The sequence below is a fragment of the Pangasianodon hypophthalmus genome, chromosome 4, assembly GCF_027358585.1.
Source record: "Pangasianodon hypophthalmus isolate fPanHyp1 chromosome 4, fPanHyp1.pri, whole genome shotgun sequence".
Lineage (NCBI taxonomy): Eukaryota > Metazoa > Chordata > Actinopteri > Siluriformes > Pangasiidae > Pangasianodon > Pangasianodon hypophthalmus.
Window position 1 is genome coordinate 2,928,609 of NC_069713.1, and position 72,089 is coordinate 3,000,697.

General features: G+C 40.1%; 3 protein-coding genes and 2 long non-coding RNA genes across 5 annotated transcripts in view; all 5 read left to right on the forward strand.

The window, feature by feature from the left end:
- Window positions 1-216: 216 nt before the first annotated feature.
- LOC117597052 (merozoite surface protein CMZ-8-like) lies at window positions 217-27,890 on the forward strand. Its single transcript, XM_053233734.1, has 11 exons — window positions 217-462; window positions 1,170-1,281; window positions 1,552-1,664; window positions 2,106-2,147; window positions 2,592-2,633; window positions 21,265-21,306; window positions 21,527-21,577; window positions 26,473-26,514; window positions 26,715-26,756; window positions 27,240-27,290; window positions 27,801-27,890. Exons 1-11 carry the CDS (start codon window positions 393-395, stop codon window positions 27,848-27,850), a joined length of 657 nt encoding a protein of 218 aa, XP_053089709.1. The 5' UTR covers window positions 217-392; the 3' UTR covers window positions 27,851-27,890.
- Window positions 3,007-4,658, forward strand: LOC128318218 (uncharacterized). The gene is made up of 4 exons (XR_008301697.1): window positions 3,007-3,048; window positions 3,249-3,290; window positions 3,772-3,822; window positions 4,336-4,658. It is a non-coding gene; the product is annotated as an uncharacterized LOC128318218 (long non-coding RNA).
- Window positions 27,891-53,586: 25,696 nt separating the features above from the next.
- Window positions 53,587-54,990, forward strand: LOC128318107 (C-C motif chemokine 3-like). The gene is made up of 3 exons (XM_053233235.1): window positions 53,587-53,744; window positions 54,497-54,608; window positions 54,870-54,990. The coding sequence occupies exons 1-3, from the start codon at window positions 53,675-53,677 to the stop codon at window positions 54,988-54,990; spliced, it is 303 nt and encodes a 100-aa protein (XP_053089210.1). The 5' UTR covers window positions 53,587-53,674.
- A 1,669-nt stretch (window positions 54,991-56,659) lies between these two features.
- On the forward strand, window positions 56,660-60,010 carry LOC128318071 (uncharacterized). Its single transcript, XR_008301548.1, has 5 exons — window positions 56,660-56,703; window positions 56,904-56,954; window positions 57,780-57,821; window positions 58,519-58,560; window positions 59,803-60,010. It is a non-coding gene; the product is annotated as an uncharacterized LOC128318071 (long non-coding RNA).
- Window positions 60,011-70,773: 10,763 nt separating this feature from the next.
- LOC113524000 (uncharacterized) overlaps window positions 70,774-72,089 on the forward strand; it is a 6,034-nt gene continuing 4,718 nt past the window's right edge. The window contains exons 1-2 of the mRNA XM_026910115.3: window positions 70,774-70,845; window positions 71,956-72,056. Coding sequence (XP_026765916.3) covers window positions 71,981-72,056 — 76 coding nt within the window. The 5' untranslated portion in view covers window positions 70,774-70,845; window positions 71,956-71,980. The remainder of the gene's footprint in view (window positions 70,846-71,955; window positions 72,057-72,089) is intronic.

A 72,089-nucleotide genomic window follows, 5' to 3' on the forward strand; every position in this document is an offset into this window, starting at 1 on the left:
GTTAGCAATATTTTTATTTAATTTTATTTTATTTGCATTGGACGCTCTGTTTCTCTATTGTGTGATGATTTACTGTTTTTACAGATTAACTGTTTTACTCCAATAAAACTGCACTTGTTTATATTTATTTTATTGTATGAAAAGTGAGTTGTAAGTTTGGCTGTGAAGTGTTAAACGCTGCTCGTGTCTGTCTCAGTTTAACTGAAAACCACAGCTGATTTCCTGTGGAAGAGGTGTGGTTTTTTTCTCTCTTAGTCAAAGTGGAACATCTTGTGGCCCCTTGACCCAAGCCACACTCTCCCATTCCTCTCATAAGTTGAGTGCTGAGGTGATACCTGCATTAATACGATTGTGTTCACATCACCATCATCACCATCATCACCATCAACACCATGTCCTCTCGTTTTCTCCTGCTGGTTCTGCTGGTTCTCTTCTACCTTCAGTTCTTCACAACTGCCCAGAGTAAGATAAAGTTCACTTTTTGACGTTTTTTACATAGTTTTCTGTACGTTGTTGAAAATAACCAATGTTAAGAAACCACAGTGTGTGTTACTGTTACAGTAAAACACTGAGTGATGGGGTGGTGTGATAAAGCAGAGTTACTGTTTACAACCCCAAAGTTGATTATTTTCCTAAGACAGTGCATCCCCAAGTGTTTCATTTCTCTTATACCACAACAATGTGCCAATGATTGCAATTTTTTGTTTATTAACGAACGACATGTCCCCCTTTTAAACCATGTTTATTGTTGTTGAACATCTGCTAAACAATGTTATAACAGTTAAACAGTTGTTCCCTCACCAACCTCTCTTTTTTTCTCTCTCGTGAAGTTCATAAGACAAAAAAGCTTGACATGTTACAGATTTACCTCTGACTTTTAGAAAGCACTGATGCTGTAACAGCTTGTTCACAGGGACATGTGTGGTGGACACTCCACATAATAATCATCCTGTAAACCGGTAATTTGCAGCTTCAATACTGTTAGAGGTGCTATTATAGAAAATTAATCAGCACCTTCTGACCAATCAGAATTCAGAATCTAGAACAACGCTTAGGTATTTAAAATATACCAGATAAAAAAGCATTTCATTTTTAAAATTACTTAGTGAACATTTGATCAGAGTGCTAAACCACGATTGATAAATAAATGCATAAATGTTTTCACGCAGAGTCAAAGGGACCAGATAAATGCTGTTACAAATACCAGCCACATCCAATCCCTGTAAGACTCATTACAGGGTATAAAGAAACAGACCAGCGTTGTACAAAATCTGGAGTCATGTACGTTTTCAAACCCTTATTTCATTTTAATAATTAATAATAAGCAAATTATAGTTTTTTCATATAAATAATTGCCTCATGGTTGTATAAAATATCATATAAATTTATTAGAATATAACATTAAATTACCATGAAGCATATTTGATAGTGTTTAAAATCTATTAGAATATAACTTAAAATAATTTCGGTGATTTGGGACACGTGAGAGTGTTTAATTTTCTGTTTTTATTGCAGTTTTAAACTGACCTAAATCTTCTCTCTCCTCTGTAGTTTCACGCTAAAGAGCGGTCGCCATATGTGTGCAGATCCCAGAGTTGAGTGGGTGCAGAACATCATGAAAACAATTGACAAGGGCTCGTTTAGAAGCCGGGTCCAACCTGAAGGTGGGTAATCCTCACTCCATAAATAACAAAATTAATATTCCTTTAAAAAATATCCTTTTATGTATCACTTTCTGTAACTGGTTTTGGTTAAATGTCTGTATAAGGGTTAAATTATCCATCAAGATTAAGATCATCTTTTAGTGTTTTAATCAGAGCCTGACAAACCAGTTCCTACTGCCTCAGCCATAAAAGAATTTAAGAAAACTGTTCAGATATATAGTATTTCTGTTTATATATTAGTATTTATGTTAGTATAATGGTGTCTATAGTGGTATAATATTAGTATTGTAGTATCTATAATGTTAAGGTGTTAGTATAGAAGTATTTATTGTCTTTAGGTGTTAGTGTAGGAGTATAGACAGTTGTATGGTTTTAGTATGTGTTTGTATAAGGGTTAACTTACCTGTTAAGTTTAATATGATCTTTTATTGTTTCAATCAGAGCCTGACAACCCAGTTCCTCCTCCCTCAACCAGGAGAAACAGTAAGTGAATTAACCATAAATACAGTATTTCTGTTTGAAGTGAAGTGTAGCCAAGTATGGTGACCCATATTCAGAATTTGTGCTCTGCATTTAACCCATCCAAGTGCACACACAGTAGAGAACACACAGCGTGAACACACACCCAGAGCAGTGGGCAGCCTTTTTTGCTGCGGCGCCTTGCTCAAGGGTCTCACCTCAGTCGTGGTATTGAGGGTGGAAGAGAGCGCTGGTCATTCACTCCCCCCACCTACAGTCCCTGCCAGACCTGAGACTCGAACCCACAACCTTCAGGTTCACCTTCGGGTTACAAGTCCAACTCCCTAACCATTAAGCATTATATAATTGTATAGGAATATCTATAGTAGTATTTATAGTGTTAGTATGTGTTGGTATAAGGGTAAATTACCTGTTAAGTTTAATATGATCTTTTATTGTTTCAATCAGAGCCTGACAACCCAGTTCCTCCTCCTTCAACCAGGAGAAACAGTAAGTGAATTATCCATAAATACAGTATTTCTGTTTGTATATTATTACTGTTATTAATATCTAAAGTTGTATAGTTTATAGTACTCTAATATATATAATTGTATAGGAATATCTATGGTAGTGTTTATAGTGTTACAATCTTAGTGTAGTGTTACTGTAGTAGCATTTATAGTGTTAGTGTTAGAATATGAGCATCTATAGTGGTATAATATTAGTATTGTAAAACCTAGAATGTTAAGGTGCTAGTATAGAAGTATTTATTGTCTTTAGGTGTTAGTATAGGAGTATAGACAGTTGCATGGTTTTAGTATGTGTTTGTATAAGGGTTAAATTACCTGTTAATTTTAATATGATCTTTTATTGTTTCAATCAGAGCCTGACAACCCAGTTCCTTCTCCCTCAACCAGTAGAAACAGTAAGTGAATTAATCATATATACAGAATTTCTGTTCGCATATTACTACTTATATTAGTATCTAAAGTTGTATAGTTTTTTGTACTCTAATATCTATAATTGTATAGGAATATCTATAGTAGTATTTATAGTGTTAGTATATGTTGGTATAAGGGTTAAATTACCTCTTAAATTTAATATGATCATCTTTGTTTCAACCAGAGCCTGACAATCCAGTTTCTACTGCCTCAACCAATACAGAACGTAAGTGAATTAATCAGATATAAAATATTTCTGTTTATATATTAGTATTTATATTAGTATAATATCTATAGTAGTATAGGAATGTCTAGAGTGTTAGGATGGTATAGTTTTATCTGCAGTGGCATAGTAGTATCTACAGTTGTATAGTGTTATTATGGTAGAACCTACATTAGTATACATGGTACAGTATTATCTTTAGTATTATAATAACATAAATAGTGGAATAGTGTTAGTATATCAGAGTAATACCTATTGTATAGTATTACTTTTATAGTATAATGTTAACATGATAGTACGTGGTATCTATAGTGGCATGGTGTTAGTATAGTAGTATTTACAGTGTTACTATGTTAGTATAGAAGTATCTATAGTAGTGTAGTGTTAGTATAGTAGTATACACAGTTGTATTGTTTTAGTATATGTTGCTATAAGGGTTAAATTACCTGTTAAGATTAATATGATCTTGTATTGTTTCAACTAGAGCCTGTTACTACTACCGAGCCAGTTTCTACTGCCTTATCCAATACAGAACGTAAGTTAATAAATCATATAAATACGGTATTTCTGTTTATATATTAGTATTTATATTAGTATCAATAGTAGTATACTTCATTGTACTCTATATAGTTGTATAGGAATGTCTAGAGTGTTAGGATAGTATAGTTTTACCTGCAGTGGCATAGTAGTATCTACAGTTGTATAGTGTTATTATGGTAGAACCTACATTAGTATACATGGTACAGTATTATCTTTAGTATTATAATAATATAAATAGTGGAATAGTGTTAGCATATCAGAGTAATATCTGTTGTATAGTATTACTTTTATAGTATAATATTAACATGTTAGTACGTGGTATCTATAGCGGCATGGTGTTAGTATAGTAGTATTTACAGTGTTACAGTGTTATTGTGGTACAGCAGTGTAGTATCTACAGTGGTATAGTGTTAGTATAGTAGTACAGACAGTTGTGTAGTTTTAATATATGTTGGCATAAGTGTTGTCACCTGTTAAAATTAATATTATATTTTATTGTTTTAACCAGAGTCTGACAAGACACATTCTCCTGCCTCATCAAATATTGTACGTAATTGAATTAATCATACAGTGCAGACAGTTTCTGTTTGCATTTTAGTATTTTTATTAGTGTCCCTTATAGTGTCATTTATTATATTCTATTATCTATAGCTGTAGGGGAATGTCTGTGGTTGTAAAGTTTTAGTATAATATGGTATTTTCTACAATGGTGGTATAGTGTTAGTATAGAAGTATCTGTAGTGGTATAGTGTTAGTATAGGAGTATGTATAGTGGTATATTGTTAGTATAGGAGTATCTACAGTGGCATAGTGTTAGTATAGGAGTATGTATAGTGGTATATTGTTAGTATAGGAGTATCTACAGTGGTATATTGTTAGTATAGGAGTATCTACAGTGGCATAGTGTTAGTATAGGAGTATGTATAGTGGTATAGTGTTAGTATACGAGTATGTACAGTGGTATAGTGTTAGTATAGGAGTATGTATAGTGGTATATTGTTAGTATAGGAGTATCTATAGTGGTATAGTATTAGTATAGGAGTATGTATAGTGGTATAGTGTTAGTATAAGAGTATGTACAGTGGTATAGTGTTAGTATAGGAGTATGTACAGTGGTATAGTGTTAGTATAGGAGTATGTATAGTGGTATCATGCTAGTATAGGAGTATGTATAGTGGTATAGTGTTAGTATGGGAGAATCTATAGTGGTACAGTGTTAGTATAGGAATATGTACAGTGGTATAGTGTTAGTATAGGAGTATGTATAGTGGTATAGTGTTAGTATAGGAGTATCTATAGTGGTATAGTGTTAGTATAGGAGTATCTATAGTGGTACAGTGTTAGTATAGGAGTATCTTTAGTGGTATAGTGTTAGTATAAGAGTATGTATAGTGGTATAGTGTTAGTATAGGAGTATCTATAGTGGTACAGTATCAGTATAGCAGTGTCTATAGTGGTATAGTGTTAGTATAGGAGTATCTATAGTGGTACAGTGTTAGTATAAGAATATGTATAGTGGTATAGTGTTAGTATAGGAGTATCTATAGTGGTACAGTATCAGTATAGCAGTGTCTATAGTGGTATAGTGTTAGTATAGGAGTATCTATAGTGGTACAGTGTTAGTATAAGAGTATATATAGTGGTATAGTGTTATATACTATAGTGTTATATAATACACGTTTCCCGCCGTTCCAACATGCAGATACTAGCAACCACTCTCTTGCCATTGCTTCTTTTTTCTTTTTAAAAAGCAGACTTAACATTTGCCTATTTCAGCTGCTAATTAGAAGACGACGAGCGCGTGATGTTTTGTGTGGTACTGCATGTATTTATCAAGCAATTAAAATGCCCCTTCCCGAGCCCAGAACAAGGCGTCTGTGGATGAGGGTCCTAAGCAAGGACTGGTGGGACAACGTCGTCTTGCACCACTTCACAGACGAGGAGTGGAAGGAGAATTTTAGGATGACAAGACAGTCATTTATGACACTATGCTCAGTGGTGGAGGGGAACATGGCACCTGGTGAGGCTACGGTCAGAGCCCCAATACTGCTGACAGCCGTGTGTCATATGTCATTACGTGATTTGTACGTCATTGCACATGCGCAGAACTATCTGGTTTCATTTTCAATCCGATGAAGTGTTTACATGTCCTCTCCATCGGATTAGAAAAGGTTTAAACCACCCCGTACGATCCGAATGAAATTTTAATCGTTTTTGGCCAATTCATTCCGATTGACGTGTTTACATGTGACTTTTTAAATCTGATTGTGCTTCTAGTCCAATTATGATCGGATTATTAGTGTCCATATAAACGTAGCTAGTGTTAGTATAGGTGTATCTATAGTGGTACAGTGTTAGTATAGGAGAATATAGCAGTATATTGTTAGTGTAGGAGTATGTATAGTGGTATAGTGTTAGTATAGGTGTATCTATAGTGGTACAGTGTTAGTATAGGAGAATATAGCAGTATATTGTTAGTGTAGGAGTATGTATAGTGATATAGTGTTAGTTTTTGTTAGTTAATATACTTCTACTGAATATATCCATATCAAATGTACTCACTTAAAGTCTTTTCACATTGTACTTATATAATGAGAAAAATTTAAAAAAGATTTTTCTAAGTTAATAAGAAAGGGCAGTGTGTCATGTTACCAAGAAACAGCAAAGCATAAACTTTTCATTTCTGAAGATGTCAGAAACCTTAAAGTTACAGCTTTACTTCTGACTGTTACAAAGTGTAGACACTCTAATGGCTCATTCACTTTTATGGCGGACGCTCCACCTCACTGGATTAAAAAACCTAAAAAAAATGTGATTTGCAGCTGCACTAAATTCTGAGCTGCTTTTATAGAAAATGAATCAACAGCTTATAACCACTCAGTAAGCAGAATGCAATACTGCCTTGTTATTTAACATGTACCTGCTATAAGAGCAGCTCATGTATTTAATCATTTAGTAAGCATTTAATCAGAGTGCTAAGGCATGATTGATAAATGAATGCATCAATGTTTTCACACAGGTACAACTGGAAAACATGTGTATTGCTTCACATACTAGAAGAATCCAATAACTGTAAAATTTATTAAAGTGTATGAACATCCAAAAGCTGGAGCCATGTAAGTTTTCTACCAGTTGTTACTCTTTCCTTGGAGAGTAATTGATATTATTTTAAATTTCTGTCATGATAATTTATGACAACTAATTGCTATGTGAGGTTACTTCATTTTTTTTTATTGCAGTTTCACCCTACATGAGGATATTGTTAATTTAAAAAAATATATATATATATATATTAAAGGATATTTTCAATTATGCCTTTGTTTCTGTTTTTTAAAGTCACATTTTCACATTTAAAAGAAAACAATGTTGGTTGCATTAAAAGAAATTAATTACAACACATAATAAAACTATTGCATAATAATGTTATCTTTGACAGCAATGCTTAATAAAAAGATAATAAAACATAAATAAACAAACAAAAAAAACTCACAAGCAAAAAAATACATATACATACCTAAAAAGACTATGGCTATTGCTTGTGAAAAACATTAGAAGAATTAAGGTCAATAAATAATCACTGTACTATGAGACAATGCAGAAGTTCACATCCTCAACATTTCTATGTACATAAACTGATGGATACAGAAATATACATATAGATAGAAAAAATGATTAAAAATAAAAGATTATGAGAATAAAAAGAAAATAAAATTATTTCCTAAAAAAAGAGAAGGAATGAATTTCCTGTGGTGCTTTTCTGTACAAAATGCTTCACTGTCACCATCTAGTGTGCAAATCTTAAAACAAAGCTCAGCATCTTTTGGAGGTGAAAATGCCCTGAACCACAAGCTGTAAAATGCCGCTGTTATTTTTGCGATAATAATCTCATTATTTTTACATATGGATCTATCCAAGTTTATTTCAATTTATACAACAGCAGCTCTGAGAGTAGCGCAGCTGCTGCACTTGTTCTAATGCATTATCATTTCTAATAGTAACAGTTTTTTTACAGGGACTTGTACGGTGGCCAATCCACACATAAAAAAATGTAATAGTTAATATGGTGAAGTTTTCCATAAGGAGATGTTTATTTATGGAAGGAGTCGCCAGTGTCAGTGCTTTGTAACAGTCAGAGGTAAAGTTGTAACATTAAGTTTTCTGACATCTTCAGGACAGAGGAGTTCACACCATGTGGTTTCTCGGTAACATGACAAGCTGCATTTTTTTTAACTTCATTAAAGAGGAAAAAGAGAGGCAGGTGAGGGAACGACTGTTTATAGCTGCTAACTAACTTTCCTGTTGTAACTATATACCAATAAAAAGTATGATGTATTGTTCTTTAATAAATAAAAAAAAATCATTGGCAAATTGCTATAGTGTATGAGGAGCAAAACACTTTGACATGTGCTTCAGAATGGTAACATTAACTACTCCATTACACACAGAGATTTATTCCTTACTTATTAATCAAAGAATCAGAGTCTGTGCTAGACTCATACACATTCAGATATTTATTTTAAATGTGTTTATCCTTAAAATAGACTATATCACATTAGCAGAAGTTGTACAAAAAACAAAACTAAACTAAAAACAATCTAGACTTTAAAATTCAATTACAGTAGTAAATATTCTTGTGTTAAACTGGCCCCACCTGCTGTCCATTGATATTAATGCAGCAGGCTGCATCAGGCAAACAGAAGAGAGTTTGGTGTTTGGAAAAAGTTGTCAATTTGCCTAGATCACTAAAAGATACAGGGGGGTCACAGTTAAAGGCAAAACAAAACAAAACAAAACAAAACAAAACAAATAAAATAAAATAAAATAAAATAAAATAAAATAAAATAAAATAAAATAAAACCAGTAAGTGTGTTACTATGGCTTTAAGCCACCAGAATAGCTTCAGCTTCAATACTTGATATGAGGAGTGGTAGTTCAGAAGGTTGTGAGTTCAGATCCCAGCATTGTCAAGCCCTTCACAGAATAAAGGTAAGGCCCTTAACCGTATCTGCTCCAGGGGTGCCGTATCATGGCTGTCCTTGTGCTCTGACCCCAGCTTCCTAACAAGCTTCCTAAGAAGCTGGGATACATGAAGGAAAGAATTTCACTGTGCTATAATGTGTAAGTGGCAAGTAAAGATGACAAAATAAAAAAAAAAAAGCCCTACACAGCATGTCAGAGCTACTGCGTTTCCTTTCATTTGCCACACATTTGTAGCTCACTGTGTGTTTTAGGTATGCTTACAGCTTGCTCTAGGCATGTCGACCTCATTTTAGCTAACAGGCCACATTTACTTAGGCCTTGTTATCAAACCTACAATGGGCATGTGAGCATTGCAGTGGCCTCATCTGATGAATCACGTTCTCTTTAATAAAAATATATACACACAGAGACACACAGACACACACACACACACACAGTATGGTCCACATACTTTTGATACTGACTCTTGACCATCACATGGATGGTCTCCACTGGGGAATGGGGCTCCAGTTTTTAGACTTACCTCCAGTCCCAGCTCCTCCCTCTCGGAAACCACCTTTGCCAGAGCCACAGGAACCGCTTCGCTCCATGGTTTAAGGAGACTGTGGTGGTATGCTTGAAGTGCATCACCTCTATCCTTTCACCTGACCACATAGTTGACTTCTCCGGAATAGCCGTGTGACCTCAAAGGGTCCTTGCCACTAAAACGAGCACTTTATGACCCGGTGCAAATTCCCATAGCCGAGTACCCCTGTTGTACAGCCGGGATTGACATTCCTATGCCTGTAACAAATTCTGTGTTAATTGCACAAGAGTGCGGAGTTTTGGTGTCAGGTCAAGAACGTATTGAATTTTGTTTTTGCTACTAGAAGGTCCCTCCTCCCAATTTCCACTACTGACAGTTAAGATGCCGCAAAGCTTGCGCCCTTGGATGAGGGTGCAACTCAGTTAAGATGCCGCAAGGCTTGTGGGACCTCTCATACTGCAAATAACAGGGGCTCAAGCCACATATCCCAATTCCATGCATCATTGTCAACAAACTTACGAATCATATTTTTAAGTATTTGAATAAGTGTTCGACCAGCCCACAATGGTGCAAATCAATTTAATTACATTAATTCCTACAGTTCACAAAGTGTCTGTGATTTGACCATAGTGCCCTGGTCAGTCAGGATCTCTTTCAGGATCACGCCACCTGCAAACATTGCCACGAATGCCCGGCAAATAAAAATAAGCCATTGGACGGTTGAGTTTTTTTTATCTTGGCCCAGTTGCCCAGCCATGGGATTATGATGAGCTGCATGGAACAGGAGCTCTCTGCGGCACATCGAAACTAACAACTGGGTCATCTCCTCCTTAGTTTGAGTGTCGATGTCACTCAATATATCCTATACTTGGGTGGGATATCGCAACATTAGGCTGAACTTGCTGACCGTCGATTACTCTCACTTGGTTGAAGCTATGCCTCAGGATCTTTTTGCCCAACTGCTCCAAGGGGAAATCCTAGAGGGGAATCCCTCCCCACCTTCCTTGTCCCCCTGACATGGAGCTAATGTCAAGTCAAGTGTTATTGTCGTTTCAACCATATACAGATAGTACAGTACATAGTGAAACCAAACAACGTTCCTCCAGGACCATGGTGCTACATCAAACAACATAGAACTACAGGAGACTACACATTTCTACATAAAGTGCAGCAAACATGTGCAAACAGCACAAGACAGTACAGTAACTACTAAAACAGCACAATAGCCACATTAAGAGACAGTGCAGTGCCGACTAGTACACAGTTCTAGTATGAAAGCATCAGGGATAACAGTAGTGCAAAAGAATAACAATATAATAAATTGCTGTGAATGTAAACATAACATACTATGACATAGCATTTGGCAGATAAGCTTATACTATATGTGGACATAGCAGTTATTGGGGTAGCAGCCAGGCGGAGAATATAGTAATGACAAGAAATTATATACAATATTTTATAAATACAATAGCAGCAAAAAAAAAATAAAAATCTAGGTAATAAACACAGAAATGTGTAAAATTGCAAAGGGAGTGTTATGGTGTTGAGTGTGTGTGTATGTGTGTGTGTGTGTACTGTCAGTCCAGTTTCTGAGTATTGAGGAGTCTGATGGCTTGGGGGAAGAAACTGTTAAACTGTTAAACAGTCTGGCCGTCAGTGCAGGGACATTGGGTCAATCGCCCCCTCAATCCCAAGCAAAATAAAGAAAAGCTGCACAAAAAAAACCCTAAAAATAATGACTAATCATTTTAAAACATAGCGATAATTCCCCTTCCTATACCCACACCTGTGGTGTTTAAACAGTATCATTATTCAAGAGCGCCCTATCTGAGCACGCAGAACAGTGTTAGTGAAACTGCTTATAAACAGAGAGCACAAGGTGTGAATTGAGCTGTGAATTAAACTGTGAATTAAACTGTGAATTAAACCATTTTGTTCACATTGTGACCATCATCACCACCATCATCAGTCATGTCCTCTCATTCTCTCCTGCTGCTTCTGCTGGTTCTCGCCTGCCTTCAGTCCTTCACGAAGACCAACAGTAAGATAAAGTTCACCTTTTCAATATTTAACTCATTTTTTGTCCTTATCATTATTATTATTATTAGTATTATTATTATTATTATTATTATTATTATTATTATTATTAGTAGTAATAGTAGTATCACTAAACTCCCCTGGTTTATAATGATGCTGAAATTCCTAAAAAGACGACCAGGTTGCAGAAAATAACCAGCGTTAATAAACTACTGCGTATGTGTCACACGGTTACAGTAAAATACTGAGTAACAGGGTGGAGTGATGAAGCAGAGTTACTGATATCACCCTCAAGTTGATTATTTTCCTATAACAGCACATCCCCAAGTGTTTTATTCTTCTTATACCACAGCAGTTTTTAACAGTTACAATTTTTATTTATTAAAGAATGACCTTTCATATGTTTTGTCCGTTTATAGTTACATTTAATGTTGGTGAAAAGAGTTAGTTCCTGTTCTCACTCATGTTATAGCAGCCATAAACAGTCGTTCCTTCACCAGCTTTTCTTTTATTCTCACTATTCAAGTTAATAAGACAAAAAAACACTGCTTGTCATGTTACAGAGAAAAGTGTAAACTCCTCTGTCCTGAAGATGTTGAAAAACTCAAATTTTAAAACCAAAGCGTTGACACTGGACACATAAATGTTAAATGAACATCTTAGAGAAAACTTCACCATATCAACGATTACACACATTTTCTAATCTGTTTCCGTGGAGTGTCTGCTGTACAAGTCCCTGTGAATGAGCTGTTACTATAGAAATGATAACGTATCAGAACAATGCATTAATATAAACCTGCACTACTGTCAGAGCTGCTGTTATAGAAAATTAATCAACATCTTCTGGCCAATCGCAATCCAGAATTCACAATACAACAACTGGCATCTCATAATAAAAGTGCCTAATATCTTATTACTGAACATTTATTCATGTAACTAAATGCATAAATGTTTTCACACAGAGGCACGTGGACCAGATAAATGCTGTTTCAGTTACCAGACACATCGAATCCCTGTAAGACTCATTACAGAGTATAAAGACATAGACCGTCAGTGTACAAAACCTGGAGTCATGTAAGCTTTCACCCCTCATTTATTTTTAATTATTTTCAATTAATAATAAAAAAAAGTTAGTATTTTCATGTCCGTTGTTGCTTTATGGTTATGTGTAATATAATCTAACTTTAAATACTCGTGGAGGTTTGGGACGTGTGAGAGTGTTTGATTTTCTGTCTTTATTGCAGTTATACACTGATGTAAATCTTCTCTCTCTGCAGTTTTACCCTAAAGAACGGCCGTCTTGTGTGTGCAGACCCCGATGTCGAGTGGGTGCAGAACAACATGAAAAAAATTGACCAGCGCCTGTATTTTACAAATGCACTTTTTATATAGCAGGACAGAAGGAATAGAGCTTTTTACTATAACTCATATTTAAACATAAACTGAGCCTATGTTTGACTTGTTTAACTGATTTATTCTATAGACTGTGGACATGAATTCATTTATCTTTTCTGTATAAATTGCATCTTAAATTTCAGGGCTTTTTTAAATTACATTTTCCCATTTTAAAAGAAAACAATATTGGTTGCATTCAGACATTTTAAAATGTTTGTTACATCTTTGATGCCAGCATTAATATAAACATATATGGCTAATACACACACACACAATCCCCACCCCCCTTCGCACACACAAACACACATTCCTGCTTTCCTGGATAAAATGACTTGGCATTTGATGGTTTTATTAAAGAGAGAGAAAGAAAATGAACAAAACAGAAGGGTGCAGTGTGTAATCAGAATGTAGAGTAAGATTTCATGAAAGAGTTTTGGCCACAGTTAGACAAAGAAGAACAATCACAGGTCATAATATCACAAACTTTGTCTTTTTTAGGGGAAAAAATGGCAATGAATCATTTAGGAGCTGAAATAATCGACTCTTATTAGTGAGCTGCCTGAGTCTGTGTGTGTGTGTGTGTGTGTGTGTGTGTGTGTGTGTGTGTGTGTGTACGTACTCTCTATACTTCTTGAGCAGCAGTGTCCTTGAGTGGTCGTTTCATGCAGTAAAAATGTCCATGACCTCTGACACTGTGATTTTGAAACTCAGTGAGGAAACCATTCAAACAGTGCAACTGAAAACTCAAGGAAATCCTCAAAATGGGGAGACGTTTCAAATGGGAATGAGTCCCTGTGAATGAGCTGTTACCATAGAAAGGATAACGTATTAGAACAAGCACATTAATATAAACCTGTGATTTGCAGTTGCACTATTGTCAAAGCTGCTGTTATAGAAAATTCATCAACACCTTCTGACCAATCAGAATCTAACCCCCCCAATCTAACATAAAGCACATAAATCTAACCCCTCCAATCTCTCCAATCTCAGAGCTGCTGTTGGAATTCACCAGGTTAAATGTTACCAGTTGTATTCAACAGGTTGTAAGAAGTCTGTCACACACAGAAATACCTTTCCTACAGCATTCTAAAAAACAGACGCAGGGTGTGGGAGGCTGCGCTATCGGCCTCTGGCATGAGCAGGTCATGGGAGGCTGCATCATCGGCCACTGGAGTGAGCTTCCCAGGGGAGACCCCGTCGTCAGCCTCAGCCTCAGGCTGGGGCTCAGCAGGGGAGGCCACCTCACTGGCCTTTGGAGGGAGCTTGGCAGGGGAAGCCACCACACTAGCCTCTGGATGGAGCTCAGCAAGGCAGCCCTCCTCACTGACTTCTGGAAGGAGCTCGGCAAGGGAAGCCGCCTCATTGACTTCTGGACGGAGTTTTGCTGTGGACTTTGCTTCCATTTCATCTCCAGCCCTCCTTTCTGTATAGTAGCCGAGGGGGTTTGGCCGTCAGGCTGGCCATCCTCAAAAATTTTTCAAGGTCAGGGTTAAACTTGGCCCACCCATACACCACTCTCAGGAGACATAAAAACTTGGCTACCCTTCCTAGGCCTAAGTTTCCCGCAGCAACCGGGAGCTCCTCCCACTGGCGGGCTTGGCTGGTGAGCCAGGACAACAAGAACCTCAGCCCCTGCTTCTCTTCAGGCTTGGGGTCCAACAAGCTCTCAAAATAAAATTGGCACTTTAGCAAGAATCCTTCCGGAGGGCATTCTGTGCCTTCAAAGGGAGCTGGGGTGTCCAGGTGAATCCTCTGGGGGAACTTTACAGTGTCAAATGTTGGCATGGTCATCCCAAAATAACGCTCTTCTCACCTGCTGCATCCATGTTATCAGTGAAGTATTCTGTCATGTAAGGAGAGGTGAGACCGATGCAATTGCAGTAAAGTGTTATATCTTTAATGAGAGGCAAGCAGACAAATCCAGTAACCTCGGCCAAAATCAAGGTCAACAAACAGGCTAGGGTCAGGCAAGGAATAAACAGAGTCTATAAGGCTAAGGCAGAACACGAAAATCAGGAATGAGCAGAACTCAAGAAAACAAAGTAGCAAGCATAGAAACAAAAGGCTTAGTGAAGCCAGGCGGGTAAATACTGAACAATACTTCCCACAGGACAGAGAAACACGAGAGTTTATATACACAAACTAATTAAAGGGCAAACTGATAGCAGGTGCAAGTGATCAAGACACATGACAGAAACAACCAATGATGGGACATGGGTGTAGACAGGATGTGGACCATAAACAAACATGACATTTAGGAGTAGTGTGCCTTAGTGCTGTGGGCTGCTTATGTGCACTGAGCGCCTCTGCTCACAGTGCTCGGTGCGAGGGGGAAATACATGACAGAGAAGAGTTTTTACAGACGTCTATAGAGTTTTCATTTCATTATCTTCTCTTGTGTGATTCATGAAGTGATGACATGTTTTGTTCAAAAAGTCGTCAGTGAAAACAAAATGTTTATAGACGTTTGTACAGAAAAGTGTACATCAAGTTCTGAAGAGGTTCCTCATCTGTTCAGAGTCAAAAGCAGCAACGTGACACATTATTATGATACAAAAAATAACTTTAAATTGTCTTATAGCCATAAACTAACATTCATCCATGCTAGTTGCTTATCTGACGCTTTGTAAACAAGGAATTTTATATAACTAGACCTTTACAAATTTTACTTGAATCTCAAGCTGTTGTCTTTCTTAACCTTCAGACTCCACACTATCACCTTGTACATCATTCAGTCTTTACCTCCTTCACGATAACACTTTACCCCCCCTCCACCCCCAACACAAACACACACACACACACACACACACACACACACACACACACACTAGTTTCTGTTGACCACAAACAGCACCTTTTGTACTGCGGTCATTGTTCTCTTGTACTTCAAGTTCTGAAGAAGTACCTCATCCGTCAAAAGCAGCAACATGATGCATCACTACAAAACAAAACATAACCACTTTGAGTTGTCTTATAGCCATAAACTAACATTCAGCCATGATAATCTTGTATCTCAACCTTTGTAAACAAGAAATCTTATGTACCTGGTCCTTTAGAATTTTTACTTGAATGGTACTTTGTTAGCAATATTTTTATTTTATTTTATTTTATTTGCATTGGACGCTCTGTTTCTCTATTGTGTGATGATTTACTGTTTTTACAGATTTAATGTTTTACTCCAATAAAACTGCACTTGTTTATATTTATTTTATTGTATGAAAAGTGAGTTATAAGTTTGGCTGTGAAGTGTTAAACGCTGCTCGTGTCTGTCTCAGTTTAACTGAAAACCACAGCTGATTTCCTGTGGAAGAGGTGTGGTTTTTCCTCTCTTAGTCAAAGTGGAACATCTTGTGGCCCCTTGACCCAAACCACACTCTCCCATTCCTCTCATAAGTTGAGTGCTGAGGTGATACCTGCATTAATACGATTGTGTTCACATCACCATCACCATCATCATCATCACCATCAACACCATGTCCTCTCGTTTTCTCCTGCTGGTTCTGCTGGTTCTCTTCTACCTTCAGTTCTTCACAACTGCCAACAGTAAGATAAAGTTCACTTTTTAACGTTTTTACATAGTTTTCTGTACGTAATATTATTTTGGTTTATAATGTTGCTGAATTCCCTAAAGAGAAAAACAGGTTGTTGAAAATAACCAACATTAAGAAACAGTGTGTGTTGCTGTTACAGTAAAACACTGAGTGATGGGGTGGTGTGATAAAGCAGAGTTACTGTTTACAACCCCAAAGTTGATTATTTTCCTAAGACAGTGCATCCCCAGGTGTACCACAGCAATGTGCTAATGATTGCAATCTTTTATTTATTAACGAACGACACGTCCCTCTTTTAAACCATGTTTATTGTTGTTGAACATCTGCTAAACAATGTTATAACAGCTAAAACAGTTGTTCCCTCACCTTTTCTATCTTGAAGTTCATAAGACAAAAAAGCTTGACAAGTTACAGCTTTACCTCTGACCTTTAGAAAGCACTGTAACAGCTCATTCACAGGGACATGTATGGTGAACACTCCACATAACTGGATTAAAAAAGTAAAAAAAAAAAAGAAACCTGTAATTTGCAGCTTCAATACTGTTAGAGGTGCTATTATAGAAAATTAATCAACACCTTCTCACTAATCAGAATCCAGAATCTAGAACATTGCTTAAGTATTTAAAATATACCAGATAAAAAAGCATTTCATTTTTAAAATTACTTAGTGAACATTTCATCAGAGTGCTAAACCACGATTGATAAATAAAGGCAAAAATGTTTTCACACAGATGCAATGGCACTATATGAATGCTGTTTCAAATACCAGACACATCCAATCCATGCAAGACTCATTACAGGGTATAAAGAAACAGACCGGCGTCAGTGTCCAAAACCTGGAGTCATGTAAGTTTTCAAACCCTTATTTCATTTTAATAATTAATAATAAGCAAATTATAGTTTTTCCATGTAAATCATTGCTTTGTGGTTTTATAAAATATCATATAAATTTATTAGAATACAACTTAAAATAATTTTGGAGGTTTGGGATGCGTGAGAGTGTTAAATTTTCTGTTTTTATTGCAGTTTTAAACTGACCTAAATCTTCTCTCTCCTCTGTAGTTTTACGCTAAAGCGTAGTCGCCATATGTGTGCAGATCCCAGCGATAAGTGGGTGCAGAACATCATGAGAAGAATTGACAAGGGCTCGTTTAGAAGACGGGTCCAACCTGAAGGTGGGTAATCCTCTCTCCATAAATAACAAAATTAATATTCCTTTAAATATCCTTTTATGTATCACTTTCTGTAATTGGACAGGTGGAATTAAGCTTTTTACTGTAAATCTAATTTAAAAATAAGGTTTTTTGAATTATTCTAGTATTATTTAACTGAATGAAACTATGGCCTGTGGGCATAAAGGACATTTCTAATAAGATATTATGTCTGTTTCTGTTTTATTTTTTTTAAAGGCACATTTTACATTGGAAAAGAAAATATTCAAAGACACTAAAATGTTCACAATGTCACATCTTTGATACCAAGAATTTAAAAAATTACATACATAACTAACTAACTCACTAACTAAATAAATAAATAAATAGTTACGCATAGTCAAAGCTCGGTTACACGGGTGTTTAATGTATTTTCAGGGTGTGTCAGTTGCTCTACTATAATGCTATTTTGTCTCATGAAAGTTATTATGCTAATATTATGACATCTAATTTACAAAATTAACAGCAGAACAGTAGAACCTGGACGAGACATTTGATGACAGGCGCTGAAAAGTATCTCAGAATTAATGAATTATTCTTTATTTTTCCACCCAAGGAATGATTAAAAATGTAAGTGGCAGTTTTTTTTACAGGTCTGTTTCTATTTGAGTAACACTGAATTATGGGACACACCAGTAAATAGAAAATATATATATATATGTACAGTCAGGTCAGGAAGTATTTGGACAATGACAGAGTTTTTGTGAAAAAAGCCTCGCATGTTCTGGAATAAGATTCTTTGGACTTATGAAACCAAGATTAACTTGTACCAGAATGATGGGAAGAGAAAAGTATGGTGAAAGAAAGGAACAGCTCATGATTCAAAGTATACCACATTATTTGTCAAATATGGTGGAGGCAGTGTTATGGCATGGGCATGTATGGCTGCCAATGGAACAGGCTCACTGGTGTTTATTGATGTGAGGGTGGCTGCAGTGAAGGCTTGGCAAAGCATCTCCAGGGAGGAAACTCAGAATTTGAGTTTTGAGAACATGGGCTCCAGACTTCAGGCAGTCATTGACTGCAAAGGATTTTCATCCAAATATTAAAATTATGGTTATATTTACAATTATGTCACTTTGTCCAAATACCTTTGAGCCCCTGAAAATGGAGGTAATTTGTTGAAAATGGCTGTAATTCCTAAATGGTAAATGCCATATTTTTGTGGAACCTCTTAGAATGAAGCTGAAAGTCTACACTTTGATCACATCTTGATTGTTTTATTTCAAATCCATTGTGGTGGTGTATAAAGGCAAAATCACAAAAACTCTGTCATTGTCTAAATACTTCTGGACCTGACTGTGTGTGTATATACACTGCCTGGCCAATTTTTGTTGCACTGCATTTAGCTTTGATTACGGCACGCATTCGTCCTGGCATTGTTTCAGCAACCTTATGCAACTTCACAACATTTATTTCCATCCAGAGTTGCATTGATTTTTGGCGGAGATCTTGCATTTAGGACAGAGAGTCTAACCACTCTGTAAAGTCTTCTCCAGCACATCCCAAAGACTTTCAATGGGGTTAAGGTCAGGACTCTGTGGTGGCCAATTCATGTGTGAAAATGATTCCTCATGCTCCCTGAACAACTCTTTCACAAGTTAATCCTGATGAATCTCAGCATTTTCATCCTGGAATATGCCTGTGCCGTCAGGGAAGAAAAAGTCCATTGACGGGATAACCTGGTCATTCAGTACATTCAGGTGCTCAGCTGACTTCATTTTATTGCCGCACAATGAGGCTGAGCCTCGACCTGAGCAGCTGATGCAACCCCAGATCATAACATTGCCTCCAGAGGCTTGTACAGTAGGCGCTATACATGACGGTGAATCACTTCATGCATTTCCCTTCTTACCCTGACACGCCCATAGCTATGGAATAGGGTAAATCTGATTTTATCAGACCACATGACCTTTTTCCATTGCTCCACAGTCCAGTCTTTATGCTCCCTAGCAAATTGAAGTCATTTTTTCCGATTAGCCTCACTAACAAATGGCTTTCTTGTGGCCACACAGCTGTTTAGTCCCAATCCTGTAAGTTCTCATCACATTGTGCGTGTGGAAATGCTCTTACTTTCACTATTAAACATAGCCGTGAGTTCTCCTGTTGATTTTTTTACGATATGACATCACCAAGCATTTTAAAGATCTCCGAACACGATCATTCAAGATTTTTTTCCGACTACATTTCTGCTGTAAAGTTGATGGTTCACCACTATCCCTTCCAGGCTTTAATAATGCACTGGACATTTCATAACCCAGTTCCAGTGATTTCAGCAATCTCCTTAGTTGTTTTCTTTGCTTGATGCAGGCCAACAATTTTCCCCTTCAGTAACATCTTTTCCACGACCACGAAATGAGAAGCTACACACTGCATCAGTTAAGGTTAAAAAGAATTGTTGCCAGGTGCAACATATTAATCACTGCAGTAATGATCCAATCATAGGCTCTTAAGTATTTGCTTATTTAAACCCAAACAGCGACCTTTTTTTTGGCCAGGCAGTGTATATATATATATATATATATATAATGAAACACTCTATATACTTCTTTAAATATTTTAAATTCTTATATAATACCAAAATAAAATTAATAAATGTGCCAAAATGTGGCTGTCACCTTTGTGAGGTTTCATGGTAAAACTGACTTTTTTTTTTTTATGCTCTTCACATTTCTTTAGCACACATATATTAAATTAAAATTTAAGAAGCAGTAACATTTGATATTAAAAAAACAATGCATATCATTTGAATGATTATTCTGTCTAGGATGTTTTGACAATAAAAGTTATTGTTAATTTATTTATTTATTTTTTAAATTCTGATCTGACTCACGATACTCCTGATATTCCTGTGAATGATATGTGTTTTTCTGTTACTGTAACAATAGTCATACTGGGAAGTTGTCTGCATAGTATAGTATCTATAAATGTACAGTATAGTGTTAGTTTAGTTTATACTGAAGTATAGTAGTATAGACAGCTTTATGGTCGGTATTTGGTTAAATGTCTGTATAAGGGTTAAATTATCCATCAAGATTAAGATGATCTTTTAGTGTTTTAATCAGAGCCTGAAAAACCAGTTCCTACTGCCTCAGCCATAAAAGAATTTAAGAAAACTGATCAGATATATAGTATTTCTGTTTATATATTAGTATTTATGTTAGTATAATGGTATCTATAGTGGTATAGTATTAGTATTGTAGTATCTATAATGTTAAGGTGCTAGTATAGAAGTATAGACAGTTGTGTAGTTTTAGTATATGTTGGTATAAAGGTTAAATTACCTGTTAAATTTAATATGATCTTTTATTGTTTCAATCAGAGCCTGACAATCCAGTTCCTCCTCCCTCAACCTGGAAAAACAGTAAGTCAATTAATCATAAATACAGTATTTCTGTTTGTATATTACTATTTATATTAGTATCTAAAGTAGTATCGTTTATTGTACTCTAATATTTATAATTGTATAGGAATATCTATGGTAGTATTTATAGTGTTACAGTCTTAGTGTAGTGTTAGTGTAGTAGTATTTATAGTGTTAGTGTTAGTATATGAGTATCTATAGTGGTATAATATTAGTATTGTAAAATCTAAAATGTTAAGGTGTTAGTATAGAAGGATCTATTGTCTTTAGGTGTTAGTGTAGGAGTATAGACAGTTGTATGGTTTTAGTATGTGTTTGTATAAGGGTTAAATTACCTGTTAATTTTAATATGATCTTTTATTGTTTCAATCAGAGCCTGACAACCCAGTTCCTCCTCCTGTACTCAGTAGAAACAGTAAGAGAATTAATCATATATACAGTATTTCTGTTCGCATAATATATTATATATTATATATTATATATTTATATTAATATCTAAAGTTGTATAGTTTATAGTACTCTAATATCTATAATTGTATAGGAATATCTATAGTAGTATTTATAGTGTTAGCATATGTTGGTATAAGGGTCAAATTACCTCTTAAATTTAATATGATCTTCTTTGTTTCAACCAGAGCCTGTTACTATTACCGAGCCAGTTTCTACTGCCTCAACCAATATAGAACGTAAGTAAATTAATCAGATATGAAATATTTCTGTTTGTATATTAGTATTTATATTAGTATCAATAGTAGTATACTTCATTGTACTCTAATATCTACAGTAGTATAGGAATGTCTAGAGTATTAGGATAGTATAGTTTTACCTGCAGTATATATAGTGGTATAGTATTACTTTTATAGTATAATGTTAACATGTTAGTATGTGGTATCTATAGTGGCATGGTGTTAGTATAGTAGTATCCACAGTAGTATAGTGTTAGTATAGTAGTATAGACAGTTGTATTGTTTTGGTATATGTTGCTATAAGGGTTAAATTACTTGTTAAGATTAATAAGATCTTATATTGTTTCAACTAAAGCCTGTTTAAACTACCCAGCCAGTTTCTACTGCCTTACCCAATACGGTTTATAGTACTCTAATATCGATAATTGTATAGGAATATCTATGGTAGTATTTATAGTGTTACTGTAGCGTCACAACCGGCACCTGCCCGCCAGAGGGAGCCCTAGCCCGAGTTTTGATGCCACCCACGAGGAACACTTCTGGGGTTTTACGGACATTTAAGGAGCGCATTCACCACGCTAGGACGCGAAGTATTGTTTTCGGGACATTACCAAGCCTTTTCTCTCTGCCATTGTGTATTTGTTTTGCCTTTTGTGTATGACCCTGTTCACGTTTACGGATTACTGCCTTTGCCTTGTGTTTTGGATTTGGTTACCTCGCTGCTAGACTTTCTGGTTTTTCGGAATTGCGATGTAGCGGTACAACTCTTAGAGCTGCATCAAGGCACCGCACCGGCCGCAGATTATGCCGTGAAATTCCTTACTCTAGTGGCCCAAAGTGGGTGGAATGACCCTGCTCTGCTAGCAGTATTTAGGGAGGGACTACGTCCAGCTTTACAGGCCGATTTGGCCTGTCGCAGCACGGACGTCACACTGTCTGAGTACATCACCACGGCTGTTCGTCTGGATAACCTCCTCCGCCAGCAACGACGCACGTCTCACCCTCACTATGAACCCCGGGTTCGGGAGGGCTACAGCAGACCACGGGAGGAGGGTCCGGAGCCTGTGCAACTGGGCGGCACCAGTCTCGTTGGAGGAACATCAACATCGGGCACGCCGTAATCTATGCTTCTACTGCGGGGGCGCTGGCCACCGGGTTAGCAACTGTCCCGAGAAACCATCTACCGCCAAGGTGAGATATGAGTTCATATTCTCCTGTATGATGCTGAAAGTGACTTTGCACTACACTCAGGGTACTATTGTGGTTCCAGCACTAGTGGACTCCGGGGCGGCCGTCAACCTCATCAACCAACAGCTCGCAGAGGACCTTCATCTTCCCACGCTGCCATGCCAACCCCCCCTGCGAGTGACGGCCGTCGATAATCGTCCCATCGGGGGAGGCCTCATCACTCATCAGACCCGTCCGCTCACCCTATAGGTTGGATTACTTCACTTTGAGGAGACAATGTTTTACATCATCCCCACTCCTTCGAACCCCATCATCCTGGGCTTCCCCTGGCTGCAACTTCATAACCCCATCATGTCCTGGAAGGAGGGAGAACTGATTAGCTGGTCACCCCACTGCCAGAACCACTGCCCCCACAAGGTCCAGTCACAGCCATTTCTCTTGACTGCCACTGAAAGTCCGGACACACCAGAGAACATCTGAATACTACACAAATACCAGGATCTACGAGAGGTGTTCAGTAAGGAGAGAACCAGGCAGCTACCCCCCCCACCGCCCGTGGGACTGTGCGATTGAGCTGCTGCCCAACGCCATGCCACCCAAGAGTAAGGTTTACCCTCTCTCTATCCCCGAGACCAAGGCTATGGAAGAATACGTCGAGGAGGCCCTAGCTACGGGCTACATCCGCCCCAACACTTCTCCAGCAGCAGCGGGGTTCTTCTTCGTTGAAAAGAAAGGTGGGGGTCTGCAGCCATGCATCGACTACAGCGGACTGAATGCGTTGACAGTCCAATACCCCTACCCTCTTCCACTGGTACCAGCAGCCTTAGAGCAACTCAGGGAAGCTCGGATATTCACTAAGCTGGACTTGCACAACACGTATAACTTAGTCAGGATCAAGGAGGGGGATGAGTGGAAGACAGCGTTTCACACAACCAGGGGGCACTACGAGTATCTAGTGATGTCTTATGGACTAACCAATGCCCCAGCAGTATTTCAATCGTTCATAAACGAGATCTTCAGGGATGCACTCCACCGCTACGTCATCGCATATATCAACGACATTCTTATCTACTCGTCCACTTATTGGAACATGTCCACCACGTCAGAGCGGTCCTCACCTGGCTGCTGAAACACCAGCTATACGTCAAGGCCGCTAAATGTGAATTCCGCCGAGACTCCATTACCTTCCTGGGTTACATCATCTCTAAAAAGGGGGTGGAGATGGACGCCGGCAAAGTAAAGGCGGTCACGGACTGGCCCCAACCTACCACAGTCAAAGAATTGCAGCGGTTCCTGGGGTTCACAAACTTTTACTGGTGGTTCATAAGGAATTACAGCGGCATCGCTAACCCAATGACATCACTTCTGCTGGGAAAACCACGGCATCTACGTTGGACGGAACCGGCCCGATCCTGATTCACCCGGCTAAAGGCTAGCTTTACCACAGCACCGATCTTGAGGCACCCAGACCCCAGCCTGCTCTTCATCATCGAGGTGGATGCCTCCAGCTGCGGGATCGGGGCCGTTCTCTCACAGCATCATGGAAGTCCAGGGAAAGTTTATCCTTGTGCTTATTTTTCCCAAAAGCTAACCCCAGCTGAAGCTACCTATGACGTCGGCAATCGGGAGCTCCTTTCTATCAAGGAAGCATTAGTAGAATGGCGGCATTGGTTGGAAGGAGTGTGTCACCCGTTCATAGTGTTAACTGACCATCGTAACCTGGAATACCTGTGTAATGCTAAGAGACTGAACCCAAGACAAGCTCGATGGGCACTGTTATTTACCCGGTTCCGGTTCTCTGTCACATATCGACCAGGCACCAAGAACGATCCCATAAATGCGCCCAGCAGCCCGGAGCCAATACTACCGCCCACCATAGTACTCACACCCATCAGTTGGGATATCATGGAGGAGATCCAGGGGGCCCAGGCCAACGAACCTCCACCCCCAGCTTGTCCACCCACCAAACTTTTCGTGCCTGCCTCTCTTCGTCTGAGAATAATGCGGTGGGTGCACGAGACACCCAGCTCCGGCCACCACCGGTATCCGGCGCTCCACAGCCCTGATCAGCAACCGGTTTTGGTGGCCCGCACTGGCATAGAACGTAGAGGAGTACGTGGGGAGCTGCAGCACCTGTGCTCGGTCTCGAACCAGCCGTCAGCTTCCCATGGGCCTGTTAGAACCTCTGCCCATTCCCAAGCGACCCTGGTCCCACATGGCTATAGACTTTGTTACTGACCTCCCTAGTTCTGCAGGATACACCACAATCCTAGTAGCCATCGACAGGTTCTCTAAGGCATGCCGTCTGGTCCCCCTCAAAGGCCTACCTACAGCCATGGAGACGGCGATTACACTATTTCACCACGTTTTCCGTACCTATGGCCTTCCTGAGGACATCGTGTCTGACCGAGGCCCGCAATTCACGTCCAGAGTCTGGAGAGCTTTCTGCACCCACCTAGGGGTCAACATAAGCCTCAGTTCTGGATACCACCCACAGTCTAATGGACAGACCGAGCACTTGAACCAAGAGATCGGCAGGTACCTTCGCTCCTACTGTAGCCGTGAACAACAGCACTGGAGTGAGTTTCTCCCATGAGTATGCCCAGAACTCCCTCACCCACTCATCCACGGGACTCACACCTTTCCAGTGCATTCTGGGGTATCAACCACCTCTGTTCCATATCGTCCGCCAAGTGAACCCAGTGACTTACCGACTGCAGCTCCCTGCCTCGTATCGGATCTCCCCCACCTTCCACGTATCCCTGCTCAAACCAGCACGCCCCCGCCAGGACGAAACAACCATGAGGAATGAACCAACGCCACTGCTCGACATTGAAGGGGCCCCAGCCTATAGGGTGAGCTCACTCCTCAACTCTCTATGCCTTGGGAACCGTTTACAGTATCTGGTGGACTGGGAGGGGTACGGCCCAGAGGAGCGATCCTGGGTAAATGCGGACAACATCCTTGACCCCTCCTTGGTGGAGGATTTCCATCGTCTCCACCCCAATCGGCCAGCTCCTCGGCCCATGGGCCGTCCACGTCGTAGAACACCTGGAGGTGTTCCTAGAGGGGGGCACTCTGTAGCACCACCCCCGGCACCTGCCTGCCAGAGGGAGCCCTCACCCGAGTTTTGACGCCACCCACGAGGAACACTTCCAGGGTTTTACGGACAATTAAGCAGCACATTCACCACGCTAGGATGCAAAGTATTGTTTCTGGGACATTACCAAGACTTTTCTCTCTGCCATTGTGTATTTGTTTTGCCTTTTGTGTATGACCCTGTTCACGTTTACAGATTACTGCCTTTGACTTGTGTTTTGGATTTGGTTACCTCGCTGCTTGACTTCCTGGTTTTTCGGACTTTGCTCTTGTTGCTCGTTTACATTTTCTGCCTGCTGATTTGGATTTGTTTGCTATTAAACTGCTGATGGATCCTACACAACCTGCCTCCGGTGATTCGTTACAGTTACAGTCTTAGTGTAATGTTAGTGTAGTACCATTTATAGTGTTAGTGTTAGAATATGAGCATCTATAGTGGTATAACATTAGTATTGTAAAATCTAGAATGTTAAGGTGTTAGTATAGAAGTATCTATTGTCTTTAGGTGTTAGTATAGGAGTATAGACAGTTATATGGTTTTAGTATGTGTTTGTATAAGGGTTAAATTACCTGTTAATTTTAATATGATCTTTTATTGTTTCAATCAGAGCCTGACAACCCAGTTCCTTCTCCCTCAACCAGTAGAAACAGTAAGTGAATTAATCATATATACAGAATTTCTGTTCGCATATTACTACTTATATTAGTATCTAAAGTTGTATAGTTTTTTGTACTCTAATATCTATAATTGTATAGGAATATCTATAGTAGTATTTATAGTGTTAGTATATGTTGGTATAAGGGTTAAATTACCTCTTAAATTTAATATGATCATCTTTGTTTCAACCAGAGCCTGACAATCCAGTTTCTACTGCCTCAACCAATACAGAACGTAAGTGAATTAATCAGATATAAAATATTTCTGTTTATATATTAGTATTTATATTAGTATAATATCTATAGTAGTATAGGAATGTCTAGAGTGTTAGGATGGTATAGTTTTATCTGCAGTGGCATAGTAGTATCTACAGTTGTATAGTTGTTTATTATGGTAGAACCTACATTAGTATACATGGTACAGTATTATCTTTAGTATTATAATAACATAAATAGTGGAATAGTGTTAGTATATCAGAGTAATACCTATTGTATAGTATTACTTTTATAGTATAATGTTAACATGATAGTACGTGGTATCTATAGTGGCATGGTGTTAGTATAGTAGTATTTACAGTGTTACTATGTTAGTATAGAAGTATCTATAGTAGTGTAGTGTTAGTATAGTAGTATACACAGTTGTATTGTTTTAGTATATGTTGCTATAAGGGTTAAATTACCTGTTAAGATTAATATGATCTTGTATTGTTTCAACTAGAGCCTGTTACTACTACCGAGCCAGTTTCTACTGCCTTATCCAATACAGAACGTAAGTTAATAAATCATATAAATACGGTATTTCTGTTTATATATTAGTATTTATATTAGTATCAATAGTAGTATACTTCATTGTACTCTATATAGTTGTATAGGAATGTCTAGAGTGTTAGGATAGTATAGTTTTACCTGCAGTGGCATAGTAGTATCTACAGTTGTATAGTGTTATTATGGTAGAACCTACATTAGTATACATGGTACAGTATCTTTAGTATTATAATAATATAAATAGTGGAATAGTGTTAGCATATCAGAGTAATATCTGTTGTATAGTATTACTTTTATAGTATAATATTAACATGTTAGTACGTGGTATCTATAGCGGCATGGTGTTAGTATAGTAGTATTTACAGTGTTACAGTGTTATTGTGGTACAGCAGTGTAGTATCTACAGTGGTATAGTGTTAGTATAGTAGTACAGACAGTTGTGTAGTTTTAATATATGTTGGCATAAGTGTTGTCACCTGTTAAAATTAATATTATCTTTTATTGTTTTAACCAGAGTCTGACAAGACACATTCTCCTGCCTCATCAAATATTGTACGTAATTGAATTAATCATACAGTGCAGACAGTTTCTGTTTGCATTTTAGTATTTTATTAGGAGTATCTACAGTGGCATAGTGTTAGTATAGGAGTATGTATAGTGGTATAGTGTTAGTATAAGAGTATGTACAGTGGTATAGTGTTAGTATAGGAGTATGTATAGTGGTATAGTGTTAGTATAGGAGTATGTATAGTGGTATAGTGTTAGTATAAGAGTATGTACAGTGGTATAGTGTTAGTATAGGAGTATGTATAGTGGTATATTGTTAGTATAGGAGTATCTATAGTGGTATAGTATTAGTATAAGAGTATGTACAGTGGTATAGTGTTAGTATAGGAGTATGTACAGTGGTATAGTGTTAGTATAGGAGTATGTGTAGTGGTATCATGCTAGTATAGGAGTATGTATAGTGGTATAGTGTTAGTATGGGAGTATCTATAATGTTACAGTGTTAGTATAGGAGTATCTATAGTGGTATATTGTTAGTATAGGAGTATGTATAGTGGTATAGTATTTGTATAGGTGTATCTATAGTGGTACAGTGTTAGTATAGGTGTATCTATAGTGGTACAGTGTTAGTATAGGAGTATCTTTAGTGGTATAGTGTTAGTATAGGAGTATCTATAGTGGTACCGTATCAGTATAGCAGTGTCTATAGTGGTATAGTGTTAGTATAGGAGTATCTATAGTGGTACAGTGTTAGTATAAGAATATGTATAGTGGTATAGTGTTAGTATAGGAGTATCTATAGTGGTACAGTATCAGTATAGCAGTGTCTATAGTGGTATAGTGTTAGTATAGGAGTATCTATAGTGGTACAGTGTTAGTATAAGAGTATATATAGTGGTATAGTGTTAGTATGGGTGTATCTATAGTGGTATAGTGTTATATACTATAGTGTTATATAATACACGTTTCCCGCCGTTCCAACATGCAGATACTAGCAACCACTCTCTTGCCATTGCTTCTTTTTTCTTTTTAAAAAGCAGACTTAACATTTGCCTATTTCAGCTGCTAATTAGAAGACGACGAGCGCGTGATGTTTTGTGCGGTACTGCATGTATTTATCAAGCAATTAAAATGCCCCTTCCCGAGCCCAGAACAAGGCGTCTGTGGATGAGGGTCCTAAGCAAGGACTGGTGGGACAACGTCATCTTGCACCACTTCACAGACGAGGAGTGGAAGGAGAATTTTAGGATGACAAGACAGTCATTTATGACACTATGCTCAATGGTGGAGGGGAACATGGCACCTGGTGAGGCTACGGTCAGAGCCCCAATACTGCTGACAGCCGTGTGTCATATGTCATTACGTGATTTGTACGTCATTGCACATGCGCAGAACTATCTGGTTTCATTTTCAATCCAATGAAGTGTTTACATGTCCTCTCCATCGGATTAGAAAAGGTTTAAACCACCCCGTACGATCCGAATGAAATTTTAATCGTTTTTGGCCAATTCATTCCGATTGACGTGTTTACATGTGACTTTTTAAATCTGATTGTGCTTCTAGTCCAATTATGATCGGATTATTAGTGTCCATGTAAACGTAGCTAGTGTTAGTATAGGTGTATCTATAGTGGTACAGTGTTAGTATAGGAGTATCTATAGTGGTATAGTGTTAGTATAGGAGAATATAGCAGTATATTGTTAGTGTAGGAGTATGTATAGTGGTATAGTGTTAGTGTAGGAGTATCTATAATGGTACAGTGTTAGTATAGGAGTATCTATAGTGGTACAGTGTTAGTATAGGAGAATATAGCAGTATATTGTTAGTAAAGGAGTATGTATAGTGATATAGTGTTAGTTTTTGTTAGTTAATATACTTCTACTGAATATATCCATATCAAATGTACTCACTTAAAGTCTTTTCACATTGTACTTATATAATGAGAAAAATTTAAAAAAGATTTTTCTAAGTTAATAAGAAAGGGCAGTGTGTCATGTTACCAAGAAACAGCAAAGCATAAACTTTTCATTTCTGAAGATGTCAGAAACCTTAAAGTTACAGCTTTACTTCTGACTGTTACAAAGTGTAGATACTCTAACGGCTCATTCACTTTTATGGCGGATGCTCCACCTCACTGGATTAAAAAACCTAAAAAAAATGTGATTTGCAGCTGCACTAAATTCTGAGCTGCTTTTATAGAAAATGAATCAACAACTTATAACCACTCAGTATGCAGAATGCAATACTGCCTTGTTATTTAACATGTACCTGCTATAAGAGCAGCTCATGTATTTAATCATTTAGTAAGCATTTAATCAGAGTGCTAAGGCATGATTGATAAATGAATGCATCAATGTTTTCACACAGGTACAACTGGAAAACATGTGTATTGCTTCACATACTAGAAGAATCCAATAACTGTAAAATTTATTAAAGTGTATGAACATCCAAAACCTGGAGCCATGTAAGTTTTCTACCAGTTGTTACTCTTTCCTTGGAGAGTAATTGATATTATTTTAAATTTCTGTCATGATAATTTATGACAACTAATTGCTATGTGAGGTTACTTCATTTTTTTTTATTGCAGTTTCACCCTACATGAGGATATTGTTAATTTAAAAAAATATATATATATATATATTAAAGGATATTTTCAATTATGCCTTTGTTTCTGTTTTTTAAAGTCACATTTTCACATTTAAAAGAAAACAATGTTGGTTGCATTAAAAGAAATTAATTACAACACATAATAAAACTATTGCATAATAATGTTATCTTTGACAGCAATGCTTAATAAAAAGATAATAAAACATAAATAAACAAACAAAAAAAACTCACAAGCAAAAAAATACATATACATACCTAAAAAGACTATGGCTATTGCTTGTGAAAAACATTAGAAGAATTAAGGTCAATAAATAATCACTGTACTATGAGACAATGCAGAAGTTCACATCCTCAACATTTCTATGTACATAAACTGATGGATACAGAAATATACATATAGATAGAAAAAATGATTAAAAATAAAAGATTATGAGAATAAAAAGAAAATAAAATTATTTCCTAAAAAAAGAGGAGGAATGAATTTCCTGTGGTGCTTTTCTGTACAAAATGCTTCACTGTCACCATCTAGTGTGCAAATCTTAAAACAAAGCTCAGCATCTTTTGGAGGTGAAAATGCCCTGAACCACAAGCTGTAAAATGCCGCTATCATTTTTGCGATAATAATCTCATTATTTTTACATATGGATCTATCCAAGTTTATTTCAATTTATACAACAGCAGCTCTGAGAGTAGCGCAGCTGCTGCACTTGTTCTAATGCATTATCATTTCTAATAGTAACAGCTCATTTACAGGGACTTGTACGGTGGCCAATCCACATATAAAAAAATGTAATAGTTGATATGGTGAAGTTTTCGATAAGGAGATGTTTATTTATGGAAGGAGTCTCCAGTGTCAGTGCTTTGTAACAGTCAGAGGTAAAGTTGTAACATTAAGTTTTCTGACATCTTCAGGACAGAGGAGTTTACACTATGTGGTTTCTCAGTAACATGACAATCTGCATTTTTTTAACTTCATTAAAGAGGAAAAAGAGAGGCAGGTGAGGGAATGACTGTTTATAACTGCTATAACGTAAGAGAGAAGAGGAACTAACTTTCCTGTTGTAACTATATACCAATAAAAAGTATGATGTATTGTTCTTTAATAAATTTAAAAAAAATCATTGGCCAATTGCTATGGTATATGAGGAGCAAAACACTTAACTACTCCATTACACACAGAGTTTTATTCCTTACTTATTAATCAAAGAATCAGAGTCTGGGTTAGACTCTGTTATAATGGAACACAGTTGACACACATGATTATCTGTTGGTTAAACAATTAAATACATTCAGATATTTATTTTAAATATGTTTATCCTTGAAATAGGCTATATCACATTAGCAGAAGTTGTACAAAAAACAAAACAAAAATAAACTAAAAACAATCTAGACTTTTAAATTCAATTACAGTAGTAAATATTCTTGTGTTAAACTGGCCCCACCTGCTGTCCATTGATATTAATGCAGCAGGCCGCATCAGGCAAACAGAAGAGAGTTTGGTGTTTGGAAAAAGATCACTAAAAGATACAGAGGAGTCACAGTTAAAGGCAAAACCAATATAAAATAAAATAAAATAAACAATAAGTGTGTTACTATGGCTTTAAGCCACCAGATCAGCTTCAATACTTGATATGAGGAGTGGTAGTTCAGAAGGTTGTGAGTTCAAATCCCAGCATTGTCAAGCCCTTCACTGAATAAAGGTAAGGCCCTTAACCGTATCTGCTCCAGGGGTGCCGTATCATGGCTATCCCTGTGCTCTGACCCCAGCTTCCTAACAAGCTTCCTAAGAAGCTGGGATACATGAAGGAAAGAATTTCACTGTGCTATAATGTGTAAGTGACAAATAAAGATGACAAAATAAAAAAAAAAAATCCCTACACAGCATGTCAGAGCTACTGCGTTTCCTTTAATTTGCCACACATTTGTAGGTCACTGTGTGTTTTATGTATGCTTATAGCTCGCTCTTCGCATGTCAACCTCATTTTAGCTAACGGGCCACATTTACTTAGGCCTTGTTATCAAACCTACAATGGGCATGTGAGCTGTAACGTCACCACCGGCACCTGCCCGCCAGAGGGAGCTCTCGCCTGAGTTTTGACTCCACCCTTGAGAAACACTTTCGGGGTTTTCAGGGACATTTAAGCAGCGCATTCTCCACACGAGGACGCGAAGTATTGTTTTCGGGACATTACTGAGTGTTTTCTTTTGCCTTGTTTACGGTTTTCTTCATGTGTATGACCCTGGTTTGTTTTTTCGAATTTCTGCCTTTGCCTTGCGATTTTGGTGTTGTATTTTCTCGCTGATTGACTTCCTGGTTTTTCAGACTTTTGCTCTCGTTTCCTGATTGTGTTTTCTGCCTGCCATCCGCTCACCCTACAGGTTGGCCTACTTCACTACGAGGAGACAGCATTTTACATCATCCCCACTCCTTCGAATCCCATCATCCTGGGTTTTCCCTGGCTGCAACTCCATAACCCCGTCGTGTCCTGGAAGGAGGGGGAATTAGTTAGCTGGTCGCCCCACTGCCAAAATCACTGTCTTCGCAGGGTCCAGTCACTGCCATGTCTCGCGACCTCCATTGAAAGTCCTGACACACCAACGAACATCTCCATACCTCATGAATACCAGGATCTTCGAGAGGTGTTCAGTGAAGAGAGAGCCAGACAGCTCCCCCCCCACTGCCCATGGGAGCTGCTACCCAACGCGATACCCCCTAAGAGTAAGGTTTACCCCCTTTCTCTCCCTGAGACCAAGGCAATGGAGGAATATGTCAAAGAAGCCCTAGCCATGGGCTACATTCGACCCTCCACTTCTCCTGCTGCAGCAGGATTCTTCTTCGTTGAAAAAAAAGGCGGAGGCCCGTGGCCATGCATCGATTACAGGGGACTGAATGCGTTAATGGTCCAATACCCCTACCCTCTCCCGCTGGTACCAGCAGCCTTAGAACAGCTCAGGGAGGCTCGGATATTCACAAAATTGGACCTGTGCAGCGCGTACAATTTAATAAGGATCAAAGAGGGGGACGAGTGGAAGACCACCAGGGGGCACTATGAATATCTCGTGATGCCATATGGACTAACCAATGCGCCAGCAGTATTTCAGTCATTCATTAACGAAATTTTTAGGGATGTACTCCATCACTACGTCATCGCCTATATCGACGACATTCTTATCTACTCGTCCACCTATGACGAACACATCCACCACGTTAGAACAGTCCTCACCCGGCTACTGAAACATCAGTTATACGTCAAGGCCGCAAAATGCGAATTCCACCGAGACTCTATCACCTTTCTGGGTTACGTCATCTTGAAGAAGGGGGTAGAGATGGACGCCGGCAAAGTCAAGGCGGTCGCGGACTGGCCCAAACCTACCACAATCAAAGAATTACAGAGGTTCCTGGGGTTCGCAAACTTTTACCGACGATTCATAAGGAACTACAGCAGCATCGCTAACCCTGTGACGTCACTCCTGCGAGGTAAACCACGACGCCTCCATTGGAATGAACAGGCCCGATCCGCCTTCAACCAGCTAAAGTCAAGTTTTACTACAGCACTGATCTCGAGGCACCCAGACCCCAGCCTGCCCTTCATTGTTGAGGTGGATGCCTCCAGCTGTGGGATCGGGGCCGTACTATCACAACGCCAGGGAAACCCAGGGAAAGGTCATCCTTGTGCCTACTTTTCACGTAAACTAACCCCAGCCGAAGTTAATTATGATGTCGGCAATCGGGAGCTCCTTTCCATTAAGGAGGCATTGGTAGAATGGCGGCATTGGCTGGAAGGAGCATGCCACCCGTTCTTAGTATTGACGGACCACTGTAACTTGGAATATTTACTCAACGCTAAGAGACTGAACCCAAGACAGGCTCGATGGGCCCAATTCTTCACCTGGTTCCGGTTCTCGATAACATATCGACCAGGCACTAAGAACGGCAAGGCTGATGCACTATCCCGGTGTCACGACCCCATAAACTCGCCTAGCAGCCCAGAGCCGATACTACCACCCACCACAATACTCGCACCGATCGGGTGGGACATCATGGAAGAGCACCCAGCTCCAGCCACCCCGTTATGGGCGTGAGTCCAACGGGATGGTAGTCGTTGAGGCAGGACACTGAAGACTTCTTTGATGATGTTGGTGGCCTTGAAGTACTTTGGAATGACAACGCTGCTCAGGGGGGTGTTGAAGTTGGCAGTGAAAACATCTGCCAGCTTGTCTGCACATCCTCTGAGCACTCTGCCAGGAATGTTGTCTCGTCTAGCAGCCTTCCGTGGGTTAACTCTGTGTAGAGTTTTCCTCAAATCAGCTGTTTCTGCGGATTCTCCGTGCAGCCACCGGTTGCAGCTTCCCTGAACATTTGCCGGTCATTTTGCTCTAAACAGTCCTGAAGAGCAGAGATGGTTCCTGCTGACCATAACCAGTTTGTAGCATCTGACGAGTGGTCTGTATGCTGGGGTATACTCGATGTGGAGTAGCCGAGGTGGGGGCAGGGCACTGCCCGGTACGTGCCGGGGATGTTTGTGTAAACAAAATCCAGTGCATTCTCCCCTCTGATTGCAAAGTCCACATGCTGATGGAATTCAGGGAGCACTGACTTGAGATTTGCATGGTTGAAATGATGTTCCAAGATGACAGTTCATTAAGTGCCCAACCAGAGAGGGGAATGTACTGGACCACTGCTACACCACCATCAGCGGTGCTTATCGTGCTGTCCCTCGCGCTGCACTGGGTCAGTCAGACCACATCATGGTACACTTGATTCTGGCATACAGGCAGAAGCTAAAACTCTGCAAACCTACTGTGAGGACATCAAAGAAGTGGACTACTGAGGCTGTGGGGGAACTGCAGGAATGTCTGGATTGTACAAACTGGGAAGTTTTCAGGTCTGCCACTAATAGTCTGGACGAGTACACGGACACTGTGACGTCCTACATTAACTTTTGTGAGGACAGCGTCATTCCATCACGCACCAGGGTGAGTTACAACAATGATAAACCCTGGTTCACAGCTAAACTCAGACAGCTGAGGTCAGAGAAAGAGGCTGCATTCAGTTGTGGGGACAAAGACAAATACAAAGAGGCCAAGTACAGATTTAGCAAGGAGGTGAGAAGAGCTAAATCAGAGCATGGTGAGAGAATGGAACAGAAACTCTCAGCCAACGACTCTGCCTCTGTCTGGAAAGGGCTTAAGGCAATCACCAACTTCAAGCCTAGAGCCCACCACTCTGTGAACGACCTGCGCTTGGCCAACAGCCTGAACGAATTTTACTGCCGCTTTGAAAGACAATGGGACATACCTGATATCCCCCCCCCCCCCCCCCCCCCCCAACAGTCATTGATCTGCATGACTTCCGATGCTACACCTGGATCACCCGCACAGCCTCACACCTCAGTGTCGCCCTCTTCCTCACCACTCACACCTCTCTCAAAGAAAAAAAAAATCTAGATAGTAAATACAGAAATGTGCAAAATTGCAAAGGGAGTGTTATGGTGTTGAGTGTGTGTGTGTGTGTGTGTGTGTGTGTGTTGTCAGTCCAGTTTCTGAGTATTGAGGAGTCTGATGGCTTGGGGGAAGAAACTGTTAAACAGTCTGGTCATGAGTGCCCGAATGCTTCGGTACTATTTACCAGATGGCAGGAGGGTGAAGAGTTTGTTTAAATGACTGAACCCCCGCAAAGCCGTGGGCCCGGACGCTGTCTCCCCCTCCACCCTGAAGCACTGTGCCAACCAGCTGTCTCCGGTGTTCACTAACATTTTTAACACCTCACTGGAGACATGCCATGTGCCAGCCTGCTTTAAAACTTCACAGATTATTCCTGTCCCTAAAAAGGCAAGGATCACAGGACTTAATGATTACAGACCCGTTGCCCTTACTTCTGTGGTCATGAAGTCTTTTGAGCGCCTCGTCTTGTCCCACCTCAAGGACATTACAGACCCTCTTCTGGATCCCATGCAGTTTGCCTACAGAGCCAACAGATCTGTAGACGACACTGTAAACATGGCCCTCCACTTCATCCTCCAGCATCTGGACTCCCCAGGATCCTATGTCAGGTTACTGTTTGTGGACTTCAGCTCTGCCTTCAACACTATCGTCCCATCTCTGCTCCGAGACAAGCTCTCACAGCTGAACGTGCTGGATTCATTGTGCAGGTGGATCACAGACTTTCTAACAGACAGATGGCAGTTTGTGAGGCTGGGGAAGTATGTCTCGGACTCCCGGATCATCAGCACTGGATCCCCCCAAGGCTGTGTCCTCTCTCCTCTGTTATTCTCCCTGTATACCAACAGCTGCACTTCTAGTCACCAGTCTGTCAAACTTCTGAAGTTCACAGATGACACCACCCTCATCGGCCTCATCTCTGATGGAGATGAGTCGGCCTACAGAAGGGAGATGGACCGTCTGGTGTCATGGTGCAGCATGAACAACCTGGAGCTCAACGCTGTCAAGACAGCGGAGATGATAGTGGATTTCAGGAAGAATCCAGCCCCCCACCCACCCGTCATCCTCCGTGACACTCCGGTGACCTCTGTTGAGTCCTTCCGCTTCCTGGGTACCACCATCACCCAGGAGCTTAAGTGGGAGCAGAACATCAGCTCCCTCACCAAGAAGGCTCAGCAGAGGCTGTACTTCTTGCGGCAGCTGAAGAAGTTCCACCTCCCCGTGAAGATGATGGTCAACTTCTACACTGCCATCATCGAATCCATTCTCACTTCCTCCATCACAGTCTGGTTTGCTGCTGCCACGGCCAGGGACAAGGCCAAGCTGCAGTGCGTCATTCACTCCACTGAGAAGGTGATCGGCTGCAGCCTCCCATCACTCCAGGACTTGTACGTCGCCAGGATTGCAGCCGACCCCTCTTACCCCGGACGTGCACTGTTTCAGCCTCTCCCCTCAGGACCAGGACCTCACGCCACAAGAGTAGTAGCTTCTTCCCCGCTGCAGTCAGCCTGCTGAACAGTGCCCCAATTCCCCCCCCCCCCAACCTACTGACAGTGACTCTCCCCTCTGAAGCTGCAACTTTTCTATCTACCATTTACACTCACTTTTTCTGTATATAACTATTTATATTTTTGATTTAATATATCCTATCTTCTGCTGTTTACATAATTCATATTTATATATAGCATGTTCATCTTGGACCATGGTCCCTGCACTTTAGTTTTGTTTTACCCTTGTATTGTATCTTTGATTCTGTGTTTGCGCCGGACATCAAGACAAATTCCTAGTACTGTAGAGTGTCCTTTACTGTACCTGGCAATAAATTGTTTCTGATTCTGATTCTGAAATCTCCGGCAACAATAAACCGTCTGTCAGGGTGTGAATTCTGCAGTTCGCTAATAGCCCCATAAAGTTCACAGAGTGCCTCCTTAACATTAGCAGTGGGGAATGTCCACTCCGATTATAAGGACAGTGGTGAATTCCCATGGTGAATAAAATGGTAAATAAAATGCTTCTATCAGTCACAAACTCCACCAGCGATCAGCAGTAACTAGAAACTAGCACCAAGTTCTTGCATCATTCCGTGCAGATTTATCATCCAGGGAGCAGATATTGAAGAGCAGGATGGAAAGGAGAGAGGGCTGGCTAGGGTTTGTTTTAAGCCTAGCATAGAACCCTGCCCTCTTGCCCCAATTCCGTTTCCTTGCACACCTATTACGACCTCCCCCAAGCCACTGGCATCGGGTGATGCCGAGGGCTGGAAGACTGGTCCCTGCAGCAAGCCGAGATCGCATAGTTTCTCCAGCACATCATCATGCAGGTTAGTTGTTACATGGTGTCTGTACTTTATTAGTATCTGGCGATGGTAGACATGAGCACTGGTTGCTCCAATGTCCGTGTACTGTTAAAAAGTTGGACTAAGAACAAAAATAGCACCATTTTGGATCCGGAGCGGCTGCTGCATGCTATTGCCTCACCACCATCTTGGATTCCAGCTCTGACGCATCGAGGCATGGACTCCACAAGACCTCTGAAGGTGTGCTGTGGTATCATTGGCCCTGGCACCACCTCACCCGGTTAACGCTGGGCACATTCCACACAGTGTCTCGCTACTGCAGGACGAGTCCACAAACATTTCTCTCACTAATGCCTGTAACCCTGGCCAATTTGTTCCCAGAATTAGTGGATGGGTGAGGTGAGGACTAAATGCCACCTCCACTCTATGCTTTTGCCCCAGAAATTATTGATGACTGACAACAAGAGCCGAGGTCATCTTCATGAACATCCCCATGAACACACCTCACTTTCATCAATCATTCATTTCCCAATGCCTCACCTTGAACCAGGTTTTGGTGGATTGAGTTCTGGTTGCAGCTGGAATCCACCAATGCGTGATATGTAACCCCTTGCACACTCACCAGTATACGGTACATCCCAGCTCGATCAGGGACGGCCTGTTGTGCATCTGGGATCTGGACCTCCATCACGTAGCATTGGTCCTGGAAATGCCTGGGCTCCCCACAACACCAGCACACTGGTCACCAACCTGAGGGTAAGAAGAGATAGACACAGGAAGAGAGGGAGAGTAAGGGAAAGCATGGGATCAGGGAACTGGCTTCAGAAGAAATGTTTCCATGGTGCAGGGACAGGGAGGGTGGGGAGAAAGAGGGGAAGTATGAGAATGAGATTGAGCGAGAGAGAGAGAGAGAGAGAGAGAGAAGGGGGAGCTGGCTTGCCCCTGAATATGCCACCAAGTTGTCCTCTGCCAGCTGGACCGCCTCCCCTCCAATAGTTGGGTGACGAACTGCTCCAGCACCACAAGGTCGAATACTTTCTCGGCGCCACATTCCTCCTTGACAGGTGTCGAGAATGTGAACAGGCAGCCGAGCTCGTTGTGAGTCAATGAACAGAAGGGCTGACAGTGCTGTTTGGGCATGCAGCCGAACCGCTGCAATATCGCCTGCTTCAGGTCCAGGTGCTTCAGCAGGTTTGCACCCAGAAACTGTTGGACTTCCCCTGATAGTTAAGGCAGTAAGCAGACTGCCCTCTGTGAGTCAGACTGGCCCCATGCTTACTTGGCTTGCTCGAAAAGTCCACAAAGGCTTCCAGGTCATCCTGTGGTCCTGTTTTGGACAGCGTTATGTGGGGCATAGCCACTGTGGCTTCTGGGGCAACTGCTGGAGTACTTGCCGGCTGATGTTGAGTCTGTTGGAGGCCAGCGAGGGACATTACTATCTCTGCTAGTGGCGAGGACTACATGACGGCAGATCTTCCTCACTCCTGGGTTTTGGCACCAGTGTGACACTTCTCCTAGGTTCGGAGGTAAATGAGAAAATGGGAGGCAGGCTTGGGACAACTTAAAAAAGGCTCTTTATCGGCCATTACTTTTTGCTTGTTTTAAGTGGTTGTATTTTAATCTACATCAGTGCACACACACACGTGGCTGTGCACTGCTCAGCTCTCGCTCTCCAGAGGCGCTCATCTCTACCCTTTTCATCCGTGCCGCTGCTCGCTGAAACACAGAACATTCGTTCACACAGGTATTCCTTACCACTTACTTTCTCTGGCTCCGCCTTCCATTCACAAACCAGCTCTCAACCACGCCCTCGCTTCCATAGGTTGTTTTCCCTATCCATCACTATATTAATATATTAAAATATTATATTAATTTAATAGAATATAACTTTAAATTGTCTTGATAGTATTTGAAATTTATTATAATAAAAGTTTCGATAATGTTGGAGGTTTGGGATGTGTGAGAGTGTAAGATGTTGTGTTTGTGTTTTGTGTTCATCTTCGGTTTTACTGTAAAGAGCGGTAAACATGGGTGTGCAAACCCTGGTGATGAGTGGATGCAGGATGCCATGAAAAAATTTGATCAGCAAAAGCAAGCCTGACACAACCTCAACCAAGTGGTTAAATCCTCTCACCAGTAATAAAAGAAATATTCATTGCGTTTAAAATAATTTTTTGCACAATAATCATGTATAACTTTTTATGTAGAGATTCCTGTATTTGGACTGGAGGAATAAAGCTTTTATTTGACTATTAGGCATTTTTATCTTTTACACATAGTAAAGGACATTTTAAATTACGTATTATAGCTTTCTGTTTAAAAAGTCACATTTTCACATTTTAAAAGAAAACAATGTTGATTGCATTTAAAGACATTCAAATGTTCATATCACACCTTTTTAGTGTCTTTTACTCTTTTGAATTTTTAATATATAAAAATAAAAATTAAAAGAGTAAAACACTGCAGTTATATATCTTGTAAAAATAGTAGAAGAATTAAAGTCAATAAATAATCACTGTATCATGAGACATCCTCAACATTTCTGTTCAGTGGGCAGCCTTTTTTGTGCTGCAGTGCCTGGGGAGCAGTTGGGGGTTCCCTGCCAGACCTGAGACTTGAACCCATGACCTTCGGTTTACAAGCTATGCATAGCTAATAACTATGGTTAGCGTTAGTAAGTGTGTGGGAATTCTTTGCTGTCCCTATGATGGTGCACAGCCTTTTCTGCTATAACTTATGCTCTGCACCAGTGCCTGAGGGCTGTGCATGCTTGGTTTTGGGTAAAAGCCACATATGGGTTTCCTGTGAAACTTTTTTTGAACAGTTTCAGCACTGCTGATGATTAGTATGCTCAACAGCCCTCCTATTTTTATTTACTCAGTGATTTTCCACCACCATCATCATCAGCTATGTTCTCCAATACTCATTCAGTTCTGCTGGTTCTACTGGTGATCACCTACTTTCATTCCCACACAACAGGCAACGGTAAGTTAAACACAAACCACTTCCCTATTTTCCTAGTAAACCACATACCCTGAATTTATTATTTCAGATGAATTTGTGAGCCATTTTTGTTTAAACATGGATACACCTGAACACATGGATTCCTCAGCAGTGCAAGGTAGAAAAAACTCTTCTCTTATTTAGCTACAAAGAGTCCAGTTCCACAGGATTACACAGAAGAACAACTACACACAGTAACATCACATGGAATTTCAGATATGTTATATGTAAATAAAATAAACTTCTTAACACAGCTTACTGTTTAAAACAGAAGTTTGGGCAGGTTCAATTCACACAGACGCTGTCAGTGCGGGGACATTGGGTCAATCGCCCCCCAATCCCAAGCAAAATAAAGAAAAGCTGCACAAAAAAACCCTAAAAATAATGACTAATCATTTTAAATCATAGCGATAATTCCCCTTCCTATACCCACACCTGTGGTGTTTAAACAATATCGTTATTCAAGAGTGCCCTATCTGAGCACGCAGAACAGTGTTAGTGAAACTGCTTATAAACAGAGAGCACGAGGTGTGAATTGAGCTGTGAATAAAACTGTGAATTAAACAGTCATATCCTCTCGTTCTCTCCTGCTGCTTCTGCTGGTTCTCGCCTGCCTTCAGTCCTTCACGATGACCAACAGTAAGATAAAGTTCACCTTTTCAATATTTAACTCATTTTTTGTCCTTATCATTTTCATTGTTATTATTATTATTATTATTATTAGTAGTAGTAGTAGTAGAAGTAATAGTAGTATCACTAAACTCCCCTTGTTTATAATGATGCTGAAATTCCTAAAATGATGACAAGGTTGCAGAAAATAACCAGCGTTAATAAACTACTGCATATGTGTCACACGGTTACAGTAAAATACTGAGTAAAAGGGTGGAGTGATGAAGCAGAGTTACTGATATCAGCCTGAAGTTGATTATTTTCCTATAACAGCACATCCCCAAGTGTTTTATTCTTCTTATACCACAGCAGTTGTTAACTTTTATTTATTAAAGAATGACCTTTCATACGTTTTGTCCATTTATAGTTACATTTAATGTTGGTGAAAAGAGTTAGTTCCTGTTCTCACTCATGTTATAGCAGCCATAAACAGTTGTTCCCTCACCAGCTTCTCTTTTATTCTCAATCTTCAAGTTAACAAGACAAAAAAACACTGCCATTGTCATGTTACAGAGAAAAGTGTAAACTCCTCTGTCCTGAAGATGTTGAAAAACTTACATTTTAAAACCAAAGTGTTGACACTGGACACATAAATGTTAAATGAACATCTTAGAGAAATCTTCACCATATCAACGATTACACACATTTTCTAATCTGTTTCCGTGGAGTGTCCACTGTGCAAGTCCCTGTGAATGAGCTGTTACTATAGAAATGATAACGTATCAGAACAATGCATTAATATAAACCTGCACTACTGTCAGAGCTGCTGTTATAGAAAATTAATCAACATCTTCTGGCCAATCGCAATCCAGAATTCACAATACAACAACTGTCATCTCATAATAAAAGTGTCTAATATCTTATTACTGAATATTTAATCACAGAACTAAATGCATAAGTGTTTTCACACAGATCCAATAAATCTGGGCCAGATTAATGCTGTTTCAGTTACCAGACACATCGAATCCCTGTAAGGGTCATTACAGAGTATAAAGAAACAGACCGTCAGTGTACAAACCATGTCATGTAAGCTTTCACCCCCTCTTTTATTTTCTTTATATATATGAAACCAATCAATAAAAAAGTTTTTCCAATGTCTGTTGTTGCTTTATGGTTATATGTAATATAATCTAATTTTAAATTATCGTGGAGGTTTGGGACGTGTGAGAGTGTTTGATTTTCTGACTTTATTGCAGTTATACACTGATGTAAATCTTCTCTCTCTGCAGTTTTACCCTAAAGAGCGGCCGTAAGGTGTGTGCAGACCCCGACGACAAGTGGGTGCAGAACAATATGAAAAAAATTGATCAGCGTCTGTATTTTACAAATGCACTTTTTATATAGCCGGACAGAAGGAATAGAGCTTTTTACTATAACTCATATTTAAACATAAACTGAGCCTAGCATTGTTTAACTGATTTATTCTATAGACTGTGGACAAGAATTAATTTATTTTTTCTGTATAAATTGCATCTTAAATGTCAGGGCTTTTTTAAATTACATTTTCCCATTTTAAAAGAAAACAATGTTGGTTGTATTCAGACACTTTTAAATGTTTGTTACATCTTTGATCCCAGCATTAATATATACATATATGGCTAATCAGTGTTTCCCCTTCAGGAACTCGAGCTGCGTCGAAACGCTATGGGAATGCCTTCAGCGTGATACAGCGGCAGCGTGGTACAGCGGCAGCGTGGATATAGCGGCAGCTTTCTGTCATTCAGCAAGCGCTCTGTGTGTGTCAGTGTGATTTTTTATTGTCTGTCTAAGCATTATGTCAAAAGCGAAAAAAAAGACAAAACATGTGGGCGAGAGCGGGCAGCGTTTTAGGCTGTGTGTTCCTCCCTGCCCGCGCTATATTATGGGTGGGGATACACACAGCCTGTGCGTTGTCTGCTTGGGAGCGGAGCACGCAGAGTTGGCTCCCGAGGGAGCCGGCTGCTCGCACTGCGAGCGTTTGCCGCTGTGTGCACTTCGCTCCCAGAGGGCTCTCTTTGAGGAGGAAGCCTTCACCCACGTTCCTCATGGTGCTGGCCCCGCTTCTGCCGAGGCGGAGCGGCGGTTACACTCATGGGGTTCACAAATGGATTTGGTGGAGGGAATGGAGACGGGCAAGTCCCTTTCTCCTTCCTCACCCACCAGATCCACTGCCCGATCTCTGGGATCGGAAGCCCACTTTGCGGTTTCTTCCCCCTCGGGCGCCGATGATGATTTGCCCCCTCAATCTCCCCAGTATGAGGAGCTGTTGGAGGTGGTTTCTCGTGCTGTGGCCAAGCTAAATATTGACTGCCTCACCGAGAAACGGGCTGAACCGCAGAAAAGTAAGGTTGATGAATGTTTTCTGCGGAGTAAGCCGCCACCTCTACGCCGGAGCCTGCCTTTCTTCCCCAACCTGGGGGATGCCTTTTTTGGCCCGTATATTCAGTCCCGCCTCAAGTTATTATGCCAATGTGGCGGGGCTGGATGATCATGGTTACAGGGCTATGCCCCAGGTTGAACGGATGCTTGAGAGCTGTCTGTCCCCTCGCGAGGCATCGTCTCTGAAGGCTCCGGCATTGCCCTCCAAGCCGCTGCGGACCACCTCAGCGCTGGTGGGCAAAGGGTACACGGCAGCAGGTCAGGCTTGCACACCATGGCAGTTTTGCAGGCTTACCAGGCTGATCTGCTAAAAGAGCTAGACGAGGATGTGGAGATTACATCTGAGCATGTTACTCAGCTCAGATGAGCCGCCGATCTGTCTCTCCGCGCCACCAAAGAGACCGCCCGCGCTATTGGCAGGTCCATGGCAGCACTGGTGGCGGCGGAGAGACATCTGTAGTTGACCCTGTCCGATATGAAAGAGAAGGACAGGGTCTTCCTCATGGATGCCCCGCTTGCGCCTTCTGGCCTGTTCGGCGACACCGTCAGTTCCGTCGTCGACAGGTACCAGGAGGCTCGTACACAAGCGGTGGCGTTCCAGCGGTTTCTCCCTCGCCGCTCTCTAGCTCTTGGGGCTGCTGGGTGGGAGCAGCCCCCTCCGTGTGCCAGCTCCTCATACCAGGAGGCGCAAAAACAGAGCTCTGGGCCGGGGTCTTCTAAGGCAAAGCCGGATCTGCGGACCGTTCTTTTGTCTAAGAGGACCTTGGCCAAGAGGTCATGATGCTTGTGGCCCAGGACTTTTGTATACGCCTCATCATACGGTGCCCGTCTCTCCTCAGTGCCCTCGGGAGATCGACCTGCCAACCCTGCCACCCATGGTGCTTCAGGGTGCAGCGGTCTCCTGTGAGCGCTCCTCTAAGTCTCCGCCCGGGAACGTAGCGGTACTGGGAGGCTCGCTACCTCTTCGGAGCTCTCCAGAGCAGCTAGTTCGGCCGTCCTCTGCTGGTCCGCCACTTCAGGGCACCGAGCTAGCCGCTCTCGTTACACCAGAGGTCAGTCTCGAGAGACTGATTCCCTTAGTAGACTATATGGCAGCGTGGAAACTTCTGCCGAATGTGTCTCAATGGGTCCTGCATACTGTAGAGAGAGGCTACTGAATCCATTCGGTTCTCCACCGCCTCGTTTTTGCGGGATTCTTCCCACTTTGGTGGGTCCCGGGCAGGCTCTGGTAATGGAACAGGAAGTGAACACTCTCCTGAGGAAGGAGGCCTTCGAGGTGGTCCCTCCTCATGACAGAGAGTCCGGGTTCTGCAGCCGGTACTTTATTGTTCCAAAGAAGGGTGGAGGGCTGCGTCCCATTTTGGATCTGCATCATTTGAACCGCTCATTAATGCGACTGAAGTTCAAGATGCTCATGATCAAACAGGTGGTGTCTCAGATCAGCTCCGAGGACTGGTTTGTCACGATCAATCTAAAAGACGCATACTTCCATATCTCCATCCTTCCCCAACACAGGAAGTTCCTGAGGTTTGCTTTCGGGGGCGAAGCTTACCAATATCGGGTTCTTCCGTTCGGCCTGGCACTCTCACCCCACACTTTCACGAAGTGTGTGGATGCTGCTCTGGCTCCTCTGCGACTCCAGGGCATCCGCATACTGAATTATATCGACGATTGGTTGATATTAGCTCAATCGGAGCAGGCGGCAGTTCGGCATCCAGATATCGTTCTCGCCCACATGAAAGAGCTGGGGTTAAAACTAAACGCTGAGAAAAGTGTGTTTTCTCCAGTACAGAGATCCACTTATCTGGGCGTGGTGTGGGATTCGACCTCGATGCAGGTACATCTGTCTCCTGCTCGGATCGAGTCAATCCTCACAGCAGTCGCGAGAGTAAGAGAAGGCTGGACACTCACTGTGAAGTGGTTCCAGAAACTGCTGGGTCTGATGGCAGCTGCGTCCAACGTGATACCTTTTGGCCTGCTGTACATGAGACCCCTACAGTGGTGGCTCAAGACCAAGGGGTTCTCCCTGAGGGGAAGCCCGCTCCGCATGATCAAGGTTACGCGGCGGTGCCTACGTGCCTTAGACATGTGGAGGAAACCTTGGTTCTTGTCCCAGGGCCTGGTGCTTGGAGCTTCTTGTTGCCGCGTAACGCTAGCGACGGACGCATCTCTCACCGGATGGGGAGCGGTCATGAGTCTGTGGAGCGGCCGCTATCTCACCTGGCATATCAACTGCCTGGAGATGCTGGCTGTGTTTCTAGCATTGAAACACTTTCTCCCAGACCTAGGAGATCGCCATGTGTTGGTGCGCACCGACAACACAGCAGTGGTCTCTTACATCAACCACCAGGGAGGTCTGCGTTCGCGCCCCCTTTACAGGCTGGCGCACCAGATCCTTGTGTGGTCCCAGGGGAAACTCCTCTTGCTAAGAGTAGTTTACATCCCTGGACATCTCAATATGGGAGCAGACGCCCTGTCGAGGCAGGGTCTGAAGCCCGGGGAATGGAGGCTCCACCCCGATGTGGTGAAGCAGATATGGAGAGTATTTGGCCAGGCTCAGGTGGATTTGTTTGACTCAGGAGACATCGCACTGTACCCTCTGGTTCTCTCTGACTCATCCAGCTCCTCTCGGACTGGATGCTATGGTACAGACTTGGCCGAGGCTGCGTTTGTATGCCTTTTCTGCCTTTTTTCTGGAGAGGGTGCGCCGGGATGGGGTCCATCTGTTGCTAGTAGCCCCGTTCTGGAGTGTGGTTCTCGGACCTGATTTCCCTTCTCGACGGCTCTCCATGGGAGATTCCCGTCAGGAGGGATCTCCTCTCACAGGTGGGGGGCGCCATCTTCCACCCCCGCCCGGAGTTGTGGAAGCTGTGAGTGTGGCCTCTGAGGGGGCACAACTCGTAGCTTCCGGTCTCTCAGCCGAGGTTGTTGAGACCATTCTCCAATCCAGAACTCCCTCAACGAGGAAACTGTACGCCTTGAGGTGGAAATTTTTCACTTCCTGGTGCGGAGACCGCCGGCTCGACCCAGTTAACTCCCCAGTTGGTACAGTGCTGGAGTTCCTGCAGGCCCGTTTGTCCGCAGGGTTGACCCACTCTACCTTCAAGGTGTACGTGGCGGCCATTGCAGCCTACCACGCCCCTCACGGTGGTCAGTCTGTGGGCAGACACCCCCTGGATACACGTTTCCTCCGCGGTGCGCTGAGGCTCAGGCCTCCGGTGCGATCTCGTGTCCCTCCGTGGGACCTGGCTGTGGTGTTAGAGGCTCTCTGTAAACCCCCTTTTGAGCCTATAGAGGGGATTTCTGATCGTCTTCTCGCTATAAAGACTGCCTTTCTTCTGGCAATTTCCTCTCTTAAGAGATTTGGGGATCTACAGGCCCTCTCGGTGGCCCCCTCTTATTTAGACTTTGCTCCCGGTCTGGCCAAAGCGTTTCTCTATCCTCGAGTAGGTTATGTACCTAAAATTCCCTCCTCTACACCATGGCCGGTCGTACTCCAGGCCTTCTGTCCTCCTCCCTTTTGGGAGCCCGACCAGCGGAGGCTTAACTGTATGTGTCCAGTGCGAGCACTGAACACATACATCCACAGAGCTGCCCTGTGGAGAAGGATGGACCAATTGTTTGTGTGTTTTGGTCCCCCTAAGAGGGGTCTTCCTGCTACTAGACAGACCCTCAGTCGGTGGATCGTGGATGCCATCTGTCTGGCCTATGAGTCCTCTGATCTCCCCTCGCCCTTGGGGGTCAAGGCTCACTCTACCAGAAGCGTGGCGGCCTCCAAGGCCTTTTTGGCAGGTGTATCCATGCAGAACATCTGCAATGCTGCGGGTTGGTCCACGCCCCTGACGTTCGCTAGGTTCTATGGCCTCGATATGCGAGCCACTCCCGGCTCTTCTGTCCTCTTGCCCTAGCTGTTGTTACATGCGTAACCTAGAGACGGTTTGTTTCATCCTTTGGATTTTTTTCTCCCATGTTTGGGTTCCTGTTTTGCTGCAAAATTGTGTTTGATTTGTTGTTGTCTTCATGCAGAAGTGTATAATATTTTTCTCTTTTCTCTGTTTTTCTTAGTATTTTCTAATCTCGAATTATAATGTTACCAATAATACTTTATTTTTTTCCCCCTTCTTCCTTTTTTTTTTAACTCTTTCTCCCTTATGAGTGGCTTGAATTGTGTAATCAGTCACTAAATACAGTAAAAGACTGTCAATAAATCAGATGTTCAGAAGTTTAATGCAGAAGTTCACATCCTCAACATTTCTGTGTATTTATGTAGACTCATAGATACAGAAATATACAAATAGATAGACAAAATTATTATAAGAAATAAATAGAAAGAAAAATTAGTTAGTTAAAGAAATAGAAGAATGAATTTGCTGTGGTGCTTCACTATTGCTGTCTTGTGGGCAAATCCTAAAACACAAAGCTGAGTAAGCATGTGTAATCACTGATATGGTGAAGGTTTTGTAAGGAGATATTTATTTAACATTTATGAAAGGAGTCACACACACACACACACACACACACACAATCACACATGTAGTGGTCAGGGTTTTTTTTTTGAGTCAAGCCCCCTTTGCTAATCAGAAAAACAAATTAAGATCCCCCCTTTGCTTCCATTTCATCTCCAGTCCGCCTTTCTGTATAGTAGCCGAGGGGGTTTGGCCGTCAGGCTGGCCATCCTCAAAAATTTTTCAAGGTCAGGGTTAAACTTGGCCCACCCATACACCACTCTCAGGAGACATAAAAATTTGGCTACCCTTCCTAGGCCTATGTTTCCCGTGGCAACCAGGAGCTCCTCCCACTGGCGGGCTTGGCCGGTGAGCCAGGACAACAAGAACCTAAGCCCCTTCTCTTCAGGCTTGGGGTCCAACAAGCTCTCAAAACAAAATTGGCACTTTAGCAAGAAGCTTTCCGGAGGGCATTCTGTGCCATCAAAGGGAGCTGGGGTGTCCAGGTGAATCCTCTGGGGGAACTTCACAGTGTCGAATGTTGGCATCGTCATCCCAACATAACGCTCTTCTCGCTTGCTACATGCATGTTATCGGTGAAGTATTCTGTCATGTAAGGAGAGGTGAGACGATGCAAAAGTGTTATATCTTTAATGAGAGGCAAGCAGAGAAATCCAGTAACCTCGGCCAAAATCGAGGTCAACAAACAGGCTAGGTTCAGGCGAGGAACAAACAGAGGCTACAAGGCTAAGGCAGAACATGAAAATCAGGAGTGAGCAGAAGTCATGAAAACAAAGTAGCGAGCATGGAAACAAAAGGCTTAGTGAAGACAGGTGGGTAAATACTGAACAATACTTCCCACAGGACAGAGAAACACAAGGGTTTATATACACAAACTAATTAAAGGGCAAACTGATAGCAGGTGCAAGTAATCAAGACACATGACAGAAACAACCAACGACGTGGACCAAAAAAAACAGCACATGTGGCAACATAAACAAACATGACAATTAGGAGAAGTGTGCCTTAGTGCTGCGGGCTGCTTATGTGCGCTGAGCGCCTCTGCTCACAGTGCTCGGTGCGAGGGGGAAATACATGACAGGGATGAGTGTTTACAGATTTTTCATTTCATTATCTTCTCTAGTGATGACATGGTTTGTTCAAAAAGTCGTCAGTGAAAACAAAATGTTTATAGACTTTTGTACAGAAAAGTGTACATCAAGTTCTGAAGAGGTTCCTCATCTGCTCAGAGTCAAAAGCAGCAACGTCACATGTTATTACGATACAAAACATAACCACTTTGAATTGTCTTATAGCTATAAACTAACATTCATCCATGCTAGTTGCTTATCTGACGCTTTGTAAACAAGGAATTTTATATAACTGGACCTTTACAAATTTTACTTGATTCTCAAGCTGGTGTCTTTCTTAACCTTCAGGCTTTACACTGTCACCTTGTTCATCTAAAAAAACAGACTCATTTAATGCAGCTGTGTGTGATGTACATAGCGTGCTAATCTCTATCTCCTTCGTGTTAACACTTTACCCCCCACCACCCACAACACACACACACGCACTAGTTTCTGTTGACCACAAACAGCACTTTTTGTACTGCGGTCACTGTTCTCACACGGTGCCCTGCACTCTTTCTCTCTCAGATGTTCAGTCTTATTCATGTAAATAGTTTTCCGTTTACTAACTTAAATAACATTTTAATTTTTATTCTGTCTTTTTTAAAACTACTTATAAAGATGCAAATAAAATGTCTTGTAGCCATAAACTAACATTCAGCCATGATAATCTTGTACCCCAACCTTTGTAAACAAGAAATCTGTGGCGTGAGCAGGTCATGGGAGGCTGTATCATCGGACACTGGAGTGAGCTCGTCAGGGGAGACCCCGTCATCAGCCTCAGGCTGGGGCTCAGCAGAGGAGGCCACCTCACTGGCATCTGGAGGGAGTTTTGCTGTGGACTTTGCTTCCATTTCATCTCCAGTCCTCCTTTCTGTATAGTAGCTGAGGGGGTTTGGCCATCAGGACGTGGACCAAAAAAAAGAATGTGTGGCAACATAAACAAACATGACAGTTAGGAGAAGTGTGCCTTAGTGCTGCGGGCTGCTTATGTGCACTGAGCGCCTCTGCTCACAGTGCTCGGTGCGAGGGGGAAATACATGACAGAGAAGAGTTTTTACAGATGTCTATAGATTTTTCAATTCATTATCTTCTCTTGTGTGATTCATGAAGTGATGAAATGTTTTGTTCAAAAAGTCATCAGTGAAAACAAAATGTTTATAGACGTTTGTCCAGAAAAGTGTACATCAAGTTCTGAGGAGGTTCCTCATCTGTTCAGAGTCAAAAGCAGCAACGTGACACATTACGATACAAACATAACATAGCCATGCTAGTTGCTTATCTGACACTTTGTAAACAAGGAATTTTATATAACTGGACCTTTACAAATTTTACTTGAATCTCAAGCTGGTGTCTTTCTTAACCTTCAGGCTCCACACTATCACCCTGTTCATCTAAAAAACAGACTCATTTAATGCAGCTGTGCGTGATGTACATAGCGTGCTAATCTCTATCTCCTTCATGTTAACATTTTACCCCCCTCCACACACTAGTTTCTGTACTTTTTGTACTGCGGTCACTGTTCTCACAAAGTGCCCTGCACTCTTTCTCTCTCAGATGTTCAGTCTTATTCATGTAAATAGTTTTCTGTTTACTAACTTAAATAACATTTTAATTTTTAAACTACTTTTAAAGATGCAAATGAAAGAGAATATTGTTCTTTAGAACTTCACACTAGAAAGGCATTCTGAGGCGTAAAGAAGTACAGGTCATAATAATAATTAGGCACATTTAATTAGAGTTATTTATTATCTCTGTTATGTAAATTTTATGAAAACAGAATGTTTATAGGCATTTGAACAGAAAAGTGTACCGTCAAGTTCTGAAGAAGTACCTCATCCGTCAAAAGCAGCAACATGATGCCTCACTACAAAACAAAATATAACCACTTTGAGTTGACTTATAGCGATAAACTAACATTCAGCAACGGAAATCTTATATTCCATCCTTTGTAAACAAGAAATCTGTGGCGTGAGCAGGTCATGGGAGGCTGCATCATCGGTCACTGGAGTGAGCTTCCCAGGGGAGACCCCGTCATCAGCCTCACGCTGGGGCTCAGCAGGGGAGGCCACCTCACTGGCCTCTGGAAGGAGCTTGGCAGGGGAAGCCACCACACTAGCCTCTGGATGGAGCTCGGCAAGGCAGCCCGCTTCACTGGCATCTGGAGGGAGCTTGGCAAGGGAATCCGCCTCGTTGACCTCTGGAGGGAGTTTTGCTGTGGACTTTGCTTTCATTTCATCTCCAGTCCTCCTTTCTGTATAGTAGCCGAGGGGGTTTGACCGTCAGGATGTGGACCAAAAAAAAAGAACGTGTGGCAACATAAAAAACATGACAGTTAGGAGTAGTGTGCCTTAGTGCTGCGGGCTGCTTATGTGCGCTGAGCGCCTCTGCTCACAGTGCTCAGTGCGAGGGGGAAATACATGACAGGGAAGAGTTTTTTACAGACGTCTATAGATTTTTCATTTAATTATCTTCTCTTGTGTGATTCATGAAATGATGACATGGTTTGTTCAAAAAGTCGTCAGTGAAAACAAAATGTTTATACAGAAAAGTATACATCAAGTTCTGAAGAGGTTCCTCATCTGTTCAGAGTCAAAAGCAGCAACGTGACACATTATTATGATACAAAACATAACCACTTTAAATTGTCTTATAGCCATAAACTAACATTCAGCCATGCTAGTTGCTTATCTGACACTTTGTAAACAAGGAATTTTATATAACTAGACCTTTTCAAATTTTACTTGAATCTCAGCTGGTGTCTTTCTTAACCTTCAGGCTCCACACTATCACCCTGTTCATCTAAAAAACAGACTTATTTAATGCAGCTGTGCGTGATGTGTGTGCTACATAGCATGCTAATCTCTATCTCCATCACATTAACACTTTACCCCCCTCCACCCCCCCAACACACACACACACACACACACACACACACACACACACACACACACAAGTTTCTGTTGACCACAAACAGCACTTTTTGTACTGTGGTCACTGTTCTCACACGGTGCCCTGCACTCTTTCTCTCTCAGATGTTCAGTCTTATTCATGTAAATAGTTTTCCGTTTACTAACTTAAATAACATTTTAATTTTTATTCTGTCTTTTTTAAAACCACTTTTAAAGATGTAAATAAAAGAGAATATTGTTCTTTAGCCCTTCACACTACAAAGGCATTCCGAGGTGTAAAGTACAGGCCATAATAATAATTAGGCACATTTAATTAGAGTTATTTATTATCTCTGTTATGTAAATTTTATGAAAACAGAATGATTATAGGCATTTGAACAGAAAAGTGTACATCAAGTTCTGAAGAAGTACCTCATCCGTCAAAAGCAGCAACATGATGCCTCACTACAAAACAAAACATAACCACTTTGAGTCGTCTTATAGCCATAAACTAACATTCAGCCATGATAATCTTGTATCTCAACCTTTGTAAACAAGAAATCTTATGTACCTGGTCCTTTAGAATTTTTACTTGAATGGTACTTTGTTAGCAATATTTTTATTTATTCCTTATTCTGTCAGTGTTCCCAACTTAGAGACTGTGTTGCGTTGGACACTCTGTTTCTCTATTGTGCTGTGCTGTTTAACATAAGTTCTGAGTTTGGACTCTACAGATTTACTGTTTTACTCCAATAAAACTGCACTTGTTTATATTTATTTTATTGTATGAAAAGTGAGTTATAAGTTTGGCTGTGAAGTGTTAAACGCTGCTCGTGTCTGTCTCAGTTTAACTGAAAACCACAGCTGATTTCCTGTGGAAGAGGTTTTTTTCTCTCTTTGTCAAAGTGGAACATTTTGTGCCCCCTTGACCCAAACCACACTCTCCCATTCCTCTCATAAGTTGAGTGCTGAGGTGATACCTGCATTAATACGATTGTGTTCACATCACCATCACCATCATCATCATCACCATCAACACCATGTCCTCTCGTTCTCTCCTGCTGGTTCTGCTGGTTCTCTTCTACCTTCAGTTCTTCACAACTGCCCAGAGTAAGATAAAGTTCACTTTTTAACGTTTTTACATAGTTTTCTGTAAGTAATATTATTTTGGTTTATAATGTTGCTGAAAAGATAAAGAGGTTGTTGAAAATAACCAACATTAAGAAACAGTGTGTGTTGCTGTTACAGTAAAACACTGAGTGATGGGGTGGTGTGATAAAGCAGAGTTACTGTTTACAACCCCAAAGTTGATTATTTTCCTAAGACAGTGCATCCCCAGGTGTTTCATTTCTCTTATACCACAGCAATGTGCTAATGATTGCAATTTTTTATTTATTAACGAACAAACGTCCCTCTTTTAAACCACGTTAATTGTTGTTGAACATCTGCAAAACAATGTCATAGCAGCTAAAACAGTTGTTCATTGACCAATCTCTCTTTTTTCTATCTTGAAGTTCATAAGACAAAAAAGCTTGACAAGTTACAGCTTTACCTCTGACCTTTAGAAAGCACTGTAACAGCTCATTCACAGGGACATGTATGGTGGACACTCCACATAACTGGATTAAAAAAGTAAAAAAAAAAAGAAACCTGTAATTTGCAGCTTCAATACTGTTAGAGGTGCTATTATAGAAAATTCATCAACACCTTCTGACCAATCAGAATTCAGAATCTAGAACAACACTTAGGTATTTAAAATGTACCAGATAAAAAAGCATTTCATTTTTAAAATTACTTAGTGAACATTTCATCAGAGTGCTAAACCACGATTGATAAATAAATGCATAAATGTTTTCACACAGATGCAGTTGGACCGGATAAATGCTGTTTCAGTTACCAGACACATCGAATCCCTGTAAAAGTCATTACAGGATATAAAGAAACAGACCAGCGTTGTACAAAACCCGGAGTCATGTAAGTTTTTAAACCCTTATTTCGTTTTAGTAATTAATAATAAGCAAATTATAGTTTTTTCATGTAAATCATTGCCTTATTGTTGTATAAAATATCATATAAATTTATTATAATATAACATTAAATTACCATGAAGCATATGTGATAGTGTCTAAAATTTATTAGAATATAGGAGTGTTTAGAATAGGGAGTGTTTAATTTCCTCTTTTTACTGCAGTTTTATCACCGAAAAATGACCTAAATCTTCTCTCTCCTCTGTAGTTTCACGCTAAAGAGCGGTCGCAATGTCTGTGCAGATCCCAGCGTTGAGTGGGTGCAGAACATCATGAAAAAAATTAATGAGCGCCTGTTTAGAAGCTGGGTCCAACCTGAAGGTGGGTAATCCTCTCTCCATAAATAACAAAATTAATATTCCTTTAAAAAATATCCTTTTATGTATCACTTTCTGTAATTGGACAGGTGGAATAAAGCTTGTTACTGTAAATCTCATTTTAAAATAACGTTTTGCTTGAATTATTCTAGTATTATTTAACTGAATGAAACTATGGCCTGTGGGCATGAAGGACACTTCTAAGGAGATATTATGTCTATTTCTGTTTTATTTTATTTAAAGGCACATTTTACATTGGAAAAGAAAATATTCAAAGACATTAAAATGTTCACAATGTCACATCTTTTATATCAAGAATTAAAAAAAATAAATAAATAAATAAATAAAAGTTACGAATAGTCAAAGCTTGGTTACACGGGTGTTTAATGTATTTTCAGGGTGTGTCAATTGCTCTACTATAACGCTATTTTGTCTCATAAAAGTTGTTTATGCTAATATTATGACATCTAACTTACAAAATTAACAGCAGAACAGTAGAACCTGGACGAGACATTTGATGACAGGCGCTGAAAAGTATCTCAGAATTAATGAATTATTCTTTATTTTTCCACCCAAGGAATGATTAAAAAAGAAATATAAATGAAACACTGTATATACTTTAAATGTTTTAAATTCTTATATAATACCAAAATAAAATTAATGAATGTGCCAAAACGTGGCTGTCACCTCTGTGAGGTTTCATGGTAACACTGAATTTTTTTAAGCTCTTCACCTTTCTTTAACACACATATTTTTAATTAAAATTTAAGAAGCAATAACATTTGATGTAAAAAAAAAAAAGAATATCATTTTAATGATTATTCTGTCTAGGATGGGTCACTATACCACTATAGATAAGATTGACAATTAAAGTTATTGTTAATTTAATGTGGTATAGTATTGTAGTATCTATAATGTTAAGGTGCTAGTATAGAAGTATAGACAGTTGTGTAGTTTTAGTATATGTTGGTATAAAGGTTAAATTACCTGTTAAGTTTAATATGATCTTTTATTGATTCAATCAGAGCCTGACAACCCAGTTCCTCCTCCCTCAACCAGGAGAAACAGTAAGAGAATTAATCATATATACAGTATTTCTTTTCGCATATTACTATTTATATTAGTATCTAAAGTAGTACAGTTTATTGTACTCTAATATTTATAATTGTATAGGAATATCTATGGTAGTATTTATAGTGTTACAGTCTTAGTGTAGTGTTAGTGTAGTAGTATTTATACTGTTAGTGTTAGTATATGAGTATCTATAGTGGTATAATATTAGTATTGTAGTATCTATAATGTTAAGGTGTTGGTATAGAAGTATCTATTGTCTTTAGGTGTTAGTGTAGGAGTATAGACAGTTGTATGGTTTTAGTATGTGTTTGTATAAGGGTTAAATTACCTGTTAATTTTAATATGATCTTTTATTGTTTCAATCAGAGCCTGACAACCCAGTTCCTCCTCCCTCAACCAGTAGAAGCAGTAAGATAATTAATCATATATACAGTATTTCTGTTTGTATATTATTATTGATATTAGTATCTGAAGTTGTATAGTTTATTGTACTCTAATATCTATAATTGTATAGGAATATCTATAGTACTATTTATAGTGTTAGTATATGTTGGTATAAGGGTTAAATTAACTGTTAAAATTAATATGATCTTTTATTGTTTCAATCAGAGCCTGACAACCCAGTTCCTCCTCCCTCAACCTGTAGAAACAGTAAGAGAATTAATCATATATACAGTATTTCTGTTCGCATATTACTATTTATATTAGTATTTAAAGTTGTATAGTTTATTGTACTCTAATATCTATAATTGTATAGGAATATCTATAGTAGTATTTATAGTGTTAGTATATGTTGGTATAAGGGTTAAATTACCTGTTAAGTTTAATATGAGTTTTATTGTTTCAACCAGAGCCTGTTACTATTACCGAGCCAGTTTCTACTGCCTCAACCAATATAGAACGTAAGTAAATTAATCAGATATGAAATATTTCTGTTTATATATTAGTATTTATATTAGTATCAATAGTAGTATACTTCATTGTACTCTAATATCTATAGTTGTATAAGAATGTCTGGAGTGTTAGGATAGTATAGTTTTACCTGCAGTGGCATAGTAGAATCTACAGTTGTATAGTGTTATTATGGTAGAACCTACATTAGTATACATGGTACAGTATCTTTAGTATTATAATAATATAAATAGTGGAATATTAGTATATATAGTGATGTAGTATTACTTTTATAGTATAATTTTAATATGTTAGTATGTGGTATCTATAGTGGCATGGTGTTAGTATAGTAGTATAGACAGTTGTATTGTATTGGTATATGTTGCTATAAGGGCTAAATTACTTGTTAAGATTAATAAGATCTTATATTGTTTCAACTAGAGCCTGTTACTACTGCCTTACCCAATACAGAATGTAAATGAATGAATCATATATATATATATATATATATATATATATATATATATATATATATATATATATATATAGGGGTGAGTCTTCCAGGGGGTCAGCTAATATCAGAGAGTTCGAGACAACCATGCAACTTTCAATCATTCCAGATTCATAAGTCGATTGTCTCAGCTGCCTGCTTTATTTAACTCTGATGTTAAATAAACTCTATGCAAAATGGTAAAGGTAGGCAGGTCTGCATATTATACGGTATATAAACCAATAAGGCTGCACAGCAGCTTAGTGGATAGTGTTACCACCTCACAACCTGTGTTGAGTGTCATGTGGTATCTCTGTGAGCAAAGTTTTGCTGTTTTCTGTTTTAGCTACAAGTCATCCAGCTCAACAGGATTACACAGACGAACCGGGTAATTTATTTTGTCACTATTAATTTTTTAATGTGTGTCTGTGTTGTGTGTAGCCATTTTTATTAATTTTTCTTCTAATGGATTCCCAGAAAAAACACAATATAGGTGACGTAAACCACGGCAACTTAATTTAATTAAAATCTAAAGCATCTTCATGCTATGATTGCTATTAATCTTGGTTTTAAAAACTTGTTAAATTGAAGTGGTTCGATACAAAAGCCAATGATACTGCTGAATACAGACGAGTGAAAACACTCCATAAATGGTTTTTTTTTTCTGAATGGGAATTCACTTGGTAATGAATCACGCAAGTATTTATTATTTTTTTCGCAGCAAGTTATGTCTGTGATTTCTTCTATTTATTATACCTACAGTGAAACACAGAACTTTTGTTTAGGCTCTTCTTTCCTGTGTAAGTCCCTAAATTCTGGTGTGGTTCATGTGACAATAGCCCCTAGTCGACACACTCAGGTTATATGCAAGTATGGAGACGTGTAAGCATCCTCGCATGACGTCCTGTCCTAGTCCCAGATACACACTCACAGAAGTATAAATCAGCCCAAAGTACAGCAGTGTAGTATCTACAGTGGTATAGTGTTAGTATAGTAGTACAGACAGTTGTGTAGTTTTAATATATGTTGGCATAAGTGTTAAGTTACCTGTTAAAATTAATATTATATTTTATTGTTTTAAACAGAGTCTGACAAGACACATTCTCCTGCCTCATCAAATATTGTAGGTAAGTGAATTAATCATACAGTGCATACAGTTTCTGTTTGCATTTTCGTATTTTTATTAGTGTCCATTATAGTGTCATTTATTATATTCTATTATCTATAGCTGTAGGGGAATGTCTGTGGTTGTATAGTTTTAGTATAATATGGTATTTTCTACAATGGTGGTATCGTGTTAGTATAGAAATATCTGTAGTGGTATAGAGTTAGTATAGGAGTAGGTATAGTGGTATATTGTTAGTATAGGAGTAGGTATAGTGGTATATTGTTAGTATAGGAGTATCTACAGTGGCATAGTGTTAGTATAGGAGTATGTATAGTGGTATAGAGTTAGTATAGGAGTATGTATAGTGGTACAGTGTTAGTAAAGGAGTATGTACAGTGGTATAGTGTTAGTATAGGAGTATCTACAGTGGCATAGTGTTAGTATAGGAGTATCTATAGTGGTATATTGTTAGTATAGGAGTATGTATAGTGGTATAGTGTTAGTATAGGAGTATGTATAGTGGTATAGTGTTAGTATAGGAGTATGTATAGTGGTATAGAGTTAGTATAGGAGTATGTATAGTGGTATAGTGTTAGTATAGGAGTATGTATAGTGGTATAGTATTAGTATAGGAGTATGTATAGTGGTATAGTGTTAGTAAAGGAGTATGTATAGTGGTATCTTGTTAGTAGTGTATATAGTGGGGAAACAGTGAGCGTCTACAGTGAGGAGAAAGAAGTATTAAGACACTTTTGTTTTTCTTAGTTAATATACTTCTAGTGCATATATCCACTTCAAATGTACTCAATGTCTTTTCACTTTGTACTTATATAATAAGAATTTTTTTTTAAAGATTTTTTAAAGTTAATAAGAAGAGGCAGTGTGTCATGTTACCAAGAAACAGCAAAGCATAAACTTTTCATTTCTGAAGATGTCAGAAACCTTAAAGTTACAGCTTTACTTCTGACTGTTACAAAGTGTAGATACTCTAACGGCTCATTCACTTTTATGGCAGACGCTCCACCTCACTGGATTAAAAAACCTAAAAAAAATGTGATTTGCAGCTGCACTAATTTCTGAGCTGCTTTTATAGAAAATGAATCAACAGCTTATAACCACTCAGTAAGCAGAATGCAATACTGCCTTGAAATTTAACATGTACCTGCTATTAGAGCAGCTCATGTATTTAATCATTTAGTAAACATTTAATCAGAGTGCTAAGCCATGATTGATAAATGAATGCATCAATGTTTTCACACAGGTGCAACTGGAGCAGATGTGTATTGCTTCACATACTAGAAGAATCCAATAACTGTAAAATTTATTAAAGTGTATGAACATCCAAAAGCTGGAGCCATGTAAGTTTTCAAGCAGTTGTTACTCTTTAAATTTATATTATGATAAGTTATGACGACCAATTACTATGTGAAAGTACTTGATTTTTTTGTTTTTATTGCAGTTTTACCCTACAGGAGGATATTGTCAATTAAAAAAAAAAAAAAAAAAAAAAAAATATATATATATATATATATATATATATATATATATATATATATATATATATATATATATATATTAAAGGATATTTTCAATTAAAAAGGCATAATTTTCAATTATGCCTTTGTTTCTGTTTTTTTTAAGTCACATTTTCACATTTAAAGGAAAACAATGTTGGTTGCATTAAAAGAATGATAATATCACGTAATAATAATATTGCACAATAATGTTATCTTTGATAGAGATGCTTAATAAAAAGATAATAAAAAAGTTATTTACTTAAACAAACAAACAAACACACAAGCAAATAAATACATATACATACCTAAAAAGACTATGGCTATTGCTTGTGAAAAACATTAGAAGAATTAAGGTCAATAAATAATCACTGTACTATGAGACAATGCAGAAGTTCACATCCTCAACATTTCTATGTACATAAACTGATGGATACAGAAACATACATATAGATAGAAAAAAATATTAAGAATAGAAGATTATAAGAATAAAAAGAAAATAAAATTATTTCCTAAAAAAGAGAAGGAATGAATTTCCTGTGGTGCTTCTCTGTACAAAATGCTTCACTGTCTATCACTGTCCATCTATTGTGCAAATCTTAAAACAAAGCTCAGCATCTTTTGGAGGTGAAAATGCCCTGAACCACAAGCTGTAAAATGCCGCTGTTATTTTTGCGATAATAATTTCATTATTTCTACATATGGATCTATCCAAGCTTATTTCAATTTATACAACAGCAGCTCTGACAGTAGCGCAGCTGCTGCACTTGTTCTAATGCATTATCATTTCTATAGTAACAGTTCATTTACAGGGACTTGTACGGTGGCCAATCCACATATAAAAAACATGTAATAGTTGATATGGTGAAGCTTTCCATAAGGAGATGTTTATTTATGGAAGGAGTCGCCAGTGTCAGTGCTTTGTAACAGTCAGAGGTAAAGTTGTAACATTAAGTTTTCTGACATCTTCAGGACAGAGGAGTTCACACCATGTGGTTTCTCAGTAACATGACAAGGTGCATTTTTTTTAACTTCATTAGAGAGGAAAAAGAGAGGCAGGTGAGGGAACGACTGTTTATAGCTGCTAACTAACTTTCCTGTTGTAACTATATACCAATAAAAAGTATGATGTATTGTTCTTTAATAAATAAAAAAAAATCATTGGCAAATTGCTATAGTGTATGAGGAGCAAAACACTTTGACATGTGCTTCAGAATGGTAACATTAACTACTCCATTACACACAGAGTTTTATTCCTTACTTATTAATCAAAGAATCAGAGTCTGTGCTAGACTCATACACATTCAGATATTTATTTTAAATGTGTTTATCCTTAAAATAGACTATATCACATTAGCAGAAGTTGTACAAAAAACAAAACTAAACTAAAAACAATCTAGACTTTGAAATTCAATTACAGTAGTAAATATTCTTGTGTTAAACTGGCCCCACCTGCTGTCCATTGATATTAATGCAGCAGGCCGCATCAGGCAAACAGAAGAGAGTTTGGTGTTTGGAAAAAGTTGTCAATTTGCCTAGATCACTAAAAGATACAGGGGGGTCACAGTTAAAGGCAAAACAAAACAAAACAAATAAAATAAAATAAAATAAAATAAAATAAAATAAAATAAAATAAAATAAAATAAAATAAAATAAAACCAGTAAGTGTGTTACTATGGCTTTAAGCCACCAGAATAGCTTCAGCTTCAATACTTGATATGAGGAGTGGTAGTTCAGAAGGTTGTGAGTTCAGATCCCAGCATTGTCAAGCCCTTCACAGAATAAAGGTAAGGCCCTTAACCGTATCTGCTCCAGGGGTGCCGTATCATGGCTGTCCCTGTGCTCTGACCCCAGCTTCCTAACAAGCTTCCTAAGAAGCTGGGATACATGAAGGAAAGAATTTCACTGTGCTATAATGTGTAAGTGGCAAGTAAAGATGACAAAATAAAAAAAATGCCCTACACAGCATGTCAGTGCTACTGTGTTTCCTTTAATCTGCCACACATTTGTAGCTCACTGTGTGTTTTAGGTATGCTTACAGCTTGCTCTAGGCATGTCGACCTCATTTTAGCTAAAGGGCCACATTTACTTAGGCCTTGTTATCAAACCTACAATGGGCATGTGAGCATTGCAGTGGTCTCGTCTGATGAATCACGTTTTCATTAACAAACATATATACACACACAGACACACACACACAGTATGGTCCACATACTTTTGATACTGACTCCAGACCGTCACATCCATATGTATCTCTTCCCCAAACTGTCACCACAAAGTTGGAAATACACAATTGTATAGAATGTCTTTGTATGCTGTAGCATTATGATTTCCCTTCACTGGAACTAAGAGGCCCAAACCTGTTCCAGCATGACAATGCCCCTGTGCACAAAGCAAGTTCCATGAAGACATGGTGTGTTAAGGTTGGAGTGGAAGAACTCGAGTGTCCTGCACAGAGCCCTGACCTCAACCCCACTGAACACCTTTGGGATGAACTGGAACACCGACTGAACCCCAGACCTCCTCGACATCCCAACATCAGCGCCTGACCTCACTAATGCTCTTGTAGCTGAATGAACACAAATCCCAACAGCCACGCTCCAACATCTAGTGGAAAGCCTTCCCAGAAGAGTGGAGCTTATTATAACGGCAAAGAGGGAATAAATCTGGAATCAAATCCCCCTCGCTCCTAGCGCTACGGCACACTCTTCCAGGTTGTCATGTTTGTAGAGGACATGCTAATAACAATAGACACATTTAATAAAAAATATTTGTCTTCCCCATTTTTTTAATGTGTGTAATGTGGCGTATTGTTTAACTCAGATTTACTGTTTCACTCTAATGAAACCGAACTTATTTTTATCTATTTTATTTTATGAATTTGTGTGAGGTACTTATGTTTTTCCCACCTGGTTCCTGAATGTTGGTTTACTTTTTGGGGAAAAAAATGACTACATATTAAAATCTTTTTTTGTCACCAGAGATTATTTTTTTTTTTTATAGAAGTTGCTGAGGACCACACAATTGTTATTTAGGTGCTGATAAATAAAAACATAGAATTGAAGAAGCGTGTACTTTATTTTTCCTAAGTTGTAAGACTGTAAGTTTGGCTGTGAATCGTTAAATGCTTCTCGGATCGTTCTATCTTTGGGGGAAAACCGCAGCTTGATTTCCTGTGGAACGAGTGTGTTTTATCATCACCATCAAACTGCCACACCCTCTCAAACCACAGTCGCTCCCTCCTCTTATCAAATTATAAAACCATTGCTGAAGTGATATCTGCATTAATATGATTCTGTTTACATGGTGACCAACATCACCATCACCATCATCATCATCATCATCACCACCATCATCATCATCATCATCATCATCAGCTGTGTTCTCTCGTTCTCTCCTGCTGGTTCTCACCTGTCTTCAGTCCTTCCAGAGACCCAGAGTAAAATAAAGTTCACCGTTTCACCTTCGTAATGTGTTGCTTATATGTTGCTTCATAACATGTTGATTATTATCTGCATTTGTGATCATGGATTTACATCAATTAACATGCATTGACTTAAGCACTAAGTAGACACTATTAAGATAGTTGACTTGTAATAGAAAGTAAAAACAACTAGACTACCCCTGGTACTCCCCTGGTTTATAATGATGCTGAATTTTCTAAAAAGATGAGCAGGATGCTGAAATTAACCAGCGTTAATAAACCACTGTGTGCGTTGTGTCATTACAGAAAAAATTGAGTAATGGGGTGACGAAGCAGAGTTACTGTTACCACCCTAAAGTTGATTATTTTACTATAACAGCACAAGTGTTTTATTCCTCTTATATCACAGCAATTTTCCATCAATTACAATTTTTTTTTAGCCATGATTAATTAATAAACAATTTTTTTCTCACAGATGCAAATGCACCAGATTCGTGCTGTTTCACATTCCAGAAGAATGGAATCCCTGTAAAAGTCATTGAAACGTATAAAGACACTCGGCCTGACTGTCCAAAAGCTGGAGTCATGTAAGTTTTCAACCCCTTGTTTCATTTTAATAAAAAATAAGAAACTGGTTGTGTGACACTTCTCCTAGGTTCAGAGGGAAATGAGAAAATGGGAGGCAGGCTTGGGACAACTCAAAAAAAAGGCTCTTTATTGGCGGTTACTATTTTACTTGCTTTACAGCAGTTGTATTTTAATCTGCATCAGCGTGCACACACATGGCTCTGCACTGCTCAGCTCTCACTCTCCCCTCTTTATCCTTGCCACCACTCACTCAAACACAGAACTCTCATTAGCCAAATTCCACACAAGTGTGTAATCCTTACCACTTACTTTCTCTGGCTCTGTTCTCCATTCACAAACCGGTGCTTGACCACACCCCCACTTCCACATACCCCCACCTCCCGACTCAGGCCTGCCAAACATTCCCCCCCTCCCTGACGAGAGAGGAAATCTGCCACAGCCATCTGCGCCCCCCGGCCTGTGTACCACCTCGAACTTAAACGGCTGAAGTGCCAAATACCAACAAGTGATCCACGTGTTGGCATCCTTCATGCTGTGGAGCCACTGGAGTGGGGCATGGTCCGAACAGATGGTAAAAGTCCGTCCCAAAAGATAGTATTGGAGGGTGAGGACCGCCCATTTGATGGCTAGACACTCCTTTTTGATCATGCTGTACTTACTGTCTTTCACCGAGAGCTTGCGGCTGATGTACAGCACGGGGCGCTCCTCACCCTCCACCACCTGGGACATCACGGCCCCCGACCCTCTGTCCTATGTGTCCATCTGCAAAACAAAAGGGAAAAGGCTCACCACAGAGTGCAGCTTTTTGCTGAATAAAAGCCTGTTGGCACGGTTCCATCTACTGGATCGGACGTAGCGCTCCCTTTGGATGTAGGGCTGGTGATATCTGAATAATTAGGCACAAACCTACAATAATAGCCAGCCAGCCCCAGGAAATGTCTCACCACCTTTTTGGTCTTGGGTCTCGGGCAGGCCATAATCACTGCTGTCCTATCAATTTAGGGACGCACTTGCCCATGGCCCAAGTGGAAGCCCAGATACCGTACTCTCTCCCATCCAATGACATACTTCTTTGGGTTTGCTGTGAGTCTGGCTCATTTCAACGAACTCAGGACAGCCCTCAGATGCTGAATGTGCCACTGCCAATCATTACTATAAATAATAATGCCATCTAGATTGACAGTGGCGTACGCAGCGTGTGGAAGGAGGATTCTGTCCATGAGTCACTGGAACGTTGCTGGGGCTCCAAACAACCCAAAAGGAAGGGTCATGAATTGGTGTAATGCAAACAGAGTGGAGAAGGCTGTTTTCTCTCAAGATATTGGAGTCAAGGGGATCTGCCAATATCCCTTTGTCAAATCCAGTGTTGAATAAAAGTGAGCCTTGCCTAACTGATCCAGCAGTTCGTCAGTGCGAGGCATCAGATATGCATCAAATTTAGACACTGCATTGACTTTTCTAAAGTCTTCACAAAAAATGGACTGACCTGTTGGCCTTGGGCACCAAGACAACTGGGCTACTCTAATGACTGTGGGACTCCTTGATTACCCCCATGTTGAGCATAGCCTTAAGTTCATCGCGAACCACATTTTTTTGTGTTCAGGTAACCAGTATGGGCGGCTGCGTACAAACATGCCTGGAGGAGTCTCAAGTTGGCGTTCTATGAGGTCCATGCAGCTGGGTAGAGGAGAAAACACATCGGAAAAATCCTCCTGCAACCTGGTAACCTGTGGTCCCTGGGACGGTGAGAGGTGATCTCCACTGGGGAATGGGGCCCCAGTTTTTAGACTTACCACCAGTCCCAGCTCCTCCTTCTCAGAAACCACCTTTGCCAGAGCCACAGAAACCGCTTCACTCCATGGTTTAAGGAGACTGAGGTGGTATGCTTGAAGTGCTTCACCTCTATCCTTTCACCTGACCACATAGTCGACTTCTCCGACTAGCTGAGTGACCTAAAAGTGTCCTTGCCACTAAAACGAGCACTTTATGTCCTGGTGCAAATTCCCATAGCCGAGTACCCCTGTCGTACAGCCGGGATTGACATTCTTACACCTGTAATAAATTCTGTGTTAACTGCACAAGAGTGTGGAGTTTTGGTGTCAGGTCAAGAACATATTGAATTTTGTTTTTGCTACTAGAAGGTCCCTCTTCCCAATTTCCACTACTGACAGTTAAGATGCCACAAGGCATGTGCCCATACAATAACTCAAAGTGGGAAAACCCTGTGGAGGCTTGTGGGGCCTCTCCTACTACATATAACAGGGGCTCAAGCCACATATCCCAATTCCACTCATCATTGTCAACAAACTTACAAATCATATTTTTAAGTATTTGAATAAGTGTTCGACCAGCCCACAATGGTGCAAATCAATTTATTTACAATAATTCCTACAGTTCACAACATGTCTGTGATATGACCGTAGTGCCCTGGTCAGTCAGGATCTCTTTCAGGATCCGGACTCAGGAGATAACCCAGAAGAGTGCCTCCACAACACTGCGTGCTGAGATGTTGTGCACGGGCACTGCTTCCGGATATAGTGTTGCATAATCCAGCAGGACTAACCGAAAGTGATATCCTCATGTGCACCTTTCTTATGGCTCGTCGAGGTCCATGCCAATTCTGTCAAAGGGGACGTTGTTTAATGGATGGGGGCGCAATGGGACTTTTGGGGTGGCCGGTGGATTAACCAGCTGACATTTGCGTAATGTCTCACGCCTCCTGCAAACATTGCCACGAATGCTCAGCAAATAAAAATAAGCCATTGGACAGTTGAGTGTTTTATCTTGGCCCAATTGCCCAGCCATGGGATTATGATGAGCTGCATGGAACAGGACTTCTCTACAGCTCATCGAAACTAACAACTGGGTCATCTCCTCCTTAGTTTGAGTGTCCTAAGTCACTCAATATAACTTATACTTAATTGAAAAATAGGGGTGGGATATTGCAACATTAGGCTGAATTTGCTGACCATCGGTTACTCTCACTTGATCGAAAGCATGCCTCAGGATCTCTTTGCCCAACTGCTCCAAGCGGAAATCCTAGAGGGGAATCCCCACCAATCTCCCTGACATGGAGTTAATATCAAGTCAAGTGGCTTTATTGTCATTCTGACCATATACAGCTAGTACAGTATATAGTGAAACGAAACAACGTTCCTCCAGGACCATGGTGCTACATCAAACATCACAGAACTACAAGAGACTACACATTTCTACATAAAGTGCAGCAAACATGTGCAAACAGCACAAGACACTACAATAACTACTAAAACAGGACAATAGGCACATTAAGAGACAGTGCAGTGCCAACTAGTACACAGTTCTAGTAATGAAAGTGTCAGGTATAACAGTAGTGCAAAAAAATAACAATATAATAAATTTCTGTGAATGTAAACATAACATACTATGACATAGTATTTGGAAGATAAGCTTATACTATACAAGGACATAGCAGTTATTGGGGTAGCAGCCAGGCAAAGAATATAGTAATGACAAGAAATTATATACAATATTTTATAAATACAGTAGCAGCAAAAAAAAAGTGCAAAATTGCAAAGGGAGTGTTATGGTGTTGAGTGTGTGTGTGTGTGTGTGTGTGTGTACTGTCAGTCCAGTCTCTGAGTATTGAGGAGTCTGATGGCTTGGGGGAAGAAACTGTTAAACAGTCTGGCTCGGAAGGCCCGAATGCTTCGGTACCGTTTACCAGATGGCAGGAGGTTGAAGATTTTATGTGAAGGGTGCATGGGGTCATCCACCATGTTCATGGCATTGCAGATGCAGCGTGTGGTGTAAATGTCTATGATGGAGAGAAGAGGAACCCCAATGATCTTCTCAGCTGTCCTCACTATCTGCTTCAGGGTCTTGCGATCCGAGACGGTGCAATTTGCAAACCAAGCAGTGATGCAGCTGCTCAGGATGCTCTCAATAGTCCCTCTGTAGAATATGGTGAGGATGGGGATGGGAGATGGGTTTTGCTCAGCCTTTGCAGAAAGTAGAGACGCTGCTGGGCTTTCTTGGTTATGGAGCTGGTGTTGAGGGACCAGGTGAGTTTCTCTGCCAGGTGAACACCAAGGAATTTGGTGCTCTTGAAGACCTCCAGGAGCCATTGATGTTCCCCGAACTTGTGCCAGTCATTGTGCTCTAAACAGTCCTGAAGAGCAGAGATGGTTCCTGCTGGCCATAACCAGTTTGTAACATCTGACTAGTGGTCTGTATGCTGGGATCAGCATAACAGTGATGTGGAGTAGCCGAGGTGGGGGCAGGGCACTGCCTGGTATGCGCCAGGGATGTTTTTGTAAACAAGATCCAGTGCATTCTCCCCTCTCATTGCAAAGTCCACATGCTGATGGAATTCAGGGAGCACTGACTTGAGATTTGCATGGTGGAAATCTCCAGCAACAATAAACAGTCCGTCAGGGTGTGAATTCTGCAGTTCGCTAATAGCCCCATAAAGTTCACAGAGTGCCTCCTTAACATTAGCACTGGGGAATGTACACTCTGATTATAAGGACAGTGGTGAATTCCCATGGTAAATATAATGGTCTGCATCTATCAGTCACAAGCTTGCACCATTCTGTGCAGATTTATTGTCCAGGGAGCAGACACTGAAGAGCAGGATGGACAGGAAAGCTGGCTGGCTAGGGTTCCGCTTCCTTGCACACCGATTACGACGTCGTCCCTGCAGCAAGCCAGCCATTGTTTCTCCAGCAGATCATCATGCAGGTTAGTTGTTGCATGGTGTCTGTACTTTATTAGGAGCGGCTGCTGCTTCCTATAGCCTCTATATCTCTAACACATTGAGGCATGGACTCCAAAAGACCACTGGTATACAGTACATCCCAGCACAATCAGGGGCGGCCTGCAGCGCATCTGGGATCTGGACCAACTCCCTCACCTCCATCACATGGCATTGGTCCTGGAAATGCCCAGGATCCCTGCAACACCAGCACACCGGCCCAAGACTTACTCCTACACCTGTGGGCTAGTGGCGAGGACTCCATGACGGCGGATCTTCCTGAGTCCTGGGTTTCGGCACCAGTGTGACACTTCTCCTAGGTTCAGGGGGAAATGAAGAACTGGGAGGCGGGCTTGGTACAACTAAAATTGCCATTATTATTTAGCTCGTTTTCAGCTGTTGTATTTTAATCTGCATCAGTGTGGGCGCACACACATGTGGCTCTGCACTGCTCAGCTCTCGCTCTCCTGAGGCTCTCATCTCTCCCCTCTTTATCTGTGCCGCTGCTCACTGAAACACAGAACATTTGTTTGCACAGGTAATCCTTACCTTACAAAAAAAACAGCAAAAAATAGGAAAAGACTGAGGATTAAACATGCTGTGTGTGTGTGAGAGAGAGAGAGAGAGCGAGAGAGAGAGAGAGAGAGAGAGAGAGGGAGAGATAAAATCGCATGGAAATCACTATCTTGTTCTCATCAGCACTTCACACCCCTTCCACACACACAATCAGTTTCTGCTGATCAAAACACATTTTCAGATTTTTTTCACGTAAACAGCTTTCAGTTTACTAATTTAAATGACATTTTTATTTTTATTTTGGCTTTTTAAAAACTACTTATAAAATAAAACAGAAAATAGTTCTTTAGCACTTCACACTCCAAAAACAGTCAGGGGACTAAAGTACAGGCCAAGCTAATAATTAGGCAAATTTAATAATGACGATTTTATTATCTCTTGTGTATTGTGTGTGATGTCGTGTGTTGTTTAACATAAGATCTGATTTTGGACTCAGATTTACTGTTTTACTCCAATGAAGCTGCACTTATATATATTTATTTTATTTTATGCAGTTGTGTGATGTAAGTTTGGCTGTGAAGTGTTAAACGCTGCTCAGCTCTTTCTCACTTCAGGTGAAAACCACAGCTTGGTTTCCTGTGGAAGAGGTGTTTTTTTTTCACCTCGATCCAAACTATACTCTCCCATTCCACTCATAAGATGAGTGCTGAGGTGATATCTGCATTAATATGATTCTGTTCATATCATCATCATCATCATCATCACCTTCATCACCAGCCATGTTCTCTCGTTCTCTCCTGCTGGTTCTCATCTGCCTTCAGTTCTTCACAACCGCTCAGAGTAAGATAAAGTTCACTTTTTTGACTATTTAACTCTTTTTTGTACATAATATTAGATTAGTTTGGAATGTTGCTGAACTTCCTAAAAAATAATCAGGTTGTTAGAAAAGCATAAAAAATCCACAGTGTGTATGTGTGTGTGTGTTTGTGTGATGTGCTGTTGCAGTAAAATACTGAGTAATTGGATGGTGTGATGAAATGGAGTTACTGTTTACAACCCCAAAGTGTGTCCCCAGGTGTATTATTCCTCATATACTACAGCAATGTGCCAATGTTCACAATTTTTTCATTTATTAAAGAACAACACATCCTACTTTTAAACTATATTTAACTTTGTTGATCATGTTATAGCAGGTATAGACAGATGTTCCCTCACCAGATTTGCAGCTACACTATTGTTAGAGCTGTTATGGAAAATTAACCAACACCTTCTGACCAATCACAATCCAGAATTCCATAGTGCTGTGGTATTTAAAATATACCAGATATAAGAAAAAGCATCTAGTGTTTTTTAATTAATTAGAGAGAATTTAATCAGATTACTAAGCCACGACTGATAAATGAATGCATAACTGTTTTCCAAATATAGCAAATCACTGCTGTTTCAGATACCAGAAGAATCCAATCCCTGGAAATTCATTGCAGAATATGAAGTAACAAGTCCTGAGTGTACAAAAGCTGCAGTCATGTAAGTTTTCAACCCCTTGTTTGATTTGAATAAATATTCAGGAAACAAGAAGAAATGAATATTTCCTTTAGAAAATGTACTCTTATGTACAGTGTCCTGTATTTGGACTTTTTCTTAAAAATTATATTAAATCTAGCATTTTTTGACTGAATTGAACTATAGTTTGTGGGCATGAATTTATTAAATTTTTTATACCTATTAAAAACATTTCAAATTTCATATTATGGCTTTGTTTCTGTTTTCACATTTTAAAAGAAAAATATTTTTGGTTGCATTCAATGATATTAAAATGTTCATGTCACATCTTGGACAGCAAATTTTTATAACTTAAAAAAGTCATTTCAATAAACAAACAAATAAATAAAAAAAGTATCAGATTACAGCCCTCATGCCCTGCATTTGGGGGTGGAGTCATTCTGAAAGTGATCATGCCCATCATAGGATAAAGGTGATCAGTCAGAAGAACTTCATACTGATTTGCAGTGATACTTGCCTCTAAGCGGAGCCATGTTATATGAGCAAAAGTAAATGCATACAGCATAATAGCTGCGTTTTTTTTCCTTTAATTTGTCACCCATCTGTAGCTCACTGTGCATTTTAGATGGGCTTATAGCTCCATCCAGAACCAGTGTAGTACCATGAGGTGGGAATGGGGGATGTGTGATAGATTCTTGGTTTTATAGACAAGCTGCATGATTTTTAAATCAAATAGAGGTGGCTTCAGAAAACCAGTGAAGAAAACACAACACAGTGTGACATGAGTGAACCTAAAAAGATGGCATGAATAAAAGTTTTCAACCACCATGTACTACTACACTGTACTACAGCTATGCTGCATTAGGCTGCACTTTTACTGCCACAGATCTTTAAGCTTTTCTGCTAGCTAATAGCTATGGTTAGGGTTAGTATGTGTATGGAAATTCTTTGCTGTCCCTATGATGGTGCACAGCCTTTTCTTCTATAACTTATACTCTGCACCAGTGCCTGAGAGCTGTGCATGCTTGGTTTTGGGTAAAAGCCACATATGGGTTTCCTGTGAAACTTTTTTTTAACTGTTTCAGCACTGCTCATGATTAATATGCTCAACAGCCCTCCTATTTTTTTACTCAGTGATTTTCCACCACAATCATCAGCTATGTTCTCCAATACTCATTCTGTTCTGCTGGTTCTACTGGTGATCACCTACTTTCATTCCCACACAGCAGGCAACGGTAAGTTAAACACAAACCACTTCCCTATTTTCC

Coding starts and splice junctions, on each gene's coding strand:
- LOC117597052 (XM_053233734.1), top strand. CDS start 393: ATGTCCTCTCGTTTTCTCCTGCTGGTTCTGCTGGTTCTCTTCTACCTT. Junction 1,665..2,105: donor AAGCCGGGTCCAACCTGAAG/GTGGGTAATCCT, acceptor TGTTTCAATCAG/AGCCTGACAACCCAGTTCCT. Junction 27,291..27,800: donor TGCCTTATCCAATACAGAAC/GTAAGTTAATAA, acceptor TGTTTTAACCAG/AGTCTGACAAGACACATTCT.
- LOC128318107 (XM_053233235.1), top strand. CDS start 53,675: ATGTCCTCTCGTTCTCTCCTGCTGGTTCTGCTGGTTCTCTTCTACCTT. Junction 53,745..54,496: donor GTTCTTCACAACTGCCCAGA/GTAAGATAAAGT, acceptor GTTTTCACACAG/ATGCAGTTGGACCGGATAAA. Junction 54,609..54,869: donor TGTACAAAACCCGGAGTCAT/GTAAGTTTTTAA, acceptor TCTCCTCTGTAG/TTTCACGCTAAAGAGCGGTC.